The sequence below is a fragment of the Mustela lutreola genome, chromosome 8 (assembly GCF_030435805.1).
Source record: "Mustela lutreola isolate mMusLut2 chromosome 8, mMusLut2.pri, whole genome shotgun sequence".
Taxonomy (NCBI): domain Eukaryota; kingdom Metazoa; phylum Chordata; class Mammalia; order Carnivora; family Mustelidae; genus Mustela; species Mustela lutreola.
Genome location: NC_081297.1, coordinates 49873518 through 49925907, shown reverse-complemented (window position 1 = coordinate 49925907; position 52390 = coordinate 49873518). Strand labels below are relative to the sequence as shown.

General features: G+C 42.5%; 2 protein-coding genes across 2 annotated transcripts; both read left to right on the top strand.

The window, feature by feature from the left end:
- Positions 1–6106: 6106 nt before the first annotated feature.
- LOC131839710 (large ribosomal subunit protein uL15-like) lies at positions 6107–26828 on the top strand. Its single transcript, XM_059187465.1, has 3 exons — positions 6107–6181; positions 24037–24146; positions 26519–26828. The coding sequence occupies exons 1-3, from the start codon at positions 6107–6109 to the stop codon at positions 26826–26828; spliced, it is 495 nt and encodes a 164-aa protein (XP_059043448.1).
- An 18160-nt stretch (positions 26829–44988) lies between these two features.
- On the top strand, positions 44989–46233 carry LOC131838499 (BRCA2 and CDKN1A-interacting protein-like). Its single transcript, XM_059184735.1, has one exon. It carries the CDS (start codon positions 44997–44999, stop codon positions 45942–45944), a length of 948 nt encoding a protein of 315 aa, XP_059040718.1. The 5' UTR covers positions 44989–44996; the 3' UTR covers positions 45945–46233.
- Positions 46234–52390: the final 6157 nt, after the last annotated feature.

Below are 52390 nucleotides of genomic sequence, written 5' to 3'. Positions count from 1 at the left end.
TTGTCACTTCCCTGAGGTCATGTCCTAAGCCATCTGCTGTGGCCACAGGGCCTTGTTGCTGCTCCTGAACATACCTGGTATGCTTCTGCCCCAAGGGCTTTGCATATGCTTTCCCTTCCTTTTAGAAGGCTTTTGATATGAGATCACACACTTTCTTTTGAACTTGACTCAAGCATCACCTTCCTAGTGAAGTCCAACCTGGACCCTATATGAATAGCAAGCACCACCATCACCTCCCCTTCAGCACTCCAGCCCTGTCTCCTGCTTTCTATTTCCAGAGCAGTTATCACAGTCACCAGGTCATCTCAGTAAGGTGGAAATGGAGGCCTACTCAGATTTTTTCACCACAGACTCCCTCTGATTTCCTAGTCCAGAGCCCTGGTGGAAAAGATGACCAGAGCTCTTGCACAGCCAGGATGCCCAGGACAATGAGTCCCCTTACAGCACCCTGAAGGCCATCATGAAAATGAGCCATGAGAGGAATCCATTTGCACATAAAACCTGAAACCAGATACCTTCCTTGATTCCAGGTGAGCACACACACTTCCTCTTGTTGCCTGATGTGCTCATCTGAGAAAGCTGAGAAGAGAAGCATCCCAGGGTCCAAATCGCCCTCTGACCAAGGTCCTGGGAAACAGACATCTCTCTTTCCTGCACCAGCCACCTGTGATTGACATCTGGCATCCTCCTGTGCTGGGGCAGAATGGTGCACCTGTCCCTCTTTCCTGGGACGTCATTACAAACCAGGCATTGCTGCACAGTTTTCAGGACGGAACATGCAGCAGCAGCAGCAGCAGCAGCAGCAGCAGCAGCAATAGGCCTCCTTGGTTCGGTCTCAGTCTGGTACATGAGGCCCCATGTGGAATGAGAGCTTCAGGGAGACCGGTGTCATGTGGCCTTGGAACCTAATGCAGGAACTTAGATTTCAGTTCCAAATGAAAACTGGTTTCTCCCACACAGCACAGGAAAGTAGAGGATTTCTCAAGGGTATGGCTCTGGAAGAAGTGCTTCTGCTGGCTGAATTGACAGACACCAGGCAGAGGTCACCTGCGGTGCCTTGTCTGAGGAAGCAAGGGGCACACTGGGCAAGAATCCAGAATGCTGCCTGTGGGCTGCTTCCCACCAAGCCCCCTGCTGAGATGAGGGTTTGATATCCCAACAGGAAACAAGTTTCCTATCACATCTGCAGCAGGAGGGTTGGCTAGGGAGCAGAGCCCTGTCCCCTGGAGCAACCTGGCTTGTGCATCAAAGAGTGATGGCCCACTGCCACAGCCTCAGTCTCCCAGCTATGATCTGATCCACTGCCAAGGCTCACACCTGCTGACACAGTGACTCCTAAGACCCAGGCACTGCTTTCCACCCCAGCTCAATGCTACTCCCAGAGAATCCAGCTCCAGTCTCAGAAACGTGTTCATCATTAGCTCTGGAATTCCCTGGGTTTGTCTACACTGGCCCACCCAGGCGTCCCTTCAAGATCATTCTTCCAGTCCCATAGGGTTTCAAGCCACCTTCAAGCTGCCCTTCAAAAGGCAGGAACTGGTCCAATGAGGCAGACCAGCCAGGTGACTCTGTGTGCAGGAAACTTAGACCACATCCTCCTCGAACACCAACGATTCCAAGTTCAGGCTTCAAACCCTCACTCACTGGGCATGGAAAACCACATCAGCATGAACACTGCTCTTTCAAATCTCTTGTCTCCCGTTCCTTCAAATCAGAAACAAAGCTCCAGTCACCATTCTATTTTCCCTTCAGGGAAGTAAGGAAAAGGACAGAATAAAGCACTCCATGTGCACAGCGCACTTCTAAGTAGAATTCCTTGTTCTTTCTCATCCGGGCAGCCTGGCACTACCCATACTATGAGAGGGGTCACAAATTCAGTCCTCATATATATATCTGATCTTGTGTTTTTCCTTTTGGTATTTTGGTCTCGAAGTCAATGTCTTTATTGCTTTCTTAAAATAACAATAATAATGACATGGTCACATAAAGGTTTGGATCTCCTTAACCAGACAGCATGACTCTGGTTTAGATAAGGATGAAGACGCAATCTCTTCCCAGGAAACAAAGCCCACACCCTCAGGGATCCACACGCCTTATGGGTGATTGGTTCCTTTGCTCCATGGAGTTGTCCAAGTGCAAAGGATGCAGGTGACCTCTAGGGTTCATTCTGTTTTCTTCAGAAATTCCCCAGTTAAATTCACAAGGGATTCAGAGGGTCAGGTTTCAGAACCCAGGATGTGCCACCAAGTAAGCAGCCACACACACACACACACACCCCGCCCCCCTGCACCACCAGGGAAGGCTAACTGGGGCTTGAGTTCCATTGGGAGCACAATGAGCCACTCCCAGGCTCCTAACAACCTACACTACTCCTCCATTTCTCCCCCTCATAAAGGGCACTGCACCCCATTACAACTCTGAGGCTGTGCTTTACTTTAAAAAAGTAATTCTTTAAAAAAAATATTTTTCATTTATTTATTTGACAGAGAAAGACACTTCAAGGGAGGGAACACAAGCAGGGGAAGTGAGAGAGGGAGAAGCAGGAAGCCCAATGCATGGCTTGATCCCAGGACCCTGGGACCATGACCTCAGATGAAGGCAGATGTTGAATGACTGAGCCACCCAGGTGCCCCTCACACATAATTTCTAGTATCAGAAAGTGGTTCACAGGAGAGAAAACCACCACAAATGATTCGTTGACTATTTCAGAAGACTGTTTTCCCATTATTTAATGAAATCAGGAAAGAAAAACACACAGACACTCCCTTCCACTAACAGGTCTGATTTACTTCAGTGAGAGGAACAGACATTTCAAACTCATCATTCCAACCATAGAACTTTTGAAACTTCGCATGCACTCAAAGAATGAAGCCCAAACCAATGTGTCAGCCTAGCAACATGGAGAAGTCAGAACTGGAATGACAGGGACAGGGTTCTTCAGTTTTTAGTTTTTAGTTTTTGGAGGAACCACCATACTCTTTTTCAGAGTGGCTGCAACAGCCCGCATGCCCACCAACAGTTCAGGAGCATTCCACTTTAAGTAGAACATTCCCTGCCAGCCATTTCCTAAGGAGGAAATCGAAAACCTGTGGGATAACGTGACTCACCCAGCATCTGACACCAAGCCCCATGAAGCCACCAGAATGCATCTATCCAGAAGAATTCCCAAAGACTCTCCTTCTGATTTCACCACCCATGAAACTGCAGAGAAAATATGCATGTCCAACTATCTAGATGGTCCATTGAGTGAAACTAGAAAGTCAAGCTTCCCTTTTCAATCATCAAAGGCTCCTTGGAATCCTTTTGAAATTTCCCTCTGCCCTCATTAAAACTCTGGATGAAAAGACAAATCCATTAGGTTACTCATCTTGAACAAAGGAGAAGCCATCATCCAAGTCTCTATATGACTACAAACAGCCACCTAATTCTAGATGCTGGCCATTCCACCAGAGCCTAAGCCTAACAGAATAAACGCTGTTAGATGAAGGAACACATTCTATGTTCAAAACACACACTGAGTCCATCTCATCTTCCCTTTTTAATCCAAGGGATTTCCTAGGTAAGATATGTTCCAAATACCTTTGTAAGCCAGAAATGAACAGAGAAAATGGGATCACCTGCCATGAGCTACCTGCAGGGAAACTCAGGAACTCTGGCACCCACTCTACATTGCTGACAACTGCTTCAGTGTGAATTTGTGGCTCCACTAAAAACAGAAAAGCCCACGACATTTGGGGTGAAAGAGAAGTTTTACCGCTCATCCTGGCATGAATGCCCTTGTCCTTTTTGGAGAAGCAAATAGACTCTTCCAAACACTCAACTCCTCATTTCCAAAGGCACCATGTGTCGGGTTTGGTTCCCCCCGGGCTCCAGACCCCACACTGGGAGACCCCTCCTGAACCATCCCGACAGCCCATTACCACCAAACCTGGGGACACAGGACACAATGCTGAGTGGGGGCCCAGCTCCAGGGGTTGTTACCTCCACTCTTGAGCCTGGGGAAACAGAGACCATACAGCTTACCACTCCCTCCTGTAGAAAGAATCTGCAGTGCCTCACCTTTCAGGGTTTGTCACCCAGCACCTCGCCACTGCCCTCAGTGCTGACAGGCTGCACTCACTCCTCTTCTGGCATTTTTCCCATGGCAGCTCGCCACTGCCTCCAGTGGTGGCAAGCAGCATTGCCATGTTTCCCAGTGACTAGCACCATGGGTCACCATTCTTCCAGCGATGTGAACTTGCACTACTAGGCCTTCCAGCATCTGGCAATGCAGCTCACAATGCCTCCACTGGTCTCAAGCCACACTGGCACATCTTCCACCATCCCTCAGACTGCAATTCAGCACTGCCTCCAGTGGAGAGAATTCACACTGCCTCGACTTCCCACGCCTTGCACTGTGCCTGTCCACTGCATCCGTTGTCAGGGAGCTCCAGCAGCACATTTTCCAGTGTCTCTCCCACTGCAGCTCATCACTGCCTCCCTTGGTGGCAAGCTGAAGTGCCCTGTCCTTCAGCATTTGTTGCAGTGGAGCTCAGCACTGCTTCCAGTGGTGGAAAGCTGAATAATGAGAGTTGCTCGATGGCATGGCAGTGAAGAATTCTGTAACTGGAAGCAGTGCTGAGCTGCATTGTGAGAGCTGCTGGGAGACGTGCCAGTCAGCTTGCAACCACTGTGGGCAGTAGTGAGCTGCATTGTGAGACCCTGGAAGAATTCGGAAAGTCATTTCCCACCACTGGAGGCAGTGGTCAGCTACAGTGTGAGTGATGCCAGGTTTTGCAGTGCTCATTAATGCCATTAGAGGTGGTGATGATCTGCAGTGTGAGACAATTAATGGTGTGGCTTTGCAGAATGTGGCCACTAGAGGCAGTGTGGAGGTGCAGTGTGAGACCCTGGTCGAAGTGCAGTGACGGTCTCGCCACTGGAGGGGTGGTCAGTTGCAGTGTGAGGGATGCCTGACAGTTTTGCAGTGCTGCTTACAGCCACTAGTGGCAGTGCAAGGCCATGGATGGTATGACTATGCACCTTGTCTCCACTGGAGGCAATGCTGAACTGCAGTTTGAGGCACTAAGAGAAGTGCCAGTGAAGTATCCCACCACTGGAAGCAGTGGTCAGCTGCCGTTTGGGGCATGCCAGAAGACTTTGCAGTGCTCCTTACTGCCATTAGAGGTAGTGGTGAGAGAGAGTCGAACACCATAGGTAGCATGGCTATGCAGCTTTTTGCCACTGGAAGCAGTATATAGCTGCAGTGCAAGACCCTGCAAGAGTGGCCACTCAGGTTGCTACCACTTGAAGCAGTGTTGAGCTGCAGTGCAAGTTCCTGGAAGAAGTCGCCATGTCAGTTCCCGCCACTGGAGGCAGCAATGAACTGCAATTCGAGATGCTGCAAGGAGTGGCAATCTAGTTACCTAGCCCTGGAAGCAGTAGTGTGCTGCATAGTGAGACGCTGGAAGATGAAGTTGTGCTGATTCTTGCTATTGGAGGCAGAGGTCAGCTGCAGTATGAGGGATGCCAGGATGCTTTGCAGTGTTACTTATGGCCACCAGATGCAGTGTTGAGATGCAATGCGAGTCCATGGCTGGCATTGCTCTACAAATTATCTCCACTGGAGGCAGTGGTAAAGCTGCAGGGTGGGATGCTGCAAAGAGTAACAGTGCAGTTTCCTACAATTAGAGGCAGTGGTGAGCTCCAGTGGGAGACACTAGAAGAAGTGGCAGTGTCAGTTCCTGCCAGTGGAGGATCTTGCAGTGCTCCTTATGGCCACTAGAGGCAATGTTGAGATGCACTGCGGGACCATGGATGCATGGCCATGCAGTATATTGCATCTGGGGCATTGTTGAGCTACAGTGTGAGTCCCTAGAAGAGTGGCAATGTAGTTTCCTATCACTGGAAACAGTAGTGAGCCGCAATTTAAGGTGCTACAAGGCCTGGCAGTGCAGGTTTTTACCACTGGTGGCAGTGGTGAGCTGCAGGGCAAGACGCTGGAAGGAGAGGCAGTGTCCATTCCCACCACTGGAGGCAGTGGTCGGCAGCGGTGTGAGGAATGTCTGAAGGCTTTGTAGTGCTGCTTAAAGTCACTAGAGGCAGTGTTGAGATGCAGTGTGAGACCATGAATGGCATGGCTGTGCAGCTTGTTGCTACTGGAGGCAAGGCTGAGCTGCACTTCAAGGCACTGGAAGCAGTGGTGAGCTGCAGAGTGAGATGCTGGAATAAGAAACTGTCTTTCTTTCCACTGGAGGCAGTGGTCAGCTGCAGTACGAGGGATGCTGGAATGCTTTGCAATGCTGATTACCGCCACTGGAGGCAGTAGACAGCTGCAGTGCCAGCCACTGGAAGGAGTGGCAGTGTTGGTTCTTGCCACTGGAGTTATGAGATCTCAGTCCCAATCTCATGAGATCAGTTCTCATGAGATTTTTATCCAAATATCATGAGAACTCATTCCAAATATGATGAGATGAGGATTTATTCCAAATCGCAAGAGATCTCAGTCCAAATGCTGAGAGATTTCAGTCCAAATCTTATGAAATCTCCATCTAAATCAGATGAGAAGTCAAATGTATCCATAAGGTCTTATATTTAAGAACAAAATGTGCTAACTTAAATAAGATAAACACTTGAAGATAAGGAGTTAAAAAGAACGGAGCTAACAATACATATAAATGGTAGGCCTTAATATAATTTGAATAAACAATTTTAAAGGATAAAACAAAACAAAAAATCAAAGAGTGTTTGCCAGTAAAATTGGGTAAGATTGTGTTTTATAAGAGTGGGAAAAATAGAAAAAGGTCAAACAATATTAATAGCACACAGTGATAAAATTTTATGATCACTACAGATTCAAAACTAGTAACAGGATAATGTAGAAAATTATATGCCAAGAAATTGAAAAGTACATACAAATGGATAATTTTTTGATGAACATGTTTTAAAATATAAAATTTTATTTTGGATTCTATTCCCCACATTATGACAGAATTTATGTGTTCAGAAACATTCTCCAAATGGAGAACACATAAAAAATTTAGATAAAATAAAATTAACTCCTAAATTTATACATAAACTAGCAGTAAATTAATTGAAGTTCTGACATTATAAAGAATGAAGATTAATAAGCTTTGAAGTCACTTTCACTACTTAGAGGATTTTCACATGTCTGGTGTACTAGAGTTTGAAGTTTATGGGGTGAATGTTTGAGGAAGACAGACACAAAGCCTGGTCATTCTCCAAAATGGTGAGCCATTCAATGTGAGATTCTTCGTAAATTCAATACCTCTCTTAAAGAAAATAGCTTTAGAAGTTAAGAAATGGAAAACTATTTTATCCTCCATAGTATAAACATAGATATTTCAGCCTAATTTTTCTCAACAGCATTCCAAACCACAAGCCTACAATTATATGTACATATCAATATAATTGACACAACATACATGGTGCCAAACAACAAACCCCAAATCTGCTCACCAGACTGGTAAAAATGAATGAAATTCCTTTGCACAATAATTTAATTTTAAAGCAAAACTGAAAGATTTTCATAGATAAAATAATAAGAAATCTGTTTTAACAGCCAATTTCTACAAAACATACCACAAAACAAACCTTTGTGATGAAAATTACAAGATGAAAATAAGAACAGAATCAGAACAGATATTACACTATTGAAACTGTAGGTAATAGGAATATCATATAGAAAAAATATCTTTAATATGTCTAAATAAATATGTTAAAGCCAGACTCACAGTCTGAATAATCTTCTTATTAAAATAAAAATAACTCTATAACTGAAAAAATTGTAATATTTATGGGTGCCTGCATGGCTCAGTTGGTTGAGTGACTTTTGATTTTGGCTTGGGTCATGATTTCAGAGTCATGGGATTGAGTCCCAAGTCAGGCTTTTAGCACAGTGGGGAGTTTGCTGGAGAGTCTCTCTCCATCTCCCTCTGGCCCTTTGCCCTTCTCCCTGCTCATGCTCTCTCTCTCTCTCTCTCTCAAATAAATAAATAAATAAATAAATAAATAAATCTTTATAAAAATTGTGGCATTTAAAAGATTATATTCCTCAGGTTGTGGAAGTGCAGAGAGAGAGACCCAGGATGAGAGGAGGTGAGGTGTCTGAGATATATGCAAGTAGTAAACATGGATTTCTTCCCAATGGCTCTGTGGAACCACTACAAACACAGTAGTTACTGAAGATTCTTTGGTATGGGAAATACAAAAATATAAAATCTAGGACACAATAGATGTGGGGGGTCGAAAATGATACTCCATATAAAAAAGGAAACTAATGTGAACAATAATTAAATTTACTGCACAGAAGGAGACAGAATGGAACATGTATATCTTCAATTTAATTAAAATTAAATAGGAGGAAAACCAATTTCCATTAAGAATTCATAACCATGGGTACCTGAGTGGCTCATTTGGTTAAGGATCTAACTCTTGGTTTCTGCTCAGATTGAAATCTCAGGGTTATGAGATTGATCCTCATGTTGGGCTCCATGCTCAGAGTGCAGTCTGCTTAAGGTTCTCTCTCCCTCTGGTCCTCTTCTATCTCCCTCCCCCTCTATCTCTGTCTCTGCCTCAAATAAATAAATAAATCATTAGAAAAAGACAAGAATTCATACAGAAGAGTGATGTCACCAGGATGGTGACATAGGTCATTTCTGATTTCACTTCCTCTCAAAAGAATGACTAACAACTATTCACAAACAAAATGTCACTGAGAGAATTTTAGAACACATGAGTGAGGCTGAAGCAGCCCCTGAACCACAGAGAACAAGACAGACTTGTTAGAGGGGTAAGGGAAAGGGGTACATACTGATTGTATTGCCCCTCCCCCAGGCTGGCATCTGGTATCACAGGAATTACAGGGGAATCTGGAGGGGAAGGACTTCCAACAACTTGCACTCAGGTATTGGCAGACTGAGTTCCTGCCTGCAGAGCCTAAACTGTAGTTCCAATCAGTGACTTTGCTTCCCTGCAGAACCAGTCAGTAGGGCAGTGTGACCAGGGGTGTAGGACTGCCTGATTCAGCTCCTTGAATGAGCAATTTGCTGGCCTAGAACCTAGTCTGCCCATGTCCAGGTAAGGGACTTGAGTCATAGAGCCACCTACTCTGGGGCATGGTTCCCAGTCCCAGGTAAATATGAGAGCTGAAAGCTGTTGAAATACCTGAAAACAAACCTTGAGACAAGAGATGGATGGGCAGAGTTGATCGCCCTCAGAGCAAACACTATGGTCCTTTTTGACCAGGGAAAGTGGGGCACAGTTCAGCTTAAGTTAAGACCACAAGCAAAGAACGTTACCAGCCTTTGAGTTGCTTCTCTTGCTGCACATGGGCAGAAAAATAAATCTGCAAACCAACCCATTGCTGAATATAGCCTTCACCTTGCCTGCCTAGGGAACCTAACCCAGAGTATATATGAGAAGCTGTAGAGCCCATCCATCAGCCCTATCTACAGTGACACTTAACAGAGAGCAGAGCCTGTGGCTTTCTCTTTTGGCAGAGCAAAACTCATGGCCTCATCTGACCAGTGAACTCAGGACACACTCCTGCCTGATTCAGGTCCCTAAATGACAAGCCATGTAGGCCCTGTTTTATCCTGCTGACCTGTCAGACCCAGGAAGTTAAGTTATAGCCCCACCTATTGCTAAATACAGTACCCAGTCCTGATCTACAAATGCAAACAACTATGGAGGCTATCCTATAGCCCTAAATGGGCAGGCAACTAAGCCAGCAGTCCAATACAGCTATTATCAGCCAATGGCAAAATCACACCCAAACTGAGCTTGACCCAAAATAGAACTGAATAGCAGCCCCCACCTGCTCAAGGATATTACCAGAAGATATGTCTAAACTGAGGTCATCCACACTGTCTTTATAAGTTGAAAACGCTTCAAACATTGTGAGGGAAGTGTGCTTTAGGAGGGATTCATGGCCGTGGTCAGTCTGACAAAGAAGGAAGCTGTTGGGACTGACTGTGTGGTAAACTGGAATAGGTGCGTATAGGAGTCTAGTCTCAGACATCCATCCCCTTGACCATAGGAAGCTCTGTTTCAGGGAAACTCCTTCAGGCGGATTCTCATTTCTGACAGTGTCTTTACAGAGGAGGAAAGAAGATAGAACAAGGACGGACAGAGGGCAGGTTGCATACTGTGAGTGAAGGGCAGGGTGAGGCACTTAGGGCTCTAAGACACATACTGCAAGCACACCACCTGTGATGTTCCACAGTGTCTCCCTCTGCTCAAAACAGTTCAAATGCCGTGTGGAAACTGTGCTATAGGACGTTCTCATGACAGGTATGTGTCTGTGGAAGGTTGGAAGCTATGGGAACTGTATGTGTTGATATCATGAAGTGTTGCATACAGGGCTCTTGCATATATTCTTGTGAATATAGGAAGTTCTCTGTTCAGGGAAACTCGTGCAGGCAGATACTGATTGATGACAGTATCTTCTCCACTGAGGAAAGAAGATAGAACAAGGACGTTCTCTGGGCAGTTTGAATACTGTGAGTGAAGTGCAGTTTAAGGCGCTTAGGCATCCAAAACACATATTGGATGAGCACGACCTGTGGTCATCCACACTGTCTTTCTGTGTCAAAAATGCCTCAAACATTGTGAGGGAAGTGTGCTTTAGGAGGGATTCGTGGCAGGGTTGAGTCTGTCAAAGAAGGAAGCTGTTGGGACTCACTGTGTGGTAAACTGGTATAGGCGCGTATAGGGCTCTAGTCTCAGACGTCCATCCTCTTGACGTTAGGAACTTCTGTTTCAGGAAAACTCCTTCAGGCGGATTATCATTTCTGACAGTGTCTTTCCAGTGGAGGAAAGAAGATAGAACAAGAACGGAAACAGGACAGGTTGCATACTGTGAGTGAAGGGCAGGGTGAGGCACTTAGGCCTCTAAGACACATACTGCAAGTACACCCACTTGTGATGTTCCACAGTGTCTCCCTCTGCTCAAAACACTTCCAATGTCATGAGGAAACTGTGCTATAGAACGTACTCATGACAGGGTTGAGTTTGTGGAATGTTGGATTCTGTGGAACCTGTCTGGTTGAAAGCATGAAGTGACGCAACAGGGCCCTAACAGATGATTCATAAAAAGGTATCTGTTCAGGGAAACTACTTCAGGTGTATACTCATTTATAACAGTGTCTTCGCTGTTGAGGAATGAAGATAGAACAAGGATTGACTATGGACACTTTATGTACTGTGAGTGAAGGGCAGGCTATGGCACTTAGGCATCCAAAACACATATTGGATGAGCACGACCTGTGGTCATCCACACTGTCCTTCTGTGTCGAAAATGCTTCAAACATTGTGAGGGAAGTGTGCTTTAGGATAGATTCATGGTAGTGTTGCGACCGGCAAAGAAGGAAGCTGTTGGGAAGAACTGTGTGGTAAACTGGAATAGGCGTGTATAGAAATCTAGTCTCAGACGTACATCCCCTTGACCATAGGAAGTTCTGTTTCAGGGAAACTCCCTCAGGCAGATTCTCATTTCTGACAGTGTCTTTCCCGTGGAGGAAAGAAGATACAACAAGGACGGACAGAGCGCAGGTTGCATACTGTGAGTGAAGGGCAGGGTGAGGCACTTAGCCCTCTAAGACACATACTGCATGTACACCACCTGTGATGTTCCACAGTGTCTCCCTCTGCTCAAAATACTTCAAATGCCATGAGGGAAGTGTGCTATAGGACGTACTCATGACAGGGATGTGTCTGTGGAAGGTTGGAAGCTGTCGACCTTTCTGTGTTGAAATCATGAAGTGTCGCATACAGGCCCCTTGCCGGTAAACATAGGAAGTTCTGTGTTCAGTGAAATTCCTGCAGGCAAATACTAATTGATAACAGTATCTTCTCCACTTAGGAAAGAAGATAGAACAAGGATGTTCTCTGGGCAGTTTGTACACTGTGAGTGAAATGCAGTTTAAGGCACTTAGGCATCCAAAACACAGTTGGATGGTCCTTACCTGTGGTCATCCACACTCTGTTTCTTTGTCAAAAGGCTTTAAACATTGTGAGGCAAGTATGCTTTCGGAGGGATGCGTGGAAGTATTGAGTCTGTCAAAGAAAGAAGCTGTTGGGACTAACTGTGTGGTAAACAGATATAGGCACGTATAGAAGTCTAGTCTCAGATGTACATCCCCTTGAACATAGGAAGTTCTGTTTCAGGGAAACTCCTTCAGGCGGATTCTCATTCCTGACAGTGTCTTTCCAGTGGAGGAAAGAAGATAGAACAAAGACGGACAGAGGGCAGTTTGCATACTATGAGTGAAGGGCAGGGTGAGGCACTTAGGCCTCTAAGACACATACTGCAAGTACACCACCTGTGATGTTCCACAGTGTCTCCCTCTGCTCAAAACACTTCACATGTCGTGAGGAATGAGTGCTATAGAACGTACTCATGACAGGGTTGAGTCTGTGGAATGCTGGATTCTGTGGAACCTGTCTAGGTTGAAATCATGAAGTGACACAACAGGGCCCTAACAGGTGATTCATAGAAAGGGATCTGTTCAGGGAAACTACTTCAGGTGGATACTCATTCATAGCAGCATCTTCTCCGTTGAGGAATGAAGATAGAACAAGGACGGACGATGGACACTTTAGGTACTGTGAGGGAAGTGCAGGTTCTGGCACTTAGGCATCCAAAGCACATATTGGATGAGCACAACCTGTGGTCATCCACACTGTCTCTCTATGTCGAAAACGCTTCAAACATTGTGAGGGAAGTGTGCTTTAGGACGGATTCGCGGTAGTGTTGTGTCTGTCAAAGAAGGAAGCTGTTGGGACTAACTGTGTGGTAAACTGGAATAGGCGCGTATAGGGCTCTAGTCTCAGACGTCAATCCTCTTGACCTTAGGACTTCCGTTTCAGGGAAACTCCTCCAAGCGGATTCTCATTTCTGACTGTGTCTTTCCCGTGGAGGAAAGAAGATAGAACGAGGACCGACAGAGGGCAGTTTGCATACTGTGAGTGAAGGGCAGGATGAGGCACTTAGGCCTCTAAGACACATACTGCAAGTACACCACCTGTGATGTTCCACAGTGTCTCCCTCTGCTCAAAACAGTTCACATGCCGTGAGGGAACTGTGCTATAGGACGTACTCATGACAGGTATGTGTCTGTGGAAGGTTGGAAGCTGTGGGACCTGTCTGTAATGAAATCATGAAGTGTCGCATGCAGGGCCCTTGCCGATCAATATAGGAAGTTCTCTATTCAGGGAAACTCCTACAGGCAGATACTGATTGATGACAGTATCTTCTCCGCTGAGGAAAGAAGATAGAACAAGGACGTTCTGAAGGGAGATTGCATATTGTGAGTGCACTGCAGGTTAAGGCGCTTAGGCATCCAAAACACATATTGGATGAGCACGACTGTGGTCATCCACACAGTCTTTCTGTGTTGAAAACGCTTCAAACATTGTGAGGGAAGTGTGCTTTAGGAGGGATTCGTGGTAGTGCTGCAACCGTCAAAGAAGGAAGCTTTTGGGAATAACTGTGTGGTAAACTAGAATAGGCACGTATAGAAGTCTAGTCTCAGACGTACATCCCCTTGACCATAGGAAGTTCTGTTTCAGGGAAACTCCTTCAGGCGGATTCTCATTTCTGACAGTGTCTTTCCAGTGGAGGAAAGAAGATAGAACAAGGACGGACAGAGGGCAGGTTGCATACTGTGAGTGAAGGGCAGGGTGAGGCACTTAGGGCTCTAAGACACATACTGCAAGCACACCACCTGTGATGTTCCACAGTGTCTCCCTCTGCTCAAAACAGTTCAAATGCCGTGTGGAAACTGTGCTATAGGACGTTCTCATGACAGGTATGTGTCTGTGGAAGGTTGGAAGCTATGGGAACTGTATGTGTTGATATCATGAAGTGTTGCATACAGGGCTCTTGCATATATTCTTGTGAATATAGGAAGTTCTCTGTTCAGGGAAACTCGTGCAGGCAGATACTGATTGATGACAGTATCTTCTCCACTGAGGAAAGAAGATAGAACAAGGACGTTCTCTGGGCAGTTTGAATACTGTGAGTGAAGTGCAGTTTAAGGCGCTTAGGCATCCAAAACACATATTGGATGAGCACGACCTGTGGTCATCCACACTGTCTTTCTGTGTCAAAAATGCCTCAAACATTGTGAGGGAAGTGTGCTTTAGGAGGGATTCGTGGCAGGGTTGAGTCTGTCAAAGAAGGAAGCTGTTGGGACTCACTGTGTGGTAAACTGGTATAGGCGCGTATAGGGCTCTAGTCTCAGACGTCCATCCTCTTGACGTTAGGAACTTCTGTTTCAGGAAAACTCCTTCAGGCGGATTATCATTTCTGACAGTGTCTTTCCAGTGGAGGAAAGAAGATAGAACAAGAACGGAAACAGGACAGGTTGCATACTGTGAGTGAAGGGCAGGGTGAGGCACTTAGGCCTCTAAGACACATACTGCAAGTACACCCACTTGTGATGTTCCACAGTGTCTCCCTCTGCTCAAAACACTTCCAATGTCATGAGGAAACTGTGCTATAGAACGTACTCATGACAGGGTTGAGTTTGTGGAATGTTGGATTCTGTGGAACCTGTCTGGTTGAAAGCATGAAGTGACGCAACAGGGCCCTAACAGATGATTCATAAAAAGGTATCTGTTCAGGGAAACTACTTCAGGTGTATACTCATTTATAACAGTGTCTTCGCTGTTGAGGAATGAAGATAGAACAAGGATTGACTATGGACACTTTATGTACTGTGAGTGAAGGGCAGGCTATGGCACTTAGGCATCCAAAACACATATTGGATGAGCACGACCTGTGGTCATCCACACTGTCCTTCTGTGTCGAAAATGCTTCAAACATTGTGAGGGAAGTGTGCTTTAGGATAGATTCATGGTAGTGTTGCGACCGGCAAAGAAGGAAGCTGTTGGGAAGAACTGTGTGGTAAACTGGAATAGGCGTGTATAGAAATCTAGTCTCAGACGTACATCCCCTTGACCATAGGAAGTTCTGTTTCAGGGAAACTCCCTCAGGCAGATTCTCATTTCTGACAGTGTCTTTCCCGTGGAGGAAAGAAGATACAACAAGGACGGACAGAGCGCAGGTTGCATACTGTGAGTGAAGGGCAGGGTGAGGCACTTAGCCCTCTAAGACACATACTGCATGTACACCACCTGTGATGTTCCACAGTGTCTCCCTCTGCTCAAAATACTTCAAATGCCATGAGGGAAGTGTGCTATAGGACGTACTCATGACAGGGATGTGTCTGTGGAAGGTTGGAAGCTGTCGACCTTTCTGTGTTGAAATCATGAAGTGTCGCATACAGGCCCCTTGCCGGTAAACATAGGAAGTTCTGTGTTCAGTGAAATTCCTGCAGGCAAATACTAATTGATAACAGTATCTTCTCCACTTAGGAAAGAAGATAGAACAAGGATGTTCTCTGGGCAGTTTGTACACTGTGAGTGAAATGCAGTTTAAGGCACTTAGGCATCCAAAACACAGTTGGATGGTCCTTACCTGTGGTCATCCACACTCTGTTTCTTTGTCAAAAGGCTTTAAACATTGTGAGGCAAGTATGCTTTCGGAGGGATGCGTGGAAGTATTGAGTCTGTCAAAGAAAGAAGCTGTTGGGACTAACTGTGTGGTAAACAGATATAGGCACGTATAGAAGTCTAGTCTCAGATGTACATCCCCTTGAACATAGGAAGTTCTGTTTCAGGGAAACTCCTTCAGGCGGATTCTCATTCCTGACAGTGTCTTTCCAGTGGAGGAAAGAAGATAGAACAAAGACGGACAGAGGGCAGTTTGCATACTATGAGTGAAGGGCAGGGTGAGGCACTTAGGCCTCTAAGACACATACTGCAAGTACACCACCTGTGATGTTCCACAGTGTCTCCCTCTGCTCAAAACACTTCACATGTCGTGAGGAATGAGTGCTATAGAACGTACTCATGACAGGGTTGAGTCTGTGGAATGCTGGATTCTGTGGAACCTGTCTAGGTTGAAATCATGAAGTGACACAACAGGGCCCTAACAGGTGATTCATAGAAAGGGATCTGTTCAGGGAAACTACTTCAGGTGGATACTCATTCATAGCAGCATCTTCTCCGTTGAGGAATGAAGATAGAACAAGGACGGACGATGGACACTTTAGGTACTGTGAGGGAAGTGCAGGTTCTGGCACTTAGGCATCCAAAGCACATATTGGATGAGCACAACCTGTGGTCATCCACACTGTCTCTCTATGTCGAAAACGCTTCAAACATTGTGAGGGAAGTGTGCTTTAGGACGGATTCGCGGTAGTGTTGTGTCTGTCAAAGAAGGAAGCTGTTGGGACTAACTGTGTGGTAAACTGGAATAGGCGCGTATAGGGCTCTAGTCTCAGACGTCAATCCTCTTGACCTTAGGACTTCTGTTTCAGGGAAACTCCTCCAAGCGGATTCTCATTTCTGACAGTGTCTTTCCCGTGGAGGAAAGAAGATAGAACAAGGACGGACAGAGGGCAGTTTGCATACTGTGAGTGAAGGGCAGGATGGGGCACTTAGGCCTCTAAGACACATACTGCAAGTACACCACCTGTGATGTTCCACAGTGTCTCCCTCTGCTCAAAACAATGCAAATGCCATGACAGAACTGTGCTATAGAACATACTCACTACAGGGTTGAGTCTGTGGAAGTTTGGAAGCTGTAGGACCTGTCTTTGTTGTAATCATGAAGTGACGCAACGGGATCCTAACAGGTGATTCATAAAAAGTGATCTGTTCAGGGAAACTACTTCAGGTGGATACTCATTCATAACAGTGTCTTCTCCATTGAGGAATGAAGATAGAACAAGGATTGACTATGGACACTTTATGTACTGTGAGTGAAGGGCAGGCTATGGCACTTAGGCATCCAAAACACATATTGGATGAGCACGACCTGTGGTCCTCCACACTGTCTGTGTTGAAAAGGCTTCAAACATTGTGAAGGAAGTGTGCTTTAGGAGGGATTCGTGGTAGTGTTGCGTCCTTCAAAGAAGGAATTTCTTGGGAATAACTGTGGTAAACTGGAATGGGCGCGTATAGAAGTCTAGTCTCAGACGTACATCCGCTTGACCATTGGAAGTTCTGTTTTAGGGAAACTCCTTCAGGCGGATTCCAATTTTTGACAGTGTCTTTCCAGTGGAGGAAAGAAGATAGAACGAGGACCGACAGAGGGCAGGTTGCATACTGTGAGTAAAGGTCAGGGTGAGGCACTTAGGCCTCTAAGACACATACTGCAAGTACACCACCTGTGATGTTCCACAGTGTCTCCCTCTGCTCAAAACAGTTCACATGCCGTGAGGGAACTGTGCTATAGGACGTACTCATGACAGGTATGTGTCTGTGGAAGGTTGGAAGCTGTGGGACCTGTCTGTAATGAAATCATGAAGTGTCGCATGCAGGGCCCTTGCCGATCAATATAGGAAGTTCTCTATTCAGGGAAACTCCTACAGGCAGATACTGATTGATGACAGTATCTTCTCCGCTGAGGAAAGAAGATAGAACAAGGACGTTCTGAAGGGAGATTGCATATTGTGAGTGCACTGCAGGTTAAGGCGCTTAGGCATCCAAAACACATATTGGATGAGCACGACTGTGGTCATCCACACAGTCTTTCTGTGTTGAAAACGCTTCAAACATTGTGAGGGAAGTGTGCTTTAGGAGGGATTCGTGGTAGTGCTGCAACCGTCAAAGAAGGAAGCTTTTGGGAATAACTGTGTGGTAAACTAGAATAGGCACGTATAGAAGTCTAGTCTCAGACGTACATCCCCTTGACCATAGGAAGTTCTGTTTCAGGGAAACTCCTTCAGGCGGATTCTCATTTCTGACAGTGTCTTTCCAGTGGAGGAAAGAAGATAGAACAAGGACGGACAGAGGGCAGGTTGCATACTGTGAGTAAAGGGCAGGGTGAGGCACTTAGGCCTCTAAGACACATACTGCAAGTACACCACCTGTGATGTTCCATAGTGTCTCTCTCTGCTCAAAACAGTTCAAATACCATGAAGTAACTGTGCTATAGGACGTACTCATATAGGTATGTGTCTGTGGAAGTTGGAAGCTGTGGGACCTGTCTGTGTTGATATCATGAAGTGTCCATACAGGACCCTAGCCGGTGAACATAGGAAGTTCTCTGTTCAGGGAAAGGCCGGCAGGCAGATACTAAATGATGACAGTATCTTTTCCGCTGAAGAAGGAGGATGGAACAAGGAAGTTCTCTGGGCAGTTTGCATACTGTGAGTGAAGTGCAGGCTATGGCACTTAGGCATCCAAAACACATATTGGATGAGCACGACCTGTGGTCATCCACACTGTCTTTCTGTGTCGAAAATGCTTCAAGCATAGTGCGGGAAGTGTGCTTTAGGAGGGATTCGTGATAGTGTTGCGTCCTTCAAAGAAGGAAGCTGTTGGGAATAACAGTTTGGTAAACTGGAATAGGCGCGTATAACTGTCTAGTCTCAGACGTCCATCCCCTTGACCATAGGAAGTTCTGTTTCAGGGAAACTCTTTCAGGCGGATTCTCATTTCTGACTGTGTCTTTCCAGTGGAGGAAAGAAGATAGAATAAGGACTGACAGAGGGAAGGTTGCATACTGTGAGTGAAGGGCAGGGTGAGGCACTTAGGCCTCTAAGACACATACTGCAAGTACACCACCTGTGATGTTCCACAGTGTCTCCCTCTGCTCAAAACAGTTCACATGCCGTGAGGGAACTGTGCTATAGGACGTACTCATGACAGGTATGTGTCTGTGGAAGGTTGGAAGCTGTGGGACCTGTCTGTAATGAAATCATGAAGTGTCGCATGCAGGGCCCTTGCCGATCAATATAGGAAGTTCTCTATTCAGGGAAACTCCTACAGGCAGATACTGATTGATGACAGTATCTTCTCCGCTGAGGAAAGAAGATAGAACAAGGACGTTCTGAAGGGAGATTGCATATTGTGAGTGCACTGCAGGTTAAGGCGCTTAGGCATCCAAAACACATATTGGATGAGCACGACCTGTGGTCATCCACACAGTCTTTCTGTGTTGAAAACGCTTCAAACATTGTGAGGGAAGTGTGCTTTAGGAGGGATTCGTGGTAGTGTTGCGACCGTCAAAGAAGGATGCTCTTGGGAATATCTGTGGTAAACTGGAATAGGCGCGTATAGAAGTCTAGTCTCAGACGTACATCCCCTTGACCATAGGAAGTTCTGTTTCAGGGAAACTCCTTCAGGCAGATTCTCATTTCTGGCAGTGTCCTTCCTGTGGAGGAAAAAAGATAGAACAAGGACAGAAACAGGACAGGTTGCATACTGTGAGTAAAGGGCAGGGTGAGGCACTTAGGCCTCTAAGACACATACTGCAGTACACCACCTGTGATCTTCCACAGTGTCTCCTTCTGCTCAAAACACTTCAAATGTCATGAGGAAACTGTGCTATACAATGTACTCACGACAGGGTTAAGTCTGTGAAATGTTGGATTCTGTGGAACCCCTCTTTGTTGAAATCATGAAGTGATGCAACAGAGCCCTAACAGGTGATTAATAAAAGGGATCTCTCAGGGAAACTACTTCAGGTGGATACTCATTCATAACAGTGTCTTCTCCGTTGAGGAATGAAGATAGAACAAGGTCGAACTATGGACACTTTATGTACTGTGAGTGAAGTGCACGTTATGGCGCTTAGGCATCCAAAACACATATTGGATGAGCACGACCTGTGGTCATCCACACTGTTTCTCCGTGTCGAAAATGCTTCAAACATGATGAGGGAACTGTGCTTTAGGATGGATTCGAGGTAGTGTTGTGTCTGTCAATGAAGGGAGCTGTTGGGAATGACTGTGTGGTAAATTGGAAAATGCGCTTATAGAAGTCTAGTCTCAGACGTACATCCCCTTGCCATAGGAAGTTCTGTTTCAGGGAAACTCCTTCAGGCAGATTCTCAATTATGACAGTGTCTTTCCAGTGGAGGAAAGAAGATAGAACAAGGACGTACAGAGGGCAGTTTGCATACTATGAGTGAAGGGCAGGAAGGCACTTAGGCCTATACTACAAGTACACTACCTGTGATGCTCCACAGTGTCTCCCTCTTCTCAAAACACTTCAAATGTCGTGAGGAAACTGTGCTATAGAATGTACTCACAACAGGTTTGAGTCTGTGGAATGTTGGATCCTGTGGAACCCCTCTTTGTTGAAATCATGAAGGGATGCAACAGGGCCCTAACAGGTTATTCATAGAAAGGGAACTGTTGAGGGAAACTACTTCAGGTGGATATTCATTTATAACAGTGTCTTCTCCATTGAGGAATGAAGATAGAAAAAGGACGGACTATGGGCACATTAGGTACTGTGAGTGCAGTGCAGGCTATGGCGCTTAGGCATCCAAAACACATATTGGATGAGTACTACCTGTGTTCATCCACACTGTCTCTCAGTGTCAAAAATGCTTCATAGTGTGGGAATTGTGCTTTAGAAGGGATTCGTGATAGTGTTGCGTCTGTCAACGAAGGGAGCTGTTGGGAATAACTGTGTGGTAAACTAGAATAGGCACGATAACAGTCTAGTCTCAGACGTCCATCCCCTTGATCATAGGAAGTTCTGTTTCAGGTAAACTCCATCAGGTGGATTCTCATTTCTGACAGTGTATTTCTTTTGGAGGAAAGAAGATAGAACAAGGACCAACAGAGGGCAGGGGGCACACTGTGAGTGAAGGGCAGGGTGAGGCACTTACGCCTTCAAGACACATATTGCAAGTACACAACCTGTGATGTTCCACAGTGTCTCCCTCTGCTCAAAACACTTCAATGTCGTGAGGAAACTGCTATAGAACATACTCACTACAGGGTTGAGTCTGTGGAAGGTCGGAAGCTGTGGAACCCGTCTTTGTTGAAATCATGAAGGGACGCAACAGGGCCCTAACAGGTGATTCATAGAAAGGGATCTGATCAGGGAAACTACTTCAGGTGGATAATCATTCATAACAGTGTCTTCTCCATTGAGGAATGAAGATAGAACAAGAACAGACTATGGGCACTTTAGGTACTGTGAGTGCAGTGCAGGCTATGGCACTTAGGCATCCAAAACACATATTGGATGAGCACTACCTGCGGTCATCCACACTGTCTCTCTGTGTCGAAAACGCTTCAAACATAGTGCGGGAAGTGCGCTTTAGGAGGGATTCGTGATAGTGTTGCGTCTGTCAACGAAGGGAGCTGTTGGGAAAAACTGTGTGGTAAACTGGAATAGGCACGTATAACGGTCTACTCTCAGACGTCCATCCCCTTTAAAATAGGAAGTTCTGTTTCAGGGAAACTCCTTCAGGCGGATTCTCATTTCTGACAGTATCTTTTCTGTGGAGGAAAGAAGACAAAACAAGAACGGACAGAGGGCAGGTGGCATACTGTGAGTGAAGGGCACGGTGAGGCACTTAGGGCTCTAAGACACATACTGCAAGCACACCACCTGTGATGTTCCACAGTGTCTCCCTCTGCTCAAAACACTTCAAATGTAGTGAGGAAACTGTGCTATAGAACGGACTCATGACAGGGTTAAGTCTGTGGAAGGTTGGAAGCTGTGGGACCTGTCTTGGTTGTAATCCCGGAGTGACGCAACAGGGCCCTAACAGGTGATTCATAGAAAGGGATCTGTTCAGGGAAACTACTTCAGGTGGATACTCATTCATAACAGTGTCTTCTCCGTTGAGGAATGAAGATAGAACAAGGACGGACAATGGGCACTTTAGGTACTGTGAGTGCAATGCAGGCTATGGCGCTTAGGCATCCAAAACAATATTGGATGAGCAAGACCTGTGGTCATCCACACTGTCTTTCTGTGTGGAAAACGCTTCAGACATAGTGCGGGAAGTGTGCTTTAAGAGGCATTCGTGGTATTGTCAACGTAGGAAGCTGTTGGGAATAACTGTGTGGTAAACTGGAATAGGCGCATATAACAGTCTAGTCTCAGATGTCCATCCCCTTGATCATAAGAAGTTCTTTTTCAGATAAACTCCTTCAGGCGGATTGTCATTTCTGACAGTGTCTTTCCTGTGGAGGAAAGAAGATACAACAAGGACGGACAGAGGGCAGGGGGCATATTGTGAGTAAGGGCAGGGTGAGGCACTTACGCCTCTAAGACACATATTGGAAGTACACCACCTGTGATGTTCCACAGTGTTTCCCTCTGCTCAATACACTTCAAAAGTCGGGAGGAAACTGTGCTATAGACGTACTCGTGACAGGGTTGAATCTGTGGAAGGATGGAAGCTGTGGGACCTGTCTTTGTTGTAATCACGAAGTGACGAAACAGGGCCCTAACAGGTGATTCATAAAAAGGGATCTGTTCAGGGAAACTACTTCAGATGCATACTCATTCATAACAGTGTCTTCTCCGTTGAGGAATGAAGATAGAACAAGGACGGATGATGGGCACTTTAGGTACTGTGAGTGCAGTGCAGCCTATGGCGCTTAGGCATCTGAAACACATATTGGATGAGCACGACCTGTGGTCATCCGCACTGTCTTTCTGTGTGGAAAATGCTTCAAACATTGTGAGGGAAGTGTGCTTTAGGAGGTATTCGTGGTAGTGTTGCGACCGTCAAAGAAGGAAGCTCTTTGGAATAACTGTGTTGTAAACTGGAATAGGCGCATTTAGACGTCTAGTCTCAGACGTACATCCCATTGACATAGAAAGTTCTGTTTCAGGGAAACTCCTTCAGGCGGATTCTCATTTCTGACAGTGTATTTCCTTTTGAGGAAGGAATATAGAACAAGGCTGGACACAGGACCGGTTGCATACTGTGAGTGAAGGAAAGGGTGAGGCACTTAGGCCTCTAAGACACATATTGCAAGTACACAACCTGATGTTCCACAGTGTCTCCCTCTGCTCAAAACACTTCAAATGTCATGAGGAAACTGTGCTATAGAATGTACTCACGACAGGCTTGAGTCTGTGGAATGTTGGATCCTGTGGAACAGCTCTTTTTTGAAATCATGAAGGGACGCAACAGTGCCCTAACAGGTGATTCATAGAAAGGGATCTGTTCAGGGAAACTACTTCAGGTGAATAATCATTCATAACAGTGTCTACTCCGTTGAGGAATGAAGATAGAACAAAGACGGACTATGGGCACATTAGGTACTGTGAGTGCAGTGCAAGCTATGGCGCTTAGGCATCCAAAACACATATTGGATGAGCACGACCTGTGGTCATCCACACTGTCTCTCTGTGTCAAAAACGCTCAAGCATAGTGCGGGAAGTTTGCTTAATGAGGGATTTGTAATAGTGTTGCGTCTGTCAAAGGAAGCTGTTGTGAATAACAGTGTGGTAAACTGGAATAGGCGCGTATAACTGTCTAGTCTAAGACGTCCATCCCCTTGACCATAGGACGTTTTGTATCAGGGAAACTCCTTCAGGTGGATTCTCATTTCTGACAGTGTATTTCTTTTGGAGGAAAGAAGATAGAACAAGGACAGACACAGGACAGGTTCCATACTGTGAGTGAATGGCAGGGTGAGGCACTTAGGCCTCTAAGACACATACTACAAGTACACCACCGGTGATGTTCCACAGTGTCTCCCTCTCCACATACACTTTAAATGTCGTGAGGAAACTGTGCTATAGAACGTACTTACGACAGGGTTGAATCTGTGGAATGTTGCATCCTGTGGATCCCGTTTTTGTTGAAATAATGAAGGGACGCAACAGGGCCCTAACAGGTGATTCATAGAAAGGGATCTGTTGAGGGAAAGTACTTCAGGTGGATAATCATTCATAACAGTGTCTTCTCCGTTGAGGAATGAAGATAGAACAAGGACTGACTATGCGCAGTGCAGTGCAGGCTATGGCGCTTAGACATTCAAAACACATATTGGATGAGCACGTCCTGTGGTCAGCCACACTGTCTTTCTGTGTCGAAAACGCTTCAAGCATAGTGCGGGAAGTGTGCTTTAGGAGGGATTCGTGATAGTGTTGCCTCTGTCAACGAAGGGAGCTGTTGGGAATAACTGTGTGGTAAACTGGAATAGGCGCGTATAACTGTCTAGTATCAGACGTCCATCCCCTTGACCATAGGAAGTTCTGTTTCAGGGATACTCCTTCAGGCGGATTCTTAATTTTGACAGTGTCTTTCCCGTGGAGGAAAGAAGATACAACAAGGACGGACAGAGGGCAGGTGGCATACTGTGAGTGAAGGGCAGGGTGATGCACTTAGGTCTCTAAGACACATACTGCATGTACACCACCTGTGATGTTCTACAGTGTCTCTCTCTGCTCAAAACACTTCAAATGTAATGAGGAAAATGTGCTATAGAACGGACTCACGACGGGGTTAATTAAGTCTGTGGGAGTTTGGAAGCTGTGGGACCTGACTTTATTGTAATCACAAAGTGACGAAACAGGGCCCTAACAGGTGATTCATAGAAAGGGATCTGTTCAGAGAAACTACTTCAGGTGGATACTCATTCATAACAGTGTCTTCTCCGTTGAGGAATGAAGATAGAACAAGGACAGACGATGGGTACTTTAGGTACTGTGAGTGCAGTGCAGGCTATGGTGCTTAGGCATCCAAAACACATATTGGATGAATACGACCTGTGGTCATCCACACTGTCTTTCTGTGTGGAAAACGCAAACATAGTGAAGGAAGTGTGCTTTACAAGGGATTCATGGTAGTGTTGCGTCTGTCAAAGAAGGAAGCTGTTGGAAATAACTGTGTGGTAAACTGGAATAGGCGCATATAGAAGTCTAGTCTCAGACGTACATCCCATTGACCATGGGAAGTTCTGTTTCAGGGGAACTCCATCAGGCGGATTCTCATTTCTGACAGTGTCTTTCCTGTGGAGGAAAGAAGATAGAACAAGGACAGAAACAGGACAGGTTGCATACTGTGAGTGAAGGGCAGGGTGAGGCACTTACGCTCTAAGACACATATTGGAAGTACACCACCTGTGATGTTCCACAGTGTCTCCTTCTGTTCAAAACACTTCAAATGTCACGAGGAAACTGTGCTATAGAACGTACTCAAAACAGGGTTGAATCTGTGGAATGGTGGATCCTGTGGAACCCGTTTCTGTTGAAATCATGAAGGGACGCAACAGAGCCCTAACAGGTGACTCATAGAAAGGGATCTGTTGAGGGAAACTACATCAGGTGGATAATCATTCATAACAGTGTCTTCTCCGTTGACGAATGAAGATAGAACAAGGACGGACGATGGGCACTTTAAGTACTGTGAGTGCAGTGCAGGCTATGGCACTTAGGCATTCAAAACACATATTGGATGAGCACGTCCTCTGGTCAGCCACACTGTCTTTCTGTGTTGAAAACTCTTCAAACATAGTGAGGGAAGTGTGCTTTAGGAGGGATTCGTGGTAGTGTTGCGTCTGTCAACGAAGGGAGCTGTTGGGAATAACAGTATGGTAAACTGGAAGAGGCGTGTATAACAGTCTAGACTCAGACGTCCATCCCCTTGACCATAGGAAGTTGTTTCAGGGAAACTCCTTCAGGCAGATTCTCATTTCTGACAGTGTCTTTCCCGTGGAGGAAAGAAGATACAACAAGGACGGACAGAGGGCAGGTTGCATACTGTGAGTGAAGGGCAGGGTGAGGCACTTAGGCCTCTAAGACACATACTGCAAGTACACCAACTGTGATATTCCACAGTGTCTCCCTCTGCTCAAAACACTTCAAATGTCGTGAGGAAACTGTGCTATAGAATGGACTCACGACAAGGTTGAGTCTGTGGAAGGTTGGAAGCTGTTGGACCTGTCTTTGTTGTAATCACGAAGTGACGCAACAGGGCCCTATCAGGTGATTCATAGAAAGGGATCCGTTCAGGGAAACTGCTTCAGGTGGATAATCATTCATAACAGTGTCTTCTCCGTTGAGGAATGAAGATAGAACAAGGACGGACGATGGACACTTTAGGTACTGTGAGTGCAGTGCAGGCTATGACACTTAGGCATCCAAAACACATATTAGATGAGCACCCCATGTGGTGAACAACACTGTATTTCTGTGTGGAAAACGCTTCAAACATAGTGAGGGAAGTGTGCTTTAGGAGGGATTCGTGATAGTGTTGCGACCGTCAAAGAAGGAAGCTGTAAGGATTAACTGTGTTTTAAACTGGAATAGGCGCATATAGAAGTCTAGTCTCAGACTTACATCCCATTGACCATAGGAAGTTCTGTTTCAGGGAAACTCCTTCAGGTGGATTCTCATGTCTGACATTCTTTCCAGTGGAGGAAAGAAGATAGAACAAGGACGGACAGAGGGCAGGTTGCATACTGTGAGTGAAGGGGAGGGTGAGGCACTTAGGCCTGTAAGACACATACTGCAAGTACACCACCTATGATGTTCCACAGTGTCTCCCTCTGCTCAAAACACTTCCAATGCCATGAAGGAAGTGTGCTATAGGACGTACTTATGACAGGGATGTGTTTGTGGAAGGTTGAAGCTGTGGGACCTGTCTGTGTTGATATCATGAAGTGTCACATACAGGGCCCTTGCCTGTGAACATAGGAAGTTATGTGTTCAGGGAAACTCCTGCAAGCAGATACTATCACCCAGATTACTTTGGAAAAGTTGATATGAGACATTTCCAGTTAACGAGGAACCAGAGATTCTGCCCAACTGTCAACCTTGATAAACTGTGGACCTTAGTCAGTGAGCAGACACGAGTAAATGCCGCCAAAAACAGGACTGGAGCTGCCCCTATCATTGATGTGGTGCGATCGGGCCACTTCAAAGTTTTGGGAAAGGGGAAATTCCCAAAACAGCCTGTCATCTTGAAGGCCAAATTCTGCAATAGAAGAGCAGAGGAGAGGATCAAGGGTGTCGGGAGTGCCTGTGTTCTAGTAGCTTGAAGCCCCATGGGGAGAGGTTTGTATTTTTTATAATTTTTTTTTATTTTTTATAAGCATATATTTTTATCCCCAGGGGTACAGGTCTGTGAATCACCAGGTTTACACACTTCACAGCACTCACCAAAGCACATACCCTCCCCAATGTCCATAATCCCACCCCCTTCTCCCAAATCCCCTCCTCCCAGCAACCCTCAGTTTGTTTTGTGAGATTAAGAGTCACTTATGGTTTGTCTCCCTCCCAATCCCATCTTGTTTCATTGACTCTTCTCCTACCCACTTAAGCCCCCATGTTGCATCACCACTTCCTCATATCAGGAGATCATATGATAGTTGTCTTTCTCTGCTTGACTTATTTCGCTAAGCATGATACGCTCTAGTTCCATCCATGTTGTCGCAAATGGCAAGATTCCATTTCTTTTGATGGCTGCATAGTATTCCATTGTGTATATATACCACATCTTCTTTTTTTTTTTTTTTTTTTTTTAAAGATTTTATTTATTTATTTGACAGAGAGAGATCACAAGTAGGCAGAGAGGCAGGCAGAGAAAGAGAGAGGAGGAAGCAGGCTCCCCGCTGAGCAGAGAGCCCGATGTGGGACTCGATCCCAGGACCCTGAGATCATGACCCGAGCCGAAAGCAGCGGCCCAACCCACTGAGCCACCCAGGCACCCTATACCACATCTTCTTGATCCATTCATCTGTTGATGGACATCTAGGTTGTTTCCATAGTTTGGCTATTGTGGACATTGCTGCTATAAACATTTGGGTGCACGTGCCCCTTTGGATCACTACGTTTGTATCTTTAGGGTAAATACCCAATAGTGCAATTGCTGGGTCATAGGGCAGTTCTATTTTCAACATTTTGAGGAACCTCCATGCTGTTTTCCAGAGTGGCTGCACCAGCTTGCATTCCCACCAACAGTGTAGGAGGGTTCCCCTTTCTCCGCATCCTCGCCAGCATCTGTCATTTCCTGACTTGTTGATTTTAGCCATTCTGACTGGTGTGAGGTGATATCTCATTGTGGTTTTGATTTGTATTTCCCTGATGCCAAGTGATATGGAGCACTTTTTCATGTGTCTGTTGGCCATCTGGATGTCTTCTTTGCAGAAATGTCAGTTCATGTCCTCTTCCCATTTCTTGATTGGATTATTTGTTCTTTGGGTCTTGAGTTTCCTAAGTTCTTTATAGATTCTGGACACTAGTCCTTTATCTGATATGTCGTTTGCAAATATCTTCTCCCATTCTGTCAGTTGTCTTTTGATTTTGTTAACTGTTTCCTTTGCTGTGCAAAAGTTTTTGATCTTGATGAAATCCCAATAGCTCATTTTTGCCCTTGCTTCCCTTGCCTTTGGCATTGTTCCTAGGAAGATGTTGCTGCAGCTGAGGTCGAAGAGGTTGCTGCCTGTGTTCTCCTCAAGGAATTTGATGGATTCCTTTCGCACATTGAGGTCCTTCATCCATTTTGAGTCTATTTTTGTGTGTGGTGTAAGGAAATGGTCCAATTTCATTTTTCTGCATGTGGCTGTCCAATTTTCACAGCACCATTTATTAAAGAGGCTGTCTTTTTTCCATTGGACATTCTTTCCTACTTTGTCGAAGATTAGTTGACTGTAGAGTTGAGGGTCTATTTCTGGGCTCTCTATTCTGTTCCATTGATCTATGGGTCTGTTTTTGTGCCAGTACCATGCTGTCTTGATGATGACAGCTTTGTAATAGAGCTTGAAGTCCGGAATTGTGATGCCATCAACGTTGGCTTTCTTTATCAATATCCCTTTGGCTATTCGAGGTCTTTTCTGGTTCCATATAAATTTTAGAATTATTTGTTCCATTTCTTTGAAAAAGATGGATGGTACTTTGATAGGAATTGCATTAAATGTGTAGATTGCTTTAGGTAGCATAGACATTTTCACAATATTTATTCTTCCAATCTAGGAGCATGGAACATTTTTCCATTTCTTTGTGTCTTCCTCAATTTCTTTCATGAGTACTTTATACTTTTCTGAGTATAGATTCTGTGTCTCTTTGGTTAGGTTTATTCCTAGGTATCTTATGGTTTTGGGTGCAATTGTAAATGGGATTGACTCCTTAATTTCTCTTTCTTCTGTCTTGCTGTTGGTGTAGAGAAATGCAACTGATTTCTGTGCATTGATTTTATATCTTGACACTTTACTGAATTCCTCTATAAGTTCTAGCAGTTTTGGAGTGGAGTCTTTTGGGTTCTCCACATATAGTATCATATCATCTGCGAAGAGTGATAATTTGACTTCTTCTTTGCCGATTTGGATGCTTTTAATTTCCTTTTGCTGTCTGATTGCTGAGGCTAGGACCTCTAGTACTAGGTTGAATAGCAGTGGTGATAATGGACATCTCTGCCGTGTTCCTGACCTTAGCAGAAAAGCTTTCAGTTTTTCTCCATTGAGAATGATATTTGCGGTGGGTTTTTCATAGATGGCTTTGATGATATTGAGGTATGTGCCCTCTATCCCTACATTTTGAAGAGTTTTGATCAGGAAGGGATGCTGTACTTTGTCAAAAGCTTTTTCAGCATCTATTGAGAGTATCATATGGTTCTTGTTCTTTCTTTTATTGATGTGTTGTATCACATTGACTGATTTGCGGATGTTGAACCAACCTTGCAGCCCTGGAATAAATCCCACTTGGTCGTGGTGAATAATCCTTTTAATGTACTGTTGAATCCTGTTGGCTAGTATTTTCATGAGTATTTTCGCATCTGTGTTCAGCAAGGATATTGGTCTATAGCTCTCTTTTCTGATGGGATCCTTGTCTGGTTTTGGGATCAAGGTGATGCTGGCCTCATAAAATGAGTTTGGAAGTTTTCCTTCCATTTCTATTTTTTGGAACAGTTTCCGGAGAATAGGAATTAGTTCTTCTTTAAATGTTTGGTAGAATTCCCCCGGGAAGCTGTCTGGCCCTGAGCTTTTGTTTGTTTGGAGATTTTTAATGACTGTTTCAATCTCCTTACTGGTTATGGGTCTGTTCAGGCTTTCTATTTCTTCCTGGTTCAGTTGTGGTAGTTTATATGTTTCTAGGAATGCATCCATTTCTTCCAGATTGTCAAATTTATTGGCGTAGAGTGGCTCATAGTATGTTCTTATAATAGTTTGTATTTCTTTGGTGTTAGTTGTGATCTCTCCTCTTTCATTCATGATTTTATTTATTTGGGTCCTTTCTCTTTTCTTTTTGATAAGTAGGGCCAGGGGTTTATCAATTTTATTAATTCTTTCAAAGAACCAGCTCCTAGTTCGTTGATTTGTTCTATTGTTTTTTTGGTTTCTATTTCATTGATTTCTGCTCTGATCTTTATGATTTCTCTTCTCCTGCTGGGCTTAGGGTTTCTTTCTTGTTCTTTCTCCAGCTCCTTTAGGTGTAGGGTCAGGTTGTGTACCTGAGACCTTTCTTGTTTCTTGAGAAAGGCTTGTACCGCTATATATTTTCCTCTCAGGACTGCCTTTGTTGTGTCCCACAGATTTTGAACCGTTGTATTTTCATTATCATTTGTTTCCATGATTTTTTTCAATTCTTCTTTAATTTCCCGGTTGACCCATTCATTCTTTAGAAGGATGCTGTTTAGTCTCCATGTATTTGGGTTCTTTCCAAACTTCCTCTTGTGGTTGAGCTCTAGCTTTAGAGCATTGTGGTCTGAAAATATGCAGGGAATGATCCCAATCTTTTGATACCAGTTGAGTCCTGATTTAGGACTGAGGATGTGATCCATTCTGGAGAATGTTCCATGTGCACTAGAGAAGAATGTGTATTCTGTTGCTTTGGGATGAAATGTTCTGAATTTATCTGTGATGTCCATCTGGTTCAGTGTGTCATTTAAGGCCTTTATTTCCTTGCTGATCTTTTGCTTGGATGATCTGTCCATTTCAGTGAGGGGAGTGTTAATGTCTCCTACTATTATTGTATTATTGTTGATGTGTTTCTTTGATTTTGTTATTAATTGGTTTATATAGTTGGCTGCTCCCACGTTGGGGGCATAGATATTTAAAATTGTTAAATCTTCTTGTTGGACAGACCCTTTGAGTATGATATAGTGTCCTTCCTCATCTCTTATTATAGTCTTTGGCTTAAAATCTAATTGATCTGATATAAGGATTGCCACTCCTGCTTTCTTCTGATGTCCATTAGCATGGTAAATTCTTTTCCACCCCCTCACATTAAATCTGGAGGTGTCTTCGGGCTTAAAATGAGATTCTTGGAGGCAACATATAGATGGGTTTTGTTTTTTTATCCATTCTGATACCCTGTGTCTTTTGACAGGGGCATTTAGCCCATTGACATTCAGGGTAACTATTGAGAGATATGAATTTAGTGCCATTGTTTTGCCTGTTAGGTGACTGTTACTGTATATGGTCTCTGTTCCTTTCTGATCTACCACTTGTAGGCTCTCTCTTTGCTTAGAGGACCCCTTTCAATATTTCCTGTAGAGCTGGTTTGGTGTTTGCAAATTCTTTCAGTTTTTGTTTGTCCTGGAAGCTTTTAATCTCTCCTTCTATTTTCAATGATAGCCTAGCTGGATATAGTATTCTTGGCTGCATGTTTTTCTCATTTAGTGCTCTGAAAATATCATGCCAGCTCTTTCTGGCCTGCCAGGTCTCTGTGGATAAGTCAGCTGCCAATCTAATATTTTTTCCATTGTATGTTACAGACTTCTTTTCCCGGGCTGCTTTCAGGATTTTCTCTTTGTCACTGAGACTTGTAAATTTTACTATTAGGTGACGGGGTGTGGGCCTATTCTTATTTACTTTGAGGGGCTTTCTCTGAACCTCCTGAATTTTGATGCTCGTTCCCTTTGCCATATTGGGGAAATTCTCCCCAATAATTCTCTCTAGTATACCTTCTGCTCCCCTCTCTCTTTCTTCTTCTTCTGGAATCCCAATTATTCTAATGTTGTTTCGTCTTATGGTGTCACTTATCAATCGAATTCTCCCCTCATGGTCCAGTAGCTGTTTGTCCCTCTTTTGCTCAGCTTCTTTATTCTCTGTCATTTGGTCTTCTATATCACTAATTCTTTCTTCTGCCTCATTTTTCCTAGCAGTGAGAGCCTCCATTTTTGATTGCACCTCATTAATAGATTTTTTTATTTCAACTTGGTTAGATTTTAGTTCTTTTATTTCTCCAGAAAGGGCTTTTATATCTCTCGAGAGGGTTTCTCTAATATCTTCCATGCCTTTTTTGAGCCCGGCTAGAACCTTGAGAATTGTCATTCTGAACTCTAGATCTGACATATTACCAATGTCTGTATTGATTAGGTCCCTAGCCTTCGGTACTGCCTCTTGTTCTTTTTTTTGTGGTGAAATGTTCCGTCTTGTCATCTTGTCTAGATAAGAGTATATGAAGGAGAAAGTAAAATACTAAAAGGGTGGCAACAACCCCAGGAAAATGTGCTTTAACCAAATTAGAAGAGATCCCAAATCGTGAGGGGGGAGAAAGGGGATAAAAAGAGGTTCAAAAAGGAAGAAAGAAAAAAAAAAGAAAAGAATTTTAAAAAAAGAAAACGAATAAAGAAAATTATAAAAAAGAAAAAATATATATATTAGATAAACTAGTTAAAAAACGTTAAGAAAGAAAAGGGTATAAGTTAAAAAAAATTTTACCAGAAGGCGAGAAAAAAAAAAAAAAAAAGAAATAGAAAAAAATCATATTAACTGCAAGACTAAAAAAAATCACAGGGAAAAAGCCATGAGTTCCGTGATTTGCTTTCTCCTCCTCTGGAATTCTGCTGCTCTCCTTGGTATTGAAACCGCACTCCTTGGTAGGTGAACTTGGTCTCGGCTGGATTTCTCGTTGATCTTCTGGGGGAGGGGCCTGGTGTAGTGATTCTCAAGTGTCTTTGCCCCAGGCGGAATTGCACCGCCCTTATCAGGGGCCCGGCTGAGTAATCCGCTCGGGTTTGATTTCAGGAGCTTTTGTTCCCTGAGCGCTTTCCGTAGAGTTCCGGAGGACGGGAATACAAATGGCGGCCTCCTGGTCTCCAGCCCAGAGGAGCTGAGAGCCCAGGGCCCCACTCCTCAGTGCGCCCTCAGAGAACAGCACCCAGTTACTCCCGTCTGCCTGACCTCCGGCCGCGCTCCGAGCTCACCGAGCCTGTGGCTGGTTCAAGGTAACACCGAGCTGTGAGCTTACTGTCGGCTCTGTCTCTGTAGCCAGTTTTCCCGTTCCAATACCCGCAAGCTCTGCGACACTCAGACACCCCCGATCCTTCTGTGACCCTGCGGGACCTGAGGCCACGCTGACCCCATGTGGGCTTCGCCCCAGTTTAGCCTCTGGAGCGATGTCCCTCAGTGGAACAGACTTTTAAAAGTCCTGATTTTGTGCGCGGTTGCTCCGCAGCTTGCCGGGAGCCGGCCCCTCCCCCCGGGGTCTATCTTCCCGTCGTTTTGGATTCACTTCTCCGCCGGTCCTACCTTTGAGAAAGTGGTTGTTTTTCTGTTTCCAGAATTGCTGTTCTTCTTCTCTTCGATCTGCCGATGGATTTGCAGATGTTTGCAATCTTTAGATCCTGAGAGCATTTTTGATCATTGAATCATTCTCATCTCTTTTCTCTGCTTCTTTCTGTGTTGTTTTTGTTTATTTTTAATGCATAGTCTCTAGTTTGGCAGTGGCTAGGTTATATTCTAACAGCTTTCAAGCACCTAGGAAAGATGGCTTCTGTTGTTAGTAGTTTCAGCAAAGGCTGGTTGTTGCTTTTTGACCTGGTTTAGAAGGTAACTTCGTTCCATGACTCCATCTTACTGGAGCTATAGGAGAAGAAAATCTGTACTTATGAAAGCATTTGAAGGCTGTTAGACTATTGCATACATATTCAGGAAGTTCTTGGGAAGTTCTATACTGAAAAAAAAATCATTATTTATTGAAATTAGAATTTAATCGGATATTCTATAATTTTATTTGATAAATCTGGAAGCTTTACTCAAGAGCTTACTAACCTCTATCATAAATTAATCTTTCCAGATATGGTAATAGGCATGTCCTAAAGGCTACCCATAAGCAAAATGTTAAAGAACCAATCAACCAAAGAACACATATCAAGAATGACATGTTTCTAGTGTCAGGAATTATTCAAAACTCTTTTCATGCAGTCTGGTAAAAAACCACGTGAGATAAGTAATTTTTCTTATTTTAAAGATAAGGAAATTGGGTCACAATGACGTTAAATATCCTGAAAGTGAAGCAACCAGAGGTGCTGAGAGCCAATGTTGAACCAAGTTGTGAGGCACCAGAGATATCTTACAGGTAATCTTTTCAATAGTTTCATGTCTCTTGCTTTTCAGGGCAGGATCAACAAGCTACTCTGGTAAGAACGTAACTTTTCCTTTCTCTATTGATACCTTCATAGTCACCTTCCTTGGGTTACATTTGCAAAGAATATGAATTGTTTTATATATTTGAATTCCAAATGCATTGTTATTACTTGGTAAATTAAGAAACCCATTTGCTCTATTAGACTGATAACCCATTATCTATCCCATTCCCAAGTAATCCGCTGCAAGACAGAAACCTAACTTCACATCTGGAAAAGTTGTCTTACTAAACTGCACAGCATTTTCTTCCTGCTGTCACCCTGTGTCACTGCAGAAGGTCAGTCCTTAGTCATAGGGCTGATGATGTTTTCTGTTCTTACATGGCCTTTTTTTGTGGCTCTGTGTCCACACAAAGAACTCAGTGCTTGCACAAGAGTGTTTCAGATGAGCCATGAGTTCTCCAGACTTGGAACCTCAAATCTCAGTATCCAAATATTCTTCTATACTTGGGGAACAAAACAGTTCTCAGGGCAGCCTTCTACCTTATGGACCAGAATTCCCTTAATCCCTTTAATTCACTTAGGAGGAAAGAGAAGAAAACATAAAATCTGGCAACCCTTTTTGGTGGTCAACCCATACAAAAATTGGGCTTTCTTCCTGACATTCTTCCAAATCTAAATATTCTATAAATGTTGCAGGTGAGAAATTTTCAAGTAAATTTCATTGTAACAACTAGATTCCAATTCTCAGCTCTCAGGGGGAATGCATTTCTACCAAGGCTGCTGTAGCTTAATGGTCAACACTATGAGAGTTAGAGGTTTGAAACCAGATTTATAAAGATATTCTTAAATTTCCAAATAGGGGTTGACTTTTTTTTTTTTTTTGACTGCTTAAATCCTACCAAAATAAGCATAACTTCCTGACTGACTGCTAGCCTGTCTATGGAAAGTTAAGTCATTTTAACATAAATATATTATGCTTAAAAGTGGTTAAAACGTGCAAACTAAGGAGTCTTTAGGATCAGTTTAGATGCTAATTCCCTATACATGTATACAAAACCAAAGGTGCCTTTTTAAATCCATGTAAAAAAAATAATTTATCCATACTACTTAGCCAAGAAAATGGAGAAAAATTCATTTACTGCAATATGTCATGCATCTTCAATTTCCCTGCTCTCCTCTAGTCACCAATACTACTTTCCCAACACAGAGAGCAAATACATTTTTGTTAGATAGGTGTGTTCCTGGTAAGCAGAAGGCATTGTGCCTGCCACGATGGGCAAAGCTTTAAAATAAATTTGCCACCAGCCACTTGTCACTGGTCTGGCCCAAGGAGCAAGGGAGACCCACGGAGCTGGGCCTCGATGCCATTCATTCTGTTCCTTTCTTACCACTGCCGCCACCTCTGAGGTCAGATAGGACTTGTCTCAGGATAGAGCAGCTTGAATTTTTCCTCAACAAGGAAAAGTCAAGATAGGGAGCTGAGCTGATATAGAAATAAATGGAAGAAAATCTACAAGCATATGGTTTCTTGAACTGAGCCCCTAACTCCATGCATTATAATCACCAGGGTTCTTTGCTAAAAATATTTATTCTTTTTTTTAATATTTTGTTTATTTGACAGAGATTACAAGTAGGCAGAGAAGCAGGCAGAGAGGGGCAGGGGAAGCAGGCTCCCCACTGAGCAGAGCGCTTAATGCAGGGCTCTCTCCCAAGACCCTGAGATCATGACCCGAGCCGAAAGCAGAGGCTTTAACCCACTGAGACACCCAGGTGCCCCTAAAAAGATTTATTCTTCAAGACCACACTGGATCAACTATTCCAGATTCCTCTGGATGGGGCAGAGGGATCAATAATTTAGAGATTTACGGCAAGCTTCTAAAATGGAGGGAATTATGTATGTCTTTTATGGAAGTGACCTCAAGAGTCTGGAAAACTCTAGTATAAACTTGGCACATTATACGCTGGGTTCAAGTCCTGACCTGTCATGGAGAGTGTCTGTTACTTAACTTCTTGGAGTCTCCATTTGCTAAATTCAGAAAACTAGACAGGAACACAGGTGTGAAGCACTTGTGTGGCATTTACTGAGCACTCAATAAACAAAAGTATTATTATGAAAAAGCACATCAAATAAACTTGAATTTCTGTTACAAAACGAGAGATTTTCCAGAAATGTTTTATTTGAAGCTGGTCCTTTCAGACTGTGTTTCTGTCTTCTCTGCCTGTATTTAGACTTCCTTGGAAGGTTTAGGAAGCTCTGATCTGAGGAAAGAATGCCTTTTTTTTTTTCTTTAAGTCATTGCTATTAACTAGTCCTTTCTTTGAGATCTTGTTGTCATTAGTGTTTGATATTATCTAGCAAACTTTCTTTGAAGACTTTCTTGGAAGAGTTGCTATTGTAAAGACCAAGGCATGACCTTAGCTGAGAAAATGACTAATGCTAACTAAAATATGCTTTAGACTAAAGTACTAGAATGCTAAATCACTGATTTTAAACCCCCCACCCAAAATGTGGAAGGGATTGTGAATACCATATTGGTATGATCAGCATATTCTTTCTCTTTGTGGAGCTATTGAGACATCACATATCTTAAAAGGTAACATTTTTTTTAAGTGAAAAATTCTATTCACAGAACTGAAGTAAGTGCCAGATAAAGTCTGTCATATAATCTGCATGCATACGCATAGAAGGTCACTAAAAAGGAGACTGACTCACAACAAAAGGACTTCTGTAAGTCAAATGTTAATGGCAATAGATTATGGTATAATCTTGCTGCAAGTTCTGGAATCTTCCCAGTCTCTTCCCTAAAACTGCCTACAGCCATCTCCATTTGGGATTTACATTTGTCATCAACACTGGCAAAGTCAAAATCCATTAGCTAAGACTTCCTTCCTGTGAACACCAAACTCAAGATCACCTCCAAAGCTGTCTTCTCTATTGGTGTTTCTCTTCCCTGTCTTGTTTTTAAAGGCTAGAGTGTACTTTTTATAACTTTAACAAAAGTTACTTTCTAGTTATGTTAATTCATTAATCTATAAAGACTGTAACCTGTTGATGAGTCTTTCTATATCTGAAAAAATGTTACGTGCATATTTGTTTATCAGCATCTGTCTGTCTGCCTTTCCATCTCTCCATCCACCCTAATTCTGTTCAAAAATAAATAGATAATGACAGTCCAGTTCCTGTTCCTAAAACTGTGAATTCTGAAATGCTAAAACAACCGGTACATTTGAAATTCTATCTGGCTGATTCCAGGACTGGTATAAGAAATGTTCAGGGTGAGTCTGTGATATTTGTATAAGAAAGGAAAGAAATAATAAAATCTTGATCATTTTATATCCAAAGGACTTTGAGACCAAAACAAAGGAACTCCCACTGAACAAGATGGGAAAACTCATGCAACAAAAATAAAATCAGATTCTCTTCATTAATATAAATGGATGGAGTATGTATTTTTAAAGTGAGTCAATAAGGATACTTAAAGAGAAGACACAGTCAAGCAACAGTAACAACAAAATAGAACACAAACAAAAACTTTATTACTTCCCACCTGGCCATTTAGAACACCACTTCCTTTCTCTGGAATTGACAATTAAAGGAGAATTTAATATCTTCCTTGCTGATCTCCTATTAACTGTATTTTAGTGTAATCAGATACTCTCAGCTAATGATGAAAAGGCTTTTTTTTTTTTAGAGAAGAATTTAATAAATGAGGGAAATAATCAGAATTGGAATATTGCCATTTTTCACTTTTTTTTTTTTTTTATAATTTTTTTATTTTTTATAAACATATATTTTTATCCCCAGGGGTACAGGTCTGTGAATCACCAGGTTTACACACTTCACAGCACTCACCAAATCACATACCCTCCCCAATGTCCATAATCCCACCCCCTTCTCCCCAACCCCCTCCCCCTGGCAACCCTCAGTTTGTTTTGTGTGATTAAGAGTCACTTATGGTTTGTCTCCCTCCCAATCCCATCTTGTTTCATTTATTCTTCTTCTACCCACTTAAGCCTCCATGTTGCATCACCACTTCCTCATATCAGGGAGATCATATGATAGTTGTCTTTCTCTGCTTGACTTATTTCGCTAAGCATGATACGCTCTAGTTCCATCCATGTTGTTGCAAATGGCAAGATTTCATTTCTTTTGATGGCTGCATAGTATTCCATTGTGTATATATACCACATCTTCTTGATCCATTCATCTGTTGATGGACATCTAGGTTCTTTCCATAGTTTGGCTATTGTGGACATTGCTGCTATAAACATTCGGGTGCATGTGCCCCTTTGGATCACTACATTTGTATCTTTAGGGTAAATACCCAATAGTGCAATTGCTGGGTCATAGGGCAGTTCTATTTTCAACATTTTGAGGAACCTCCATGCTGTTTTCCAGAGTGGCTGCACCAGCTTGCATTCCCACCAACAGTGTAGGAGGGTTCCCCTTTCTCCGCATCCTCGCCAGCATCTGTCATTTCCTGACTTGTTGATTTTAGCCATTCTGACTGGTGTGAGGTGATATCTCATTGTGGTTTTGATTTGTATTTCCCTGATGCCAAGTGATATGGAGCACTTTTTCATGTGTCTGTTCGCCATCTGGATGTCTTCTTTGCAGAAATGTCTGTTCATGTCCTCTGCCCATTTCTTGATTGGATTATTTGTTCTTTGGGTGTTGAGTTTGCTAAGTTCTTTATAGATTCTGGACACTAGTCCTTTATCTGATATGTCGTTTGCAAATATCTTCTCCCATTCTGTCAGTTGTCTTTTGATTTTGTTAACTGTTTCCTTTGCTGTGCAAAAGCTTTTGATCTTGATGAAATCCCAGTAGTTCATTTTTTCCCTTGCTTCCCTTGCCTTTTGCGTTGTTCCTAGGAAGATGTTGCTGCGACAGAGGTCGAAGAGGTTGCTGCCCGTGTTCTCCTCAAGGATTTTGATGGATTCCTTTCGTACATTGAGGTCCTTCATCCATTTTGAGTCTATTTTTGTGTGTGGTGTAAGGAAATGGTCCAATTTCATTTTTCTGCATGTGGCTGTCCAATTTTCCCAGCACCATTTATTGAAAAGGCTGTCTTTTTTCCATTGGACATTCTTTCCTGCTTTGTCGAAGATTAGTTGACCATAGATTTGAGGGTCTATTTCTGGGCTCTCTATTCTGTTCCATTGATCTATGTGTCTGTTTTTGTGCCAGTACCATGCTGTCTTGATGATGACAGCTTTGTAATAGAGCCTGAAGTCCGGAATTGTGATGCCACCAACGTTGGCTTTCTTTTTCAATATCCCTTTGGCTATTCGAGGTCTTTTCTGGTTCCATATAAATTTTAGCATTATTTGTTCCATTTCTTTGAAAAAGATGGATGGTACTTTGATAGGAATTGCATTAAATGTGTAGATTGCTTTAGGTAGCATAGACATTTTCACAATATTTATTCTTCCAATCCAGGAGCATGGCACATTTTTCCATTTCTTTGTGTCTTCCTCAATTTCTTTCATGAGTACTTTATAGTTTTCTGAGTATAGATTCTGTGTCTCTTTGGTTAGGTTTATTCCTAGGTATCTTATGGTTTTGGATGCAATTGTAAATGGGATTGACTCCTTAATATCTCTTTCTTCTGTCTTGCTGTTGGTGTAGAGAAATGCAACTGATTTCTGTGCATTGATTTTATATCCTGACACTTTACTGAATTCCTGTATAAGTTCTAGCAGTTTTGGAGTGGAGTCTTTTGGGTTTTCCACATATAGTATCATATCATCTGCGAAGAGTGATAATTTGACTTCTTCTTTGCCGATTTGGATGCCTTTAATTTCCTTTTGTTGTCTGATTGCTGAGGCTAGGACCTCTAGTACGATGTTGAATAGCAGTGGTGATAATGGACATCCCTGCCGTGTTCCTGACCTTAGCGGAAAAGCTTTAAGTTTTTCTCCATTGAGAATGATATTTGCGGTGGGTTTTTCATAGATGGCTTTGATGATATTGAGGTATGCGCCCTCTATCCCTACACTTTGAAGAGTTTTGATCAGGAAGGGATGTTGTACTTTGTCAAATGCTTTTTCAGCATCTATTGAGAGTATCATATGGTTCTTGTTCTTTCTTTTATTGATGTGTTGTATCACATTGACTGATTTGCGGATGTTGAACCAACCTTGCAGCCCTGGAATAAATCCCACTTGGTCGTGGTGAATAATCCTTTTAATGTACTGTTGAATCCTGTTGGCTAGTATTTTCATGAGTATTTTCGCATCTGTGTTCATCAAGGATATCGGTCTATAGCTCTCTTTTTTGGTGGGATCCTTGTCTGGTTTTGGGATCAAGGTGATGCTGGCCTCATAAAATGAGTTTGGAAGTTTTCCTTCCATTTCTATTTTTTGGAACAGTTTCAGGAGAATAGGAATTAGTTCTTCTTTAAATGTTTGGTAGAATTCCCCCGGGAAGCCGTCTGGCCCTGGGCTTTTGTTTGTTTGGAGATTTTTAATGACTGGTTATGGGTCTGTTCAGGCTTTCTATTTCTTCCTGGCTCAGTTGTGGTAGTTTATATGTTTCTAGGAATGCATCCATTTCTTCCAGATTGTCAAATTTATTGCCCTAGAGTTGCTCATAGTATGTTCTTATAATAGTTTGTATTTCTTTGGTGTTAGTTGTGATCTCTCCTCTTTCATTCATGATTTTATTTATTTGGGTCCTTTCTCTTTTCTTCTTGATAAGTCTGGCCAGGGGTTTATCAATTTTATTAATTCTTTCAAAGAACCAGCTCCTAGTTTCGTTGATTTGTTCTATTGTTTTTTTGGTTTCTATTTCATTGATTTCTGCTCTGATCTTTATGATTTCTCTTCTCCTGCTGGGCTTAGGGTTTCTTTCTTGTTCTTTCTCCAGCTCCTTTAGGTGTAGGGTTAGGTTGTGTACCTGAGACCTTTCTTGTTTCTTGAGAAAGGCTTGTACTGCTATATATTTTCCTCTCAGGACTGCCTTTGTTGTGTCCCACAGATTTTGAACCGTTGTATTTTCATTATCATTTGTTTCCATGATTTTTTTCAATTCTTCTTTAATTTCCCGGTTGACCCATTCATTCTTTAGAAGGATACTGTTTAATCTCCATGTATTTGGGTTCTTTCCAAACTTCCTTTTGTGGTTGAGTTCTAGCTTTAGAGCATTGTGGTCTGAAAATATGCAGGGAATGATCCCAATCTTTTGATACCGGTTGAGTCCTGATTTAGGACCGAGGATGTGATCTATTCTGGAGAATGTTCCATGTGCACTAGAGAAGAATGTGTATTCTGTTGCTTTGGGATGAAATGTTCTGAATATATCTGTGATGTCCATCTGGTCCAGTGTGTCGTTTAAGGCCTTTATTTCCTTGCTGATCTTTTGCTTGGATGACCTGTCCATTTCAGTGAGGGGAGTGTTAAAGTCCCCTACTATTATTGTATTATTGTTGATGTGTTTCTTTGATTTTGTTATTAATTGGTTTATATAGTTGGCTGCTCCCACGTTGGGGGCATAGATATTTAAAATTGTTAAATCTTCTTGTTGGACAGACCCTTTGAGTATGATATAGTGTCCTTCCTCATCTCTTATTATAGTCTTTGGCTTAAAATCTAATTGATCTGATATAAGGATTGCCACTCCTGCTTTCTTCTGATGTCCATTAGCATGGTAAATTCTTTTCCACCCCCTCACTTTAAATCTGGAGGTGTCTTCAAGCTTAAAATGTGTTTCTTGGAGGCAACATATAGATGGGCTTTGTTTTTTTATCCATTCTGATACCCTGTGTCTTTTGACAGGGGCATTTAGCCCATTGACATTCAGGGTAACTATTGAGAGATATGAATTTAGTGCCATTGTATTGCCTGTAAGGTGACTGTTACTGAATATGGTCTCTGTTCCTTTCTGATCTACCACTTGTAGGCTCTCTCTTTGCTTAGAGGACCCCTTTCAATATTTCCTGTAGAGCTGGTTTGGTATTTGCAAATTCTTTCAGTTGTTGTTTGTCCTGGAAGCTTTTAATCTCTCCTTCTATTTTCAATGATAGCCTAGCTGGATATAGTATTCTTGGCTGCATGTTTTTCTCGTTTAGTGCTCTGAAAATATCATGCCAGCTCTTTCTGGCCTGCCAGGTCTCTGTGGATAAGTCAGCTGCCAATCTAATATTTTTACCATTGTATGTTACAGACTTCTTTTCCCGGGCTGCTTTTAGGATTTTCTCTTTGTCATTGAGACTTGTAAATTTTACTATTAGGTGACGGGGTGTGGGCCTATTCTTATTGATTTTGAGGGGCGTTCTCTGAATCTCCTGAATTTTGATGCTCGTTCCCTTTGCCATATTGGGGAAATTCTCCCCAATAATTCTCTCCAGTATACCTTCTGCTCCCCTCTCACTTTCTTCTTCTACTGGAATCCCAATTATTCTAATGTTGTTTCGTCTTATGGTGTCACTTATCTCTCGAATTCTCCCCTCGTGGTCCAGTAGCTGTTTGTCCCTCTTTTGCTCAGCTTCTTTATTCTCTGTCATTTGGTCTTCTATATCACTAATTCTTTCTTCTGCCTCATTTATCCTAGCAGTTAGAGCCTCCATTTTTGATTGCACCTCATTAATAGCTTTTTTGATTTCACCTTGGTTAGATTTTAGTTCTTTTATTTCTCCAGAAAGGGCTTTTATATCTCTCGAGAGGGTTTCTCTAATATCTTCCATGCCTTTTTCGAGCCCGGCTAGAACCTTGAGAATTGTCATTCTGAACTCTAGATCTGACATATTACCGATGTCTGTATTGATTAGGTCCCTAGCCTTCGGTACTGCCTCTTGTTCTTTTTTTTGTGTTGAATTTTTATGTCTTGTCATTTTGTCCAGATAAGAGTAAATGAAGGGGCAAGTAAAATACTAAAAGGGTGGCAACAACCCCAGGAAAATATGCTTTAACCAAATTAGAAGAGATCCAAAATCGTGAGTGGGGAGAAAGGGGATAAAAAGAGGTTCAAAAAGGAAGAAAGAAAAAAAAACAAAAAGAAAAGAAAAAAAAAGAAAAGAAAAGAAAAGAATTTTTAAAAAAAGAAAACACCTAAGAAAAATGTAAAAAAGAAAAAATATATATATTAGATAAACTAGTAAAAGATCGTTAAAAAAGAAAAAGGTAACAGTTAAAAAAAAAAAAATTTACCCGAAGGCGAGAAAAAAAAAAAAAATGAAAAAGAAAAAATCAAATTAACTGCAAGACTAAAAAAAATCCCAGGAAAAAAGCCATGAGTTCCGTGTTTGGCTTTCTCCTCCTCTGGAATTCTGCTGCTCTCCTTGGTATTGAAACCGCACTCCTTGGTAGGTGAACTTGGTCTCGGCTGGATTTCTTGTTGATCTTCTGGGGGAGGGGCCTGGTGTAGTGATTCTCAAGTGTCTTTGCCCCAGGCGGAATTACACCGCCCTTACCCGGGGCCGGGGTGAGTAATCCGCTCGGGTTTGCTTTCAGGAGCTTTTGTTCCCTGAGCGCTTTCCGTAGAGTTCCAGAGGACGGGAATACAAATGGCGGCCTCCTGGTCTCCGGCCCGGAGGAGCCGAGAGCCCAGGGCCCCACTCCTCAGTGCGCCCTCAGAGAACAGCACCCAGTTACTCCCGTCTGCCTGACCTCCGGCCGCGCTCCGAGCTCACCGAGCCTGCGACCGGTTCAAGGTAACACCGAGCTGCGAGCTTACTGTCGGCTCTGTCTCTGTAGCCGGCTTTCCCATTCCAATACCCGCAAGCTCTGCGACACTCAGACACCCCCGATCCTTCTGTGACCCTGCGGGACCTGAGGCCACGCTGACCCCGCGTGGGTTTCGCCCCGGTTTAGCCTCTGGAGCGATGTCCCTCAGCGGAGCAGACTTTTAAAAGTCCTGATTTTGTGCGCCGTTGCTCCGCCACTTGCCGGGAGCCGGCCCCTCCCCCCGGGGTCTATCTTCCCGTCGCTTTGGATTCACTTCTCCGCCAGTCCTACCTTTGAGAAAGTGGTTGTTTTTCTGTTTCCAGAATTGCTGTTTTTCTTCTCTTCGATCTGCCTATGGATTTTCAGGTGTTTGCAATCTTTAGATAAGCTATCTAGCTGATCTCCGGCTAGCTGAAGCAGTTTCAGCTTGCTACTTCTCCGCCATCTTTCGACAAACCATTTTTCACTTTTTAATAAATAATTGTTTTAGGCAGAGAGGTAAACAATTAAAAAAAAAAATGATGGGGAACCTTATAAAGGAGGAATTAGGCTGTTATGTCCAGAACATCAATGATCAATCTTACCATCACGGAAAGTGAGACAGCCAGATATTTTATAGCTCTTAGAAGCATTTTAGGTAATAGTTCCAATTTTTAAGGAAAAATAACTCCTCCAACAATTCAAATAACGTCAAAGAAAGGAGATAAGTCAAAAAGGTAGTTCATACCATTGGACAATTTACGTGGCTTTTGCAACATGACAACGTGCGAAACAAGAAAAAGGAGGATTTGAATAAAAAATTCTTGGTTAACGAAGACCTCAGAAACAGCAACCAATCCAATGTATGTAATTTGAACAAACTACTTTAAAATAGGTATTTTAAGACAAATGATAAACTACCACATGAAATGGTATTAGATGCAAAATAATTGACACATTTTTAGATCTGATAATGGGATTTTGCTAAAGAAAAAAAAAATCACAGTTTTTATACACATCATTATATAGGCCCCCACCTTACTCTTTTAACTTTACTCTTGATAACCTTTTTCCCTTGTCCTGAAGTTGGCTTCATCCCAAGTTAATATAGCTACCCTACTTTTCTTTTGATTAGTGTTAGCATGGCATTTCTATCCTTCCTTTGAGAGAGCCACATTTCGAACTATATAATTTTCCATTAGCCTGGAAAAAAAAACTGCCTTAAGATTTTCTTTTCTGGGAGGCCGGCAACATGGCGTCCAGGCCCAAGCGGCGTGCGGTGGGAAGTGGGCTTCCGCAAGCCCCAGGCGTCCCGGTCCACCGCGGCGAGGAAGAAGAGGAAGATGAAGTGGAGGATGAGGACGAAGACGATGAAGACAGTGACGAAGAAGAGGATGAAGACGACGAGAGCATCCACGAGGAAGTGAATGTTGAGTTTGAAGCTTATTCCATCTCCGATAAGGATTATGACGGAATTAAGAAGTTACTACAGCAGCTTTTCCTGAAGGCTCCTGTGAACACGTCAGAACTAACGGATCTCTTAATTCAACAGAATCACATTGGGAGTGTGATAAAGCAAACGGATGTTTCAGAAGACAGCGATGGCGATGTGGATGAAGAGGAGATTTTTGGATTCATAAGTCTTTTAAATCTAACCGAAAGAAAGGGCACCCAGTGTGCTGAGCAGATTAAAGAGCTGATCCTGAGCTCCTGTGAGAAGAGCTGTGGGAAGGGCTTGGTGGAACAGCTGGACGCACATCTGAACGACACCTCCAAGCCTGTGGGCTTGCTCCTCAGCGAGAGGTTCATCAATGTCCCTCCTCAGATCGCGCTGCCCATGCATCAGCAGCTCCAGAAAGAACTAGCAGAGGCACACAAAACTAACAAGCCATGTGGGAAGTGTTACTTCTACCTTCTGATAAGCAAGACATTTGTGGAAGCTGGAAAAAACAATTCCAGAAAGAAAGGGAATAACCAAGAGAAAGAGGAATTAATGTTTGCCAATGCAGAGGAAGAATTTTTTTATGAGAAAGCAGTCCTGAAGTTTAACTACTCAGTGCAGGAAGAGTGTGACACTCGTCTGGGAGGCAGGTGGTCCTTTGATGACGTCTCGATGAAGCCCTTGCGAACCGTGATGTTGATTCCAGGTGACAGGATGAATGAAATCATGGATAAACTGAAGGAGCATCTCTCTCTCTGACCCGTTTCCCATGGACAGTAATGGGGTGGTTCTGCGTTTGTAAAATTACCAGAAAACAGCTCAGATTTACTGAAAAAAAAAAAAAACCCAGACTTTATTCAGAGTAAGGTCCTCTACAAAAAAGTAGGGGTCTGTCACTTGTGTCTGTGACACATTTACAAAATAGCTTTTAAAAAAATTTGGTCAAATTATGATTGGTGGATTAGCAGATTTTCCAGTAAGAAGGAAAACGTGGAGTCGTAATTTAAAGAACTCAATAAAAACTTCTATTTTTTATTTTTAAATAATAAAAAAAAAAAAAAGATTTTCTTTTCTGCAAGAGAGGACTGCTTGAAAAGCATTTCCTCAGATGTTGCTTGTCTGAAAATTTCTTAATCTCTCTTTCACTGTTTTGCCACATTCTAAAATTTCCAGCCTAGTTAACACACAGTGTTACATTAATTTCAGGTGTGCAGTATAGTGACTCAGCATGTCTGCGTTACTCGGTGCTCATCATGAGAAGTCTACTCCTAACCCCCCTCACCTGTTTCACCGCCCTTCCACCCACCTGTCCCTTGTTCTCTAGCGTTAAGATTCTGTCTCTTGGTTTGTTTCCCTCTGTCATCTCTCTCTCTCTCTTTTCCCCTTTGCTCATGTGTTTTGTTTCTCACATTGCACATGTGAGTGAAATTATATGATACTTGTCATTCTCCGACTGGCTTATTTTGCTTAGCATTATACTCTCTAGATCCTTCCATGCTGTTACAAATGGGGGGATTTCATTCTTTTTATAACTAATATTTCATTGTGTATGTATATCACACCTTTTTTTTTAAGATTTTATTTATTTATTTGACAGAGACAACAGCGAGAGAAGGAACACAAGCAGGGGGAATGGGAGACGGAGAAGCAGAGAGCCTGATGCGGGGCTCTATCCCAGGACCCTGGGATCATGACCTCTGCTGAAGGCAGCCGCTTAAGGACTGAGTCACCCAGGCACCCCTATATCACACCTTCTTTATCTATTCCTTTATCAGTGGGCATTTGGGCTGCTTCCCTTGTTTGGCAGTAAGTTAGGTGTGTATATATCCTTTCAAATTTGTGTTTTCATATTCTTTAGGTAAATAGCTAGTAGTGTGCTTATTGGCTGGTAGGGTATTTTTACTTTTAACTTTTTGAGGAACCTCCATATTGTTTTTCACAGTGGCTGTACTGCTTTTCATTCCCTCCAGCGGTGTAGGAGGGTTTTTTTTTTTTTTACCTGTATCCTCTCCAGCACCTGTTCCTGAGTTTTAGATCTTAGCTGTTCTGATATTATGAGTTGATACATGCCTGTGGTTTCGATTTGCATTTCCCTGATGATGGGTGAGATTGAGCATCTCCTAATGTGGCTGTTGGACATCTGTATGTCTTTGGAGAAACATCTGTTCCTGTCTTCTGTTCATTTTTTAATTAGATTATTTGTCTTTTGGTGTTGAGTGGTGTAAATTCCTTTTTGTTTTTTTTAAGATTTTAATTTAATTCCAGTTGGTTGATATACAGTGTTATCTTAGCTTCAGGTATAAAATAGCATGATTCAGCAGTTCAAAATACCACCCTGTGCTCATCATGGCAAGGGTACTCCTTAATCCCCATCGTCTATTTAACAAATTCCCAAACCCCCTTCTCCTCTGGTAATCATCAGATTGTTCATTATAATGAAGAATCAGTTTGCTTTGTCTCTCTCTTACTCTCTCTCTCTGTGTCTCTTGTTTTTTTCCCTTTGCTTATTTGTTTTGTTTCTTAAATAGCACGTATGAGTGAAATCATGTATTTGTCTTTTGTGGACTGACTTCTCTTAGCATTATACTTTCTAGCTCTGTCCATTTCATTGCAAATGGCAAGATGTCATTTTTTATGGCTGAATAGTATTTCACCCCCATCTTTATCCATTCATGAATTGATAGACACTTGGGTTGCTTCCATATCTTTTTAAAATTTCTTTCAAGTTTTTTTTAAAAGATTTTATTTATTTATTTGGCAGAGAAATCACAAGTAGGCAGAGAGGCAGGCAGAGAGACAGAGAGGGAAGCAGGCTCCCCGCGGAGCAGAGAGCCAGATGCTGGGCTCAATCCCAGGACCCTGAGATCATGACCTGAGCTGAAGGCAGAGGCTTAACCCACTGAGCTACCCAGGCACCCCCTAAATTTAAACATATTTACACTATATTTTCTGTCATATATGTTTTTATGTTATTGGTCCATTTTTCAAATGGGAATTTGCTTTTCTTAGGTAGATACTTACAGAAATATAATAGGAAGGACTGGATGGGAGGGAGGAAGGAAGAGAAAGAATGAACACAGCAATTAAACATCTATGATAAAAATCTCTGCACGTATATTCTGGTTTTAATTTGATGTGTGTGTGTATGTCTGTTCCAGGTTTTTTTTTTTTTAATAGTGAAATTTATTCATCTTTTAATGCTTCTGAATTTTGAGAACTAATACCCAGGCTTTCCAACTCCAACTTATGATAATTAATAAATGTTTTCTTGTAGTACTTGCATGATTTATTTTTAAACATTCAGATTTCTGATTCATTTGGAGTTTACCCTAGTGAACATATGATACACATTTTAAGTTTTACTATTTTTAAAAATAACTATTGAATTTTTTTTATGTTTTTTAAAGATTATTTATTTTTATTTGGCAGACAGAAATCGCAAGCAGACAGACAGGCAGAGAGAGAGAGGGAAAGCAGGCTCCCTGCCGAGCAGAGAGCCCGATGCAGGGCTCGATCCCAGGACCCTGAGCTCATGACCCAACTCCAAGGCAGAGGCTTTAACCCACTGAGCCACCCAGGTGCCCCTTGAACTGCCTTTAAAACATTGATGAGGGACACCTGGGTGGCTCAGTGGGCTAATAAACTCTGCCTTCCGCTCAGGTCATGATCTCAGGGTCCTGGGATCAAGCCCTGCATCTGGCTCTCTGTTCAGTGGGGAGCCTGCTTCCTCCTCTCTCTCTGCCTGCTTCTCTGCCTACTTGTGATCTCCATCTGTCAATTAAATAAATAAATAAAATCTTTAAAAAAGAAATCTGAAAGACAGTAGGTATACAGATGTTTTGTTGATGCATTTTTTTCCCAAAGCTAAAAAATAACATTTTTGAAATGGAGGTTTTTTTGTTTGTTTTTGTTTTTGTTTCTTCTAATTCTGTTTCATCCAGGCAAGACTATTTTTTAGACAGTATCTCTTCATTCTTGTACCCAGAAATCAGCTGATGATTAATGGATATATTACTTTGTTGGTCGCTAATAGAACTTAGAAAGAATGAAACACAGGTTAACTCAGATTTTTTAAATATTTATTTTCCTCTGCTTCTGATATCTGAAAGAAAATTGATGAATACTTTCCACCTGACAGCTATTACTTGTTTTCTCTCTTAATTCATTAAAAATAAATTCAGTGATAGAATTGTCATATCTATATTTATGCATTTGTCAGTATTTTAATTCTGAAAGGAATTTTCCCCCCACATAACACAATTGCAGAATGCTCCCCTGTGACAGCCACAGATGTGCCCATGGAATTCTAAATGTTTTTTCTGAAATATTTTTATACAGAGCAATCAAACGTTCTCTGTGAATTTTCCTCTGCACAGGGCATACTTCCGATCAGCACATACCACCTGCTCAGAGCCAAAAATTCTTTGTGATTTCTATTTATCTATTTATCAGGGGTCAGAGAACATAGTATTTACACATTGATGAATCATGCTCAATACCTTAACTATTGAAAAACCAACACTATGTGAAAGCAGTTCACATATTATTATTTATAAAGTACATACAGAGAAATTAATTTTTTGGCTTTAATGATACCATGATAGGAATATTTACAGGTATGAGCAATTAAAATATCTGAGAGTTAATTCTTTTAGGATTTCTGAGTGTCTCACACATAATTCGAAGATTAAGTTATAGAGAAATGAGTACTGTTTGAGCCCCAAACTTGTTCTCTCTCCCTTTCCTTTTTTTAAAGTTTTTATTTAATTTCCAATTAGTTAAAAAAAAAAAAAAAAGATAAATTCTAGTTAGTTCATACACAGTGTAATATTAGCGTTAAGGGAACCATGTAGTGATTCACACTCAAACATCACTTAGTGTTCATCTCAGCGCGTGCTCTCCTGAACACTCATCACCTAGTTCACCCAACCCTTACCCTCCCCTCTGGTAACTATCAGCTTGCTTTCTATTGTTATAAGTCTGTGTTTTGGTTTACTTCCCCCTCTCTTTTTCCCCCCTTTGTTTGTTTTGTTTCTTAAATTCCACATATGAATGAAATCATGGTATTTTTCTTTCTCTGACTGACATATTTTGCTTAGCACAGTACACGCTAGCTCCCTCCATGTCATTGCAAATGACAAAATCTCATTCTTTTATATCTGAGTACTGTTCCATTGTGTATATACACCACTTCTTTATCTGTGTGTCAGGCAGTGGATACTGGGCTGTTTCCATAATGTAGCTATTGCAGATAATGCTGCTATAAACATCAGGGTGCATGTATCCCTCTGAATTAGTACTTTTGTATTCTCTGCATAAATACCTAGTAGTTGCTAGATGGTAGGGCAGTTTTATTTTTAACTTCTTTTTTTTTTTTTTTTAAAGATTTTATTTATTTATTTGACAGAGAGAAATCACAAGTAGGCAGAGAGGCAGGCAGAGAGAGAGAGAGGAGGAAGCAGGCTCCCTGCTGAGCAGAGAGCCCGATGCGGGACTCGATCCCAGGACCCTGAGATCATGACCTGAGCCGAAGGCAGCGGCTTAACCCACTGAGCCACCCAGGCGCCCCTATTTTTAACTTCTTGAGGAAAGTCCATACTGTTTCCCTGTAGCTGCACCAGCATACATTCCTACCAGCAGTGTATGAAGGTTCCTTTTCCTCCATATTCTTATGGACACGTGTTTTCTGTGTTTTTTATTTTAACTCTTCTGACACTTAGGAGATTATCTCTCATTGTAGTTTTGATTTGCATTTCCCTGATAACGATGTTGAGCATCTTTTCAGATGTCTGTTGGTCATCTGGATGTCTTCTTTAGAGAAATGCCTGTTCATGTCTTCTACCAATGTTTTAATTGGATTATTTGTGGGTTTTTGTGTGTTGAATTTTACAAGTTCTTTATGTATTTTGAATACTAACCCTTTATCACATTTGTCACTGGTAAACATCTTTTCCCATTGCATAATTTGCTTTTGGTTTTGTTGGTTGTTTCCTTCACTGTGTAGAATCTTTTTAAAAGCAAAAATAAATTACTGGGATATCATCTCACCTTTACTCTTAAAAAAAAAACAAGTATTTTCCATTTATTCAGCAAATACTTCATAAGCATATGTTATTTCTCTTGGAAATACACATAATTAAATCTGTGTCATTTATGGTGTCCTTACCATGTTGTGGATTTAAGGACCATGAAGCAGTAAATTCTGGCTCAATTTTATGTTATGTGTGTAAGAAAGCCTATTAGACATCATGAAATGCTTTCAGATTTACTGAGTTCTTTCCACTTTGCTATTGGAAGTATAAGTGACACAAAGAACAATTTAAAAATAATTGCCAGGATACTCAAAAACATATAACCTTTGACTCAGTACTTCATATTAGAACTACTGATTAGAACTAATTAGAGTTCTGACTTAAAGCAGAACCTCGGGTAATACTTCACTTACAAAGAGGTTCAACATTATTTAATGTAAAACTGGGAACAAATAATATATCAAGCAATAGTATATCTGAATAGATACTATATAGCTGAATTCCTAGACCATACATTCAGTTATGTAAAGATCAGCATAGCTCATGAGACCTATTTCCACTTGAGAGTCAAAATTTTAAAATCGGAAGCAAAGCTTCAGAACGCAGAGTGTCTCAACCCTCCTTAGTTCCAGCCAAACTTTTTACTACCTCAGAACCATTACATTCCAGCTACTATCCTATTATCCATTGTCATGATTATCAGTCGTTATTTCATTATGACCCATTTCATTGTTCTATTTTACTGTCCTTGTCCTTTACTAGATTGTTATTTTTTATTATTATTTGTCTCCTTGTTTTGAAATACAAGCTGCACGACAGTCTGGCCTATTCTCTTCAGTACTCCCTATCAACATACACATAATGCTTGATTTATTGCAGGCACTCAGAAATGTTCAATACATAAATAGGCAAATTAAAAATCAGTAATAGGATATCATGAGCCATTAAAGCACTTTTTAAAAAGATTTTATTTATTTGTGATAGAGATAAACAGAAAGGGAGCACAAGCAGAGGGAGGGAGAGAGAGAGGCAGACCTCACACTCAGTGCAGAGTCCAGTGCAAGGCTCAAGCCCAAGACCTGGAGATCCTGATCTGAGCAGAGATTGAGTTGGATGCCTAACCAGCTGAGCCACCCAGGTACCCCTGTTGAAGCACTTATTTCAGAAAAATAT

What these genes read in the sequence shown, in the direction of transcription:
- LOC131839710 (XM_059187465.1), top strand. Translation starts at nt 6,107, where the DNA reads ATGAATGGCATGGCTGTGCAGCTTGTTGCTACTGGAGGCAAGGCTGAG. An exon ending in TCAAGGCACTGGAAGCAGTG is followed by an intron (nt 6,182 to 24,036) that starts GTGAGCTGCAGA and finishes CCTTGACCATAG; the next exon opens with GAAGTTCTGTTTCAGGGATA. An exon ending in CAGAGGGCAGGTGGCATACT is followed by an intron (nt 24,147 to 26,518) that starts GTGAGTGAAGGG and finishes TCCTGCAAGCAG; the next exon opens with ATACTATCACCCAGATTACT.
- LOC131838499 (XM_059184735.1), top strand. Translation starts at nt 44,997, where the DNA reads ATGGCGTCCAGGCCCAAGCGGCGTGCGGTGGGAAGTGGGCTTCCGCAA.